At 39.1% G+C, this 72,089-nt stretch overlaps 1 protein-coding gene across 5 annotated transcripts; it reads left to right on the top strand.

Moving 5' to 3' along the window:
- The first annotated feature begins 25,535 nt into the window (after positions 1-25,535).
- Positions 25,536-66,896, top strand: LOC149005150 (uncharacterized). Of its 5 annotated transcripts, none has more exons than XR_016175478.1 (5): positions 25,536-26,189; positions 38,497-39,592; positions 39,735-40,022; positions 40,110-43,576; positions 66,842-66,896. XR_016175478.1 is itself a non-coding variant. In XM_089167857.1 (4 exons), the coding sequence occupies exons 1-4, from the start codon at positions 25,639-25,641 to the stop codon at positions 43,458-43,460; spliced, it is 5,286 nt and encodes a 1,761-aa protein (XP_089023983.1). In that variant the 5' UTR covers positions 25,536-25,638; the 3' UTR covers positions 43,461-52,689. The 5 variants fall into 5 exon arrangements, 3 of the variants coding, with proteins under 3 accessions (XP_089023983.1, XP_089023984.1, XP_089023986.1); XR_016175477.1 differs by lacking the exon at positions 66,842-66,896 and adding an exon at positions 51,068-52,689; XM_089167857.1 differs by lacking the exon at positions 66,842-66,896 and having other exon boundaries at positions 40,110-52,689.
- Positions 66,897-72,089: the final 5,193 nt, after the last annotated feature.

Raw genomic sequence — 72,089 nt, 5'->3', positions numbered from 1 at the left:
CAGAGATGAATCAAAGAAGAAGATCATGGTTCCTTCAAAAGCTTGTAATGATCATGATCAAGATCATTATAGTAGCCATTAATCCTTAGGAAACCATGAGAGATGAGTGGAGAGATGTTTGCAACAAAGGATGTAGCATCTACTCTACTATCTCAGTCCAAAAAGAAAAGAAAACAGAGATGGGGAAGAAGAAGAGAGTGTAGACATACCTTTCGATGCAAGAAGAAGAGAAATGCGAGAGTTCTTGCATGAATCCAACCTAGGGCGCAAAGAAACTGATTTGAATGGAGCTCTGACTCGTTCCAGAAGTTTAGGAGGCAAAGGAGATGGAATAATCACGAGATTGGACTTAAATAGAGCAGCCATGACCTAATTAGCAAAATACGATCTCATTGGTCGATTGGTTGGTTGATTGGCCCAATCGACCAATCAGTTGACCAAGCAGGACAGCAAGGCCAAGGCTGGGATTTGGAGGATCAAATGAACACCAAACCTAAAGAGATTTTACACACACATCAAGTGACATACCTAGGGTGTAGAAATGCCTTTGAACCAAGTCTGATAATACTCCAAGTCTTTCAACTAATCTCATCTTCAGTCAGGTGCAGTTTCCTTTCTAGTTTTGAGCAAGTTTCCATAATTGGAACACTAACATCAACATCCATGGGTTCAAGGTCAAACTTCATATCTTCCACTGAGATAGCCCACAATTGACTTCTTCCTTTACTCTGGGTCATCGGACCTACAAACAACAGGGTTTCCGAGTCAAGGTTAGGGCTGGGTTTCACTAAAATTTGCTCTATATATTTGTTACAAAGAGAAGAAATTCTATTGAATTATTAAAAAACCAAACAAGTACAAAGATATTGCCGTACAATATTGAACAAAGTCATCGGGCCTTGCATGTAGAGGGCCTACTTGGCTATACTAGTAAATCATTTTAAAAGTCGAATTCTAGAACATCACAAGGGCAACCCCTCCTATCAATTCTTTTATGTGAAGCATAGTATAGATGTCGTCCAGTGGCCAAGGGTGTGAAAGAGGATGATGAACATTTGGACAATATCAGGATTTGAGCACGTGCCACACATTAGTCAATGGAGGGAGAAATCCACTAAAATAAGATAATCCCTTTTGAACAGAAAGAAGCATGTCAGGAAAGAACATCCCCTCAACCGCTACTCCGAATTCAATCTGTTTGAATTTATGATTCCAATACACACAAAAGTACCAACCAATCTTTATAAGTTTTTGACTAAAGATACCTGCACACATTAAGAGAGGGTTATCAAGAGCTAGACCAAATATATTGCATATATAGGATAGGATATGATCATAAGGTATTACACCCCACCCGCCGATATTGGTCCCGCCCGACAACCCGTGGGTGCGATCCACAGTCACAAGATCCACAATTTCGCCATCAATGATAATAAATGCATATAATAATAAATCAAGAGTAAGAAAAATTTAATATAATCAAAGGAATGAATAAGATAAACGTGTCCAAAAAGTATCTCAGCGGAAGCAAGGGAAAAATCAATGTTTAAATGTTCTTTTTTTCTTTCACAAGGGCGGCACACTTCTCTTCTAATTTCTTGATGAATGGGGTCATCCACCCTTCCTTCATTGTCTTATCAAAATGGCAAACCACCTAGATTCTCTTGCAATCAATAGGAGCTTACGCGCACTCATGCACCCATAGGTGGCTTCATGCTGTGCATTGTTATTTTCCACTGATGCCTCTAGAGTGTCTTCAAGGGGGTTATCCTAGTCATACGAAATTTCTCCTTTCAAGATAGCCATCTGAATAATATAAGATAATCCACAAAAAGGGTGAGTTTTGACAAACTCAATAAGACAACAAATCTCATATACACGTCAACATCATAATATGATAAATAACATAAAGGAAAGAGGATATGCACAAGTATGAATGTGTCTAACAACTAACCATGCAAGTCTCTAGTATGACAGACATGCTTTAAGGTATAACACCAGCCCTCCTCTGGGTAGGTCTAGTCACTTTGATCTCTCATAGACTGGTTACCTTTGTTCAGATCCCGGGCAAGGGGTTCGGTCCTCGTCAATCAACCATGGTTGGGATTTAGGTCCACAGTCTCTGACCATGACCATTGGCATGAGTATTGGTGCATGTCAGGAATTCTAACCCAATGCAAGGTCCTATGGTAACATACTACATATGGTCCAAATACTTCCCCTATGGCACCAACCAACTCGATTCAGTATCCTTCTCCACTTAGGAATGAAAATCCTCACGGACTGGATATCTCTGTTGGACTCCATTTCCTAACCCTATGGTCATCCATATATTGTTGGGGCGGATGCTCTCATGTCCCCTCATGACTTCGAAGACGCTTATTGGACGCCCATGAGCCCAACTCTAACATATATAACTCTACCAATGCATGATCAATAGTAGACCACTGAGTCTTTGCACATACTGACTATCATTGTAGGATGAAACAGAGTCACATCACTGTTATCATGGGTCATTCGGCTTCAATGCCCCTGCCGAAAGGGTAGTAGCATGTATAGGTACCTAACTATACAAACTAGACCTCCTAGGTATGTAATCTAGCAACCATGACAGTGCTTAGGGCATCAGAGAACAGTGTCCCATACCACAGTCCCTGATATCCCAAGCTATGGATACCCAGTAAGGATACCCTCAATCATAGTTACAACACATCATCATTGAATATCATACAGTAATTAAGTACATCTAAACATCATTCACAGTATATTATTGCTATCAATGAATAATTTAAAATTATTGTAGCAACAAGTTATAAGATCACTTATGCATTCAAGGCAATGAACAATCATTGCATTACATGTCAATGCATATATAAAGAAATGTAACCTTACTTGTCAAAGTGTAAAAGCTACTAAAAGTATAATTAAACTTCATAAGTGACAAGTCTAGTAAACCTCAGAGATCATCTAGATTAGGGTTAAAAGGATACATTAAAGTCAGAAGTCAAAATAGAGGAAAGATCAAGCTGATAGTGCCACTGTGACCCAGCTGGTCACTCATGGTGGTTGGTTGGGTCAATCAACCGCCCTGACCGACTGCCCCTCTTTTAGGCAAAATCTCAAGTCCGAAATTTAGACTTTTGATCACCCATCCTTGATTTGATTTTGGGATGATCCAAATCCAAATTTCATCCTTAACATTATAGAAAGTCCATCTCAACCAAGAAGTACATAAGCGAGAGGTTTAGAATTCATTTCATCTCCTTTAACTAAACCAACCCTTGATTCGGATATGAGAATTCATCTTCGGCTGTGATCTAGTCGTGATCATCGATGGGAAGATTCTAACCATCTCAACTCACTAACTACAGAATCAAAGAGGAAAGAAAAACACACTACCAGTAAAGAGAAACAAGGAGGGAGAATGTGTGATTAACTAACATCCAATTGATTCGCAAGACTGATCAAGAATCAAACCTTCTCCGTGATCTAAGCGTTCTTCACCTCCTGACACGTGTACTATGCATCTAACCGTCCACAGCAGTCTCCACGAATAAAATAATACGAAATTAGGTCGTGGATGGCTATTTATAGAGGGTCGGGGGAAAATCAGGGTTTTAATCTGCAATTAGACCTGACCGGTCGCTTGGGGTGGTTGGTTGGGTCAATCAATTGTCTTAACCCAACACATGGGGGGTCCTTACCTTGATCACAGACATCTTCAAACTCAACCTGTCTCAGGTTAGAGATCCACCTCCCCAGTCCATCAAGGTTTCTACTAGATCTCCTTTGGGTTCCCAATATAGTAAGTTCTTCATTGGTAGAATCCAGATCCATGGGCTCAGGGTATGGATCATGGGCTTCAATCCAAATAGTCCATAGATTCTTCTGGCTGGACGTTTAGGTACTTGGACCTGCAATACGGATCTCGGGTTAGAATTACGGGGGTTGTTACATCTTCCCCTCCTAACAAGAAATTCTGTCCTTGAAAGTTGCAGCGTACCTATATGTCCGAAAAGTTGGGGGAATTTGGCTCACATCTCATCTTCTTTTTCCCAAGATGCTTCTTCCACCAAATGATTCTTCCATCCGATCTTCACCACGGGTATGGTCCAATTCCTCATTTGTTTGTCCTTTCGATCCAAAATTTCCGTAGGTTCTTCTTCATAAGTCAAGTTTGCACTTAAACCTTCAAGTTCTTGTTGGAGCAATTGTTTTGAGTTTGCTAAGCTTTCCTTAGCATAGAAACAAGGAATACATCATGCACACCAATTAAAGACGGAGGAAGGGCCAACTTGTGAAACCCAGCCCTAACCCTAATCCAGAAACTTTGTTATTTGTAGGTCCAGTGACCCAAAGTAAGGCAAGAAGTCATCTTTGGGCAATTTCTGTTGAAGACTTGATGGCTGGATTGGAATCCATGAGTGTTGATGCCAGTGTTCCAATGGTGGAAACTGCATCCTGATGAAGATTGGATTAGTTGATGGTCTTGGAGTGGTCTCTGTATTGATTCAAAGGCATTTCTAACTCCTAGGTATGTCACTCTAGGTGTGTGCAAAACCCCTTGATGTTTGGACTTGATCTGAGCCTTCAAATCCACATTTTGAAGTTGATGTCTTGATTGGTCGACTCATTGGTCGATTGGACCAATCGACCAATTGATTTTGTTTTTGAAATTTGAATCCTGTCTCTTCTATTTAAGTCTAATCTCGGGAATACTCCGCCTCATCTGCCTCCTAAGCCTCTGGAACGAGTTAGAACCCTAATCTAACGCATTCCCTTGCATTCTTTGGTGATCTCTCACAAAGACTTGAAGAATTCTTCATCCTCCTACAGCAAAGGTATAATTCACTCACTCTTTCTTCTATCTCTGATTTTCTTTCTTTAATTCTATTCTTCGTTGAGATCAGGAAGAAGATGATGCACTCTTGCAACCATCTATTCCATGATCTCATCATGTTCTTTAAGATCCATGATCATCATCATGATCTTAACCTCAGCCAGTGGAATCTTCGAAACCCTAACCCTAATCCTTTAAAACCCTAACCTGTGTGATCATCTGGAGAACTTTTGGTAACCTCCCTTGTGAAGGGAAACCTCTTGGGTGACATTGTGTTAACCTAAACTTAATCATCTATATTTTCCTGTTTTGATAGTTAACAATTTATCTTCTCTCATCCAGAGCTCTCAATATTTTCCGGGGGAACCAAAAAGGGTGAAACCCTAATTTTCTGGGATCAAACCAAGAACCCCTAGTTTGATCATGGTAACCCAATCAATGTGTTTTCCTTACTATATCTGTAATCTTCATATCCTAGTTCTTTTATCTTTGATTATAATATTTTCCCCTCATAATCTATGTTTAACCTAGTAGGTTAACCTTTTTGTTCCTAGGTTACAACTTGGGAACTTGATTTGATTTATGAATTGATATCCTCTATACCCTAGAATACTACCATGATAATTTCCCTCTGATTTGTACCCTTTTGAACCATCAAATTCGGTTCTTGATTCTCAAAATTCAGATTCTTGTAGGCCACTGTCTCCATTGGTCGACTCATTGGTCGACTGGTCCAGCAGACCAATCAATCGACCAATGAGTACAAAGCAACCTCATTCTTGGTCCTGTTTCGATTGATTTATGATCTTTTCCTTTATGCATCTTTCCTAACATGTTGTATGCACTTGTTTAGGACTGTCTTCTCAGGTTTAGTCAAGATCATACTTGATTCTTTAAGTTCCTACCCAAGTTAGAAGGAAAGGATAGTTGATTCCTTAACTGCATTGATTGCTTGTTCTCTAGTTTCTACTTTATGAAACTACGAGATTACCCACTATTGTTGTACTTTAATTCTGATCTCCTACTGTGGGAACAGTAGCACTTGTTTATATTGTCTTTTTATTATTCATGATATATGAATTACTTATTATTGCCTAATCTGATTTTTGCTTTTACATTCTCTTGTATATGATGAATTGCTGGTTGTGTATGTCATGACTGTTCTGAGAATGTGTTTGCTTAAGTTTGGTTTGGGATTGGGGAGTATCCTTTTGATGCTTCTGTCCTTGGACATCGGAGGGAATAGTATGGGATGTTCTCCGAAGATGCCCATCGACGCTTTCCCGAATCATTGGTTGTCATACCTAGGGATGTCTAGCAGTGTTTGGCTAGGATATACCCCTGTTATATCAGACCCGATTCGGGAGGGTATTGAGACCGAACGACCCGTGGTAGCAATGGGGATTCTCGGGCGCTCAAGACCGGTGAGGTATATCCATGAGAGGACGGGAATCACATTGTGGGGACCATTTATTGGAGGGTTGCATATGGCTGGACTTGGGCTCATGGGCGCTCGAGACCGGTGAGTTATATCCGTGAGAGGACATGAGAGCTTCCCGTTTACCATATGTGGATAACCAATAGGGTTGATGAGTCCGTAGTCAGGGACTATTAGGACTCTAGTGGAAAGGATATCGGAAAGGATCGCCCGGGGCGAGGAATGGAAGTATCTGGACCTGAGTTGATGTAACTGACTAGATGACTTGCATTGGGCTAGGCTTTTCCCTGACATGCACCGGTACTTATGCCAAATGGTTGTGAGATAGTGTGTTGACTTAACCCCTTTCCATGGTTTGTCCTGAGGGATGTTGGACCCACTACCAACAGGAGCCGTATGCGTGACCTACCCAAAGAAGTACGGTGCTATGACTTAAAGCATGTCTACCATAGAGACCAGCATACATAGAGTTTAGATGCATTCATACTTTATCTGTTTCATACTGCATTGCATCATGTTCTGTTTTGCCACATGTTATCTATGATGTTATGGATTAACTACCTTACTGAGTTTCTTCGAAACTCATTCCTTTTTGTATATTCTTTGTTTAGATTATCCTGCAGGTACAGATTATTATGACGAGCAGTACGGTGAAGTGCAAGCCGATGAAGCGTATCACACGCAAGGTGCTGGCGACGATCAAGATTACTCTGATGATCCCCCGGCGGATCAAGCTGCGTACTACGTTTGAAGGCAGCATCGAGTTAGAATGGATTCATTGGATTGACGAAGTCCATACTTGTGAAGACGTTATCTATAGACTAGAAGACGCTTGATCTTAGTTTATTTCTTAATACATTTGTTTCAGTTGTATTTCCTTTTAGACTTTCATACTGCGTTCCGCTATATTGGTGGAGTGAGTTTCCGCCTCACTTTACTCCTTTTGATATCATTGGATATCTGGTATCTTTTCCGCACTCTGATTATACTGATTATTCATTATTGTTTTGAACCTTCGTTTATAATATTAAACCTTGATTATTTCCTGTTTATGATTATGTTATTGTATATGTGGGAGGATGATTTCCTCGATACTTGATCTTCGGGGCTGTGGATCACACTCTTGGGTATGCCTGTTAGGGTACCGGCTGGGAGGATGTGACACAACTTGTAGGCAACTAGTCCAACCTTTTCAGTAATCTTGAAGGGTTATTGGGCTGAGCTTCCCTTTTATATCAAATCTCAGAACACCCTTTATAGGTGAGACCTTCAAAAAAGTCTGCTCTCCAACCTAAAATTCTAAATTTGACCTTCTTTTATCCGCATAGGATTTTTGTTGAGACTAAGCAGCCTTGATTCTTTCTATAATTATATACACCATAGTACTTGTGTTCTCAATTAGATCAAGGCCAAAGACATGCCTTTCCCCAACTTCATCTCGATAAAGAGGAGTCCTACAAGTCCTTCCATACAGAGCTTTAAATGGAGCCATTCCAATCGTCAACTGATAACTGTTATTATAAGCAAACTCCACTAGAGCTAAGTATCATCCCAGTTACCACTTATATCAACAACACATGCTTGAAGCATATCTTCCAGAATCTGAATGGTCCTTTTTGATTGTCCGTCTGTTTGTGGATGATGGGCGTTGCTCATATTTAATTGTGTTCCCAAAGCTTTCTGCAAACTGTTCAAGAATCGAGAGGTGAACCTCGGATCTCTGTCAGACACAATACTGACTAGTACACCATGTAGTCTCACCACATTATCAACATACAACCTCGCTAATCTATCTATAGCATAGATGATCTTCACTGGTATGAAGTGAGCCGATTTAGTTAGTCAATCCACAACCACCCACAATGTATCATTCCCTTTACTTGTTCAGGGTAGACTTGTGACAAAATCCATGGCGATATATTCCCATTTCCAACTAGGTATGGGAAGAGGTTGCGAAAGACCAGACGATCGTTGCCTGACAACTTTCACCCGTTAACAGATTCCACACTTGGCAATGAAATTTTCCACATTATTTTTTATGCTAGGCCACCAAAAATATCCTTTCATATCCTGATACATCTTCGTACTACCAAGATGAATGGTGAAGATGGATTGAAGAGCATCACTCAAGATTTCTGTCCTGCAGTCTTCCACTGTTGGAACACAAATTCTCTCTCTGAAAACAAGAGTACCATCAAAAGCTAAAGGGAAATCTGTCACTTCCCTAGAATCTAAAGAAATCAAGTCGATTTTCTTCTTCAGTTTTGGATTAGTCGATTGCAAAGCAATGATTCTATCCCTCAGACTCGGTTGGACTGATATAGCTGATAAGATAGCTTCATAATCTTTTGGTACAATTTCAAGCCCAATTCAATGATTGAGAATAACAAGGGCTTGTTCATAGAAGACAGATCCACACTCTATTTATTGCTCTTTCTACTCAAAGCTTCAACAACCACATTAGCTTTTCCTGGATGGTATTGGATAATAGTCATAATCCTTCACCAGTTCCAACCATTGACGTTGTCTAATATTTAGTTCTTTCTAGGCGAAGGAAGACTTTTATAGTCAGTGCATATTGCTATCTTTTCACCATACAGATAGTGCCGCTAGATTTTTATAGCAAAAACCACTGCTGCCAATTCCAAATCATGAGTAGGGTAGTTATGCTCATAAGTCTTCAATTGTCTTGATGAGTATGCCACTACCTTGCCATGCTACATTAGAACACATCCCAAACCAACTTTAGAGGCATCGGTATACATTGTCAAACCTCTAGAGTCATCTGGTATAGTCAACATTGGAGCATTAGTCAACCTCTTCTAGAGTTCTTGAAAGCTCTCTTCACAAGCTTCACTCCACTCAAATTGGATTCCCTTTCTGGTTAGTTTAGTCATAGGAGCTGAAAGTCTAGAGAAATTCTCAAGGAAGCGCCTATAATAACCAGCCATACCTTAAAACTTCTGATTTCAGTGACTGTCTTGGGTCTATTTCAATCTGCCATAGCTTCCACCTTTGCAAGATCAACTTTAATTCCTTCAACTGATACAATATGACCTAGAAAAACAACCTTGGACAACCAAAATTCACACTTGCTAAATTTGGCAAACAACTTCTTCTCTCTCAGCCCCTGTAAGGCAAAATCAAGTGTTCAACATGATCTCTCTCATTCTTTGAATATATCAGAATGTCATCGATGGATACTATAACATATATGTCCAAAACATCCTGAAATACACAGTTCATTAGATCCAAGAATGCTGCCGGCACATAGGTAACACCAAATGGCATGACTCTAAATTCAAAGTGTCCATATCTAGTCCAAAATGTCATCTTGCAGATATCATTTGACTTTACTTTCAACTGATGATATCTAGACCTCAAGTCTATCTTTGAGAACACAGCCGGACCTTTCAACTGATCAAACAAGTCATCGATCCTAGTACATGATATTTTTTCTTGATTGTCAACTTGTTCAATTCTCAATAATCTTGCATTGCCACATACTACCATCCCTCTTCTTTACGAATAGCATAGGGGCACTGTAAAATCCGGCCTTATCCTAACCCTGACCCGGCTCAGATTTTGTACTGTTGTAGGTCCAAAGACCCAAAGTAGAGGTAGAAGAGACTTGTGGACCCTCTTGGTTGAAGATTCAATGCTTGATCCAGAGCCTATGGACATTGACAGTGATGCCCCTTACTTGAGCACATTGTCAATGTTTAGTGAAAATCTGCGCATCGAAGAAGATTGAATTAGTTGAAGCACCTATTGAACTCCCGTGCTCAATCTGAAGGTATTTCTTGAAACTAGACTTGTTGATTGACTTATAGGAGAAAACCCAACTCAATTCGGATTAGTCTAGCCTCCCGAATCCATGATCTAAGGTTGTTGTCAGCCTTGGTCGACTGGCCAGTCGATTAGCCAGTCGACCAGCAGTTATGAAATTCGAAAATTACAAAAAGTACTTACCATTTTGACCCTACCTTTTTGGAACTCGTGAATGAAGGTCTACCCTGATCATTGGCACTCCAGAGAACGAGGAGTGACATTCCCTAGGCCATCTCTTGGTGTTTGTGAAGATCTTTGGCTCCAATCATTGGTTTTCCATCTCAATCATCACTTCAAGGTATGATTTCTCTTATTATTCTTCTAATCTACTCAACCTTCTATTAATTTATAATCTTTGGACCATGGTAGAAGTGCTACAACCTTGCAAACACTTGGCCATGAGCTTCCCCTTCCATTTCCATCAATCTCAATTCATTCTTGCTATGATTATGTTCACCTACATTACAATCCCATGATTCCTTTCATTTCAACATATTCTTTGATTCAAACTGAGGTATAGATGTATGCTAGGTTTGAATTACTATTGACTCATGATTCAAATTTAGTTCTTATCATCCCCTTAATTAATTCCCCATCAATTCTTGCTATTGCAATCAATTCCAATTAAATATTTGATGTTTAGCATATAGAACATAGGGTTTCAATTTGGGTATTCACAATTGGACCGTTGGATCGTGTTAAATTTGGTGTGTAGTGCCCCCATATTGCCATAATCATGCCCTCCAAGTTTCATGTCGATCGGAGCACCGGAAGATCAGTTTCGGGCCAAATCCCCAATTATGCCCGTTACTGTTTGCTTTGGTCGACTACCAGTCGACCAGCCAGTCGACCAAGATATGACAGCAACTCTGTCTTTGGCCAAATTGCTTCGTTTGACCTCCGATTCGATTGCTTTCTTCTTTAATATTGATTATATGTTGTCTAGGGTACAAACACTGACTTTTGGGCTATTCTTGGTGACTCTTGATTTTATTTCCGCCTCGATTAAGGTAAGGACGGCTGTTACCTCAAGTACATTGATTATGCAAATCTACTTCTACTTTGGAAACTTAGTAGATAGACTTCATATGTTTACTCCTTAGTCATGTATGACTGTTGTATGCATTTTATATCAGTAATAGTATGTTACATGTCATTCGGAATATCATGCTTAATTATTCTTTATGATTACGTATGTGATTAATCATGTTATATTATGCCTTTACTTATATGATGAATTATTGATCATGTATGATATGATGAGATTGAACTTGTGAATGACTAAGTATGACTTGGGATTTGGAAGTGTCCTACCGACACTTCTATCCTTGGACGGAGGGAATAGTATAGGATGTTCTCCGAAGGTGTCCATCGACACTTTCTGGGTTATTGGATGACATACATAGGATTGTCTAGATGTATGGCTAGGACTATCCTTGTTGTATCAGACCCGAATCGGAAGGGTATTGAGACCGAACGACCCGTGGTAGAGTATGGTTGATGGGCGCTCAAGACCGGTAACCACCCCATGAGAGGACATAAATCATACTACGGATACCCGGAAGGGGCCATTTATTGGTAGGGTTGCAAATGGATAGACTTAGGCTCACGGGCGTTTAAGACCGGTAACTAATCCATGAGAGGACATGAGAGCTTCCCGTTTACCATTTGTGGATGACCAATAGGGTTGATGAGTCCGTAGTCTTAGTTGGTTGTAGCCATAGGATACGCTGACTCTAGTGTGAAGGATACGGAACCGAGTTGGTTGGTGCCATAGGGGAAGTATCTGGATTTGACTTGATACGACTGAGTAGATGACTTGCATTGGGCTAGGCTTCGCCGTGATATGCGCCAATACTTATACCAATGGTGATGTGAGAGAGTGCTGACCTAATCCCCAACCATGGTTTCTGATGAGGACTTTACCCAATTACCCCGGTAGATCCAAGATATCATGTATGATTGAGGGGGAGTGACAGACGACCTAAAGAAGTATGGTGCTATGGCTTAAAGCATGTCTACCTTAGAGACTAGCATACTTACAGTTAGAATCATATTTCATTATTGTCTCATATCATCTTGCATCATATTGTGACTTGTATCGTATGATTTGTGTATTGTGGAACAACTCGCCTTGTTGGGTTCTTTCAACTCATTTCCTTTCTGCAATTGTTTTTGTTAGACATATCTACAGGTACCGAAGACATTGATGGCTCCTACTATGAGGCGGCGCAGGATCCCTCATACTACAGTGAAGGTCCTGGCTATTACGAAGATTATGGTGAAGGTGCCAAGGGTGATTACCCTCCGTACTAGAGTTAGTCCCACCTTGATTTGGGAGAGGCCATGCTTGGTCTCCTTTGTGTACACATACGAAGACACTTTATACAAGACGGAGGAGACTCTAGCTTAGGCCCTTATGTCATTTTGGAACATGGTTATGTTGTAATAACTCCTTTGGATTTACTCTTTGATATTGGGATTTGTAACCGAATTGATCAACCATTTCCGCTGCCTTTGAGAAGGAGTGACTTCTGATCACTCTCTTTCTCTTTTGAGATTTTCTTGATATGTACTTGATACTTAATAATTTCCGCACTTTGATTGATTATCTTTTCTTATTCATTTGATCTGATTATTACTTGCTTTAAACATTGATTATATTGTTCGTGATTATGTTATCGTGTATGTGAGAGGCATGACCGCTCGATCCTTGATCCTCGGGCTGTGGATCACATTCCCGGGTATGCCAGATAGGATACCGGCTGGGTGGATGTGACAGGCACCCCATGGTGAAACACTAGTTGGATAAACCCTTTGTCTAGCAACCCATTCAGTTGAGTTTGGAGTTTCTTCAACTCAGCCAAAGCCATTCAATACAGAGCTTTTTAAACTGGAGCTGCTCCTGGAACTAGATCAATGGTGAATTCTAATTCCTTTTTTTTTTGGGGGGGGGGGTAAACTCGACAAATTTTCTAGAATAACATCGGCAAAGTCTCTGACTACATCAATATTAGACAATTCTTTCACACCTTCTGGAACATCCATAGAAGAGCCAAGTACTCCAACATCTCTAGTCAACTCTCTGACTCTCACAGTCGCAACGACTATCTTTTTGCTTAGTTTTCCTTGATTACCTTGATATTCATAAGGAGGGGCATCTTCAAGATGAAAAAACACTTCCCTTTCAAAACATATAATGGCTCGATGCTTTGTTAGCCAATCCATTCCGAGTATCACATCAAAGTCTATCATATCCAGCTTCACTAGTCGAGCTTCCAGATTTCTATCGGCAATGGTCACTGGACAAGATTCTAATACCTCATCTAATCTCACAACAAACCTAGTAGGAGTACTAATAACAAGTCCATTTTCTAACTTCTTAAGGATAACAAGGATACAACTTACAAATGAAGATGCAATGGATGAATGAGATGCATCAGTGTCAAATAGTACAAATGCAGAGATAGATGATATTGGAATAATACCTTTGACCACATCATGATCGGACTCGGGCTCAGTGCTAGTGTTACAAAGACTCTTCCTACAAGAGGATTCTATGTTAGTCTTGCATAGCTGACATATGTGGATTAGATCTCTCAGTGCAGTTATGATAATGGTGGCATGCCTTTCTGTAGGTGAAATATGTAACATCTCTCGTGCCTACTGATGCTACTGGAGTTAGAACACGGGTCTCGATTACTCATTGCTCAACCAGGGTTAGCATACATAGGTCCAAAGTAGCATGACTTCCCACAGCTGGACATACTCGTCCACTATTTGACCCATAACTCGATCTAGAGCTAAATCCAGTGCTAGCACCTCTAGGCTAATATGTAGGTGCAAGGTATAGAGCAGACCTAGAAAATCTTCTATTAGGGTCCACCAAATTATTGATGTTTGCCACTGATCTCTGCAACTGGTAGAGCTTTCTTTCATTTTCTTCAACCTTCTAGGCATTTTGAACTACTTGAGCATAGCTTTCCACAGGCTGAATGGAAAGATAAGTCCTAATTGATGGTTTCATTCCCTTGAAATATTTCTTCACCTTTTCCCGATCAATCTTTATAGCTTCAAGAACAAAGAAGAAAAGTTCCTCAAACTTCTGGTAGTATGCCAAGACCAAAACGGAACCCTGAGTAAGAGCCATAAAATCATATTCCTTAGCATGCTTCATAGACTCCAAAAAATAATTTTTGCAGAAAGCTTCTTTGAATATATCCCAGGTAATATTCTAATGCAAAGCTTCCAACACTGGTTGGGTGGCATTCCACCAAGCATGTGCCTCATGCTGCAGCTTCTGTTCAGCACAATGAATCTTCTGAGCTTCATTACAATGGAGATTTTGGGAAGCTTTCTCCATCTCCCTTAACCACTTATTCAATAACAAAACATCCTTTGTTATTCCAATAAAATTGGGAACTTGAAGTTTCAGGAAGTACTCCATCAGCTTTGCATGAAGTCCAGGAGCAAATCCATCAACATTGGCGCTTGCTACTGCAGTGCCAACTCCATGAGGGTTATGTGTTGCTTGTCCGGTCTGCTGCATGGCTATAAAACCCTGCATCATATTATTGAACTGAACTTGCTGCTGATGCATTACATTTCCTGGAATATTCATCACATTTTGCATTGTAACTATAGCTGCTCAGATCCAATATGAGTTGTTTTCTTTTCATCCTCAGGATCCAGCTGGATTCGTTCCAATTTCTCTACTGGCTCAAGCCTTTGCATTTCTTCCTCGTCCCGATCATCACGTATCTCAATTGGTAATGCAGTAGCCTTCTTCGGGCCTTCCTTGTCCTTCAAGTAAGCTACGTAACCCTTGTCCTTCAAGTAAGCTACGTAACATTGCCCAGAGATTCTCTAATTAGAAGACACTTGACCAATTCCCTTATCAGTGGGGAACTTGATCTTCATGTGTTTTGTCTAGACCACCGCTCCTAGCTTTGTCAGGGATGGCTTCCCGAGTATAACATTGTATGCTGGAAGTTCTCGAACCACCAGGAAATTCACCCGAATAGTAGTTTCCTTGGGGAAATTCCTGACTGAGAGATCGAGTTGAACCGATCCTTCCGCCACTGCCAACGATCCAACAAATCCATACAAATGTGTGGATGATGGCTCCATCAAATCCTCTTCAATCTTCAATTTCTGATAAGCTTTGTAAGAGAGAAGATCTGCAGAAGAGCCGGTATCAACCAACACTTTGTGCACTCCTGATGTCCAATCTCCACCTTGATGACTATGGCATCGTCGTGAGGCGTGCAAATACCTCTTTCGTCCTCCTCATCGAAGGTGATCGAACTTTCACCGTTCGACCTTTTACGCTTCTGCACCTCTCCAGTTCCAATGAACTTAGATTTGGACTTCAGCTTGCAAAGTGACTCCGGTTCAGGTCCCCTAAAAATAATTAGGATAGGAGATTGACTAGCACCGACCACTTCCTTTCCTTTCTTCGACTTGGGAGGCTCGACTTGTCACTCTCAGCTTCCCGAACGATCTCTCTTCTCAACCGCTATTCTTGGCTCTGGCGGTCGTCCTTTAATGAAACTCGAAAGATGTCCTTGAGAGATAATCTCTCAATGTTGGCCTTCAGGTGTCTACAATCATTAGTATAATGCCCATAATATTTATGAAAACGGCAATACCTTTCCATGTTGCGCTCTCCAGGCTTGGACACACCCTTGGGAGGCCATTTCAAGATATCTCGTCTCTTGATAATGTTTAGGATCTCCGACCGAGGAGTATTCAATGCTGTATACTCCCCCTCATCGGGAGAACGCTGCCTCCACGTCGAACATGGCCTTCGGGCCCGATCATTGTTGGGTTGCTTAGGCTTCTGTTTCTTTTCAAGAGCCTTCTGTTCTTTAGTGGAAGCCTTCGTGTCTCCCTGACGTGCATCCAGAATCTCCGTCACCTCCGCTTGCTTTTGACACCTTTGCACAAGTTCAGCGTAAGTGGTTGGCATGTCTTGAAGTAATAACTCCAAGAGTCTTTGATTGGTGAGTCTAGTGAACAAAGCAGTTTTAGCTACCTGTTCATCCAGATTCTCAATCTCCATAATAACTTTGTTGAATCTTTTCAGGTATTCCTGAATTGATTCATTCTTCCCTTGCTTGATAGTAAACAGAGTTTCCTCCGTCTTTTTTATCTAAATTCCACTCTGGAAACAACCAATGAATTTTCGCGCCAAATCCTCAAAATCGGCAATTTTTCCCGAAGGAAGGTTTGAAAACCACTTCTGTGCCGCACTGGTCAAAGATGAACCGAACACTCTGCAAAGGATTTCTTCTGAATTACCAACCACAGCCATAGTTTGCTGATAATAGCTGATATGGGCAACAGGATCTCCTGAACCATCGAAAGAAGAGAAAGTTGGGAGCCGGAAACTATGAGGAAGCACAAATCCAGCAATTGCCTCGACAAAAGGGGTCTTCCTGATGACCGAATAAATGTCATCGGCCATCCTCCCTTGGGAGAGCAATCCCAACCTTTGATTAATATCCGCCAGCTCCTGGCCAATATGGACTGAACGTCCGCCGCCAGCCTGATAACTTTCTTGACCCGTACGTTGGCGAGTGAGTACGTACTCCCCTTCCCAACCTTGTTACTGATCCAGTTCGGCTTGATTGCAGTCGAACGTATCGATCATTTCTTCCGGGTAGCTCTCCCGTTTGTCGTTCTCTACTGTGCTCTTGGGAATTCCCCCATAGGTTTGGGCCATAATTTTGGTCGCCTACCGGTTGCCTATCTCCATGCGGGGAATGCCCTCGTAGCGCTGGTATAATCATCTCTGCTTCTCCTGCACGCCTCCTGGCCTCCTGATGATCAGGAGCCTATGAACCCACCACCTGCCTGGCCAACGCGTGAAGCGTTTGGTTCATCTCCAAGAATTGGAGCTGCATTTGATCCAACTGCCATTGGAGATGATTCGGAGGATGTAATTGATCATTACCCCCTTGTCCTCCATCTTCTCGTACTTCACGAGCTTGACTTCCTTCAGGGATATCTTTTGGATTGTTCCCGCCAAGAAGTTGAATGTCAGCATCTCGCTGAGCCGCCGCAACCGCTGCTGTTGACCTGGTAACCATGACTTTCTGAAGCGTTTCCCATAGACGGCGCCAAATGATGCGTCCAAAATCTGCTCAGCCCTTAGATCATGTAAGAATGACCTGCAAGACAATTGTCAGATGTGGCCCGACCGTGGGGGTCGGGAGTCCACCTCCGATGGCTAAGTCAGTTGATGAACTGATCACAAAGGCTCTGACTAGATGCATAGTGAAAGTACGAATACAATAATTGGGAATATGATTCAGATACCTTTTTCGTTTTTGTTGATGTCTTATATAGAGTTTACCTTTGAATCCTGTTTGTAGAACTCGTACGTGCCTTCTTCTGATGACCATTAGATCTAGGCGGTTAGTCCCATTAGTTGGGTAGTGGATAACTTCCTTTGATCGCATGATCTTAATGCTAGGGTTGTGGCCGTTATCCAAGCTGGCACGATCATCCATCCTGCGAGTGTCGATAACCGTCACTTTGACTGGTTATTCATCCGAGAATCTCGAACTCGTGCGTGAGAGTTGATGGTGTTAAGTTTCTTCCTGAACACGCCATCTTTGGACCCGGTTAACACGCCATCTCTAGACCCGGTTCGCTCGAGCGTGAATCGGTCGGTTTGTCCCTGACCGGGGTCAAGGGTTGAACCAAGGGCGGACCCGGTTCAACGATATTTTTCCCGTATCAGGAAGGAAACCAAACAATGTTCTTAGGGAGTATCATCTTCTCCATCTCCTAGTATAGATTTAATTAAATTATTTGAGCCTCAAGAAGAAACCATGGATGTTAATAATGCTAACGAAAGGACCTTAAAAGATTTAGCCATGCCATATTTAGACCAACAACCATTATGCATTGAATATCCAAATATTGATGCTGCTTTCAAATGAAAATCTAGTTTGATTCACTTACTCCCCACTTTTCGTGTTCTTGCAGGTAAAGATCCTCATAAACATCTTAAGGAGTTCCATATGGTGTGCTCAACAGTGAGGCCACAAGGTGTGATCGATGAACCAGTCAAGTTACGAGCCTTTCCATTCTCTTTATTTGAAAAAGCTAAGGATTGGTTGTACTACTTACCTTCTGGTTCAATAACCACCTGGTTGAAATGAAAAAAAAAAACAATATCTTGAAATTTTTTTTTTCTACCTCACGAGTTGCCACCATAAGGAAAGACATATGTGGGATCTGACAATATCATGGAGAAACTCTTTATAAGTATTGGGAGAGATTCAAGCCATTGTGTGCTAATTGTCCCCAACATTAAATTTCTGAGCAACTTTTAGTTCAATATTTTTACGAAGGGCTATATAACATGGATAGAAATATGATTGATGCTGCTAGTAGAGGTGCGTTGGTGCATACAACCCCTACAAAGGCAATGAATTTAATTTCTAATATGGTTGCCAACACTCAACAATTTGGGACTAGACGGGATGATCCACCAAGAAAAGTTAATGAGGTAAGTGTCTTTTCCATTGACCAACGTTTGGATAATCTAACTACTCTTGCAGAAAAATTTGTTGTAGGGAATATTCAACAAGTGAAGGCTTGTAGTCTTTGCTTCAAAACAAATCATTCCATAGCATGTCCAATACTTTAAGATGAGACTCATGAACATGCTAAAGTTGTTGGAGGATTCAAACCACTATCGAACAATAGTGCAACAAGATTTGAAAACCCTAATACCAAAGTAGTCGTAGAGAACTACTGTAACCCAAAAAAGGAAAGAGAGAAAAATGATTGATCGTATAATCCCTATACCTAATCATAAGGCTTATATACAAACCAGTGAAAATGACTGAATTACTCTTACTACAAATACATAAAACATATGAATACATGACACCTAAGAAGACTAAACTGCCCAGTCTTGATCACCTAAACATCTACACGAGATATCAATATTCATGCAAGGACTGTGGGCTCAGCCAGGCAAAGGCATCTTCTGTAGATGGACCAAAACCGAACCTCAAGGATTTGCCAGGGGAAAATGTGCCTGGGGAAAGTCGATCACTAGTAGGCCTAAGATTCTTTCTCATTAAGTACGAGTAAAACTCTTGAATTTCATCAGGACCATTCATTTCTCTCTAGATGAAGGACACATGTCTATCAATCACATACAAAGGTTGAAGTAAGATTTAGAGAATATAATTTTTTTTAAAAAATTTAATCTGAACTTTCGGATGTAACTGAAGGACATGTGTCCTTCATCTAAAGAAATGGATGGTCCATTTCTGACAATCCATGTAAAGGACAAAAAAAAAAAAGAAAACTATGAAATTTCTTATTTCATGCACTACTATTTTTCGTTTTTGGGTCAAATTTATGAGCTTTACCTGGGACCGTGCAATCTATAATTTAGATTGAAATTTGTTGAGACGAAATCTCGACAACTCGTTTTACAGTTAAATATTATAAAAAAATATCATTCATATAAAACGAGGCAAAATGTGTGGTCAAGATTTTGTTGACCAAGTTTCAATGAACCACTGACTGCATGGTGGTGCACGTTGCATTCAAGGAAAAACATATTGGTGAATTTTGTTGAAATTTCGGCGAAATTCGCCAAGTTCGATGGTGGGCGAAATAAAAAAGTAACCGAAAACGTTAATGTAAAATTTCGCTAGAAAATCGCGAAATTCGGCGATTTTCTGGCGAAATCTTCAAAACTTTGGTGAAATACTACATTTTCTAGCGTCGGAGTCGCATGAACACTTGCGATATGTTTTATCTTGCTCGAACTGGACTTGAGGAAGAAAGGAGACACAACCAGTGAGACTAAAACCAACACAAACGCAGAAGGCCGCCCCGCCGGGGGGCGCCCCAAACAAAAAAAAAGACAACACCAACAAAAAAAAAATTTTTTTTATTTTTTTATAAAAAAAAAAAAAAAAAAATGGGGGGGGGAGGGAGGGGGGGGGGGGGGGGGGGGAGGGGAATGGGAAGGAGAAGGAGGCAAGGAACGCGGCCCACCCCGACGGCCCCAGGGGGGGGGTGGGGGGGGAGGAGGCAAGAACACCCTCCCCCCCCCCCCCCCCCCCGCCACCCCCCCCCGACCCCCCCCCCCCCGTAGACCCCCCCCCCCCCCCCCCCCCCCAAAACCCAACCCAAAATTTTTTTTTTATTTTTTAAAAAAAAAAAAAAAAACACCAAAAAAACCCACCCCCCCCACCCCCCCAAAAAACCCCCCCCTAGGATGCACCAAAAATGTAGGAGCAGAATGGGTCAAGGAACGTTAGTAGGAGTGGGTCAAGAGAGACGTTGGTAGAAGTTGTTACAACTCCTAGCTCCGTTTCTTCAGCTGTTTTTTGAATTCAAAATAATGCTGAAGATTTATCTTTTATTGTTCAGCACGTTAAGCATAGTCCTAGTTATTAGGAGTTAGTTTTTATCTTTCTGTTATATGAAGTTGTTAAATAGGCTTGCTGTATTCGACAATTCAAGGCAGCTACGGTTCCAGTTTTGATTTAATATATTCATTGCCTTCATCGTTCTCTCTGTTTTCTGCTATCTCTTTGCCTACAAAGTGGTATCAGAGCTGTGTTCGATCTTAACTGGGCGTAAAAAGAGAAACACAAAGGAGTGAGTGATTATGGCAGCAACAAATGGATCTTCATCATCGCAACTGCCAATTCCCTTGTTCAATGGGGAAAAGTACCAGTTCTGGAGCGTGAAGATGCAAACCTTATTCAAGTCTCAAGACTTGTGGGAGTTAGTTGAGGAGGGCTTTGCCGAGACAAATGATGCTGCCAAGATGAGAGAAAACAAGAAGAGGGATGCAAAGGCTCTTTATTTACTGCAACAGGCAGTCCATGATGATATTTTTCCAACCATCTTGAGTGCTTCTTCCTCTAAGGAAGCATGGTTGACATTGCAGCGAGAGTATCGAGGGGATAGCAAGGTCATCGCCGTGAGACTGCAGACTCTCAGGCGGGAGTTTGAAACATCGATGATGAAGAAGGATGAAACAATACAAGACTTTCTCTCTAGAGTTAAGTCAATTGTGAACCAGATGCGGAATTATGGTGAAAAATGCAATGATCACATCGTTGTCACTAAAGTTTTGAGAAGTTTAACTTCACGATTTGATCATGTTGTTGCAGCTATAGAAGAATCAAAGGATTTAACTCTGCTGTCATTCGATGAGTTAATGGGATCCTTACAAGCACATGAAGCAAGGATCAATCGGCCAGAAGAAAAAATAGAAGAAAAGGCATTTCATGTTAAGGGGGAGTACGCTTCAGCAGCAGATGATTTAAAGCGTGCAGATGAACAAACTTATGGTAGAGGTCGTGGACAGATGTATGGCAGAGGTCGTGGAAGAATTACTGGTCGAGGACAAGGAAGAGGAAGAGCTCAAGGAGTTCAATGCCATTATTGCAAAAGGTATGGACATATTCAAGCAAATTGCTGGAGAAAACAAACTCAAGCTAATTATGTTGAAGAAGGAGAACCTGGTGAAGAAGAAGATGATTGCAGATTGTTCATGGCACTGGTGGAACAAGAACCTCACCCTCAACAAGTTTGGTTCTTGGACAGCGGGTGTTCAAATCACATGACAGGGACAAAAATCATGTTCAAGGAGTTGGATGAAAGCTACAAGATGAATGTCACACTTGGTGACAACAAACGACTTCAAGTTGAAGGGAAAGGTATGGTTGCAGTTGGAAAAGTTAATGGTAAGACTAGTTACCTTACCAATGTATTTTTTGTTCCATGCTTATCTCAAAATTTGTTAAGTGTGGGGCAATTAATATTAGATGGGTACTATTTGGTTTTTGATAATTCTTCTTGCTTGATCAAAACCAAGGAAGCTAACCAAGTTATAGCTGAAATCAATATGACAAAAAAACAAGTTATTTCCAATTGATTTTTCAAGTTTAGAGAATTATCTCATGGCTGCCAAAGGAGAAATAGAAACAACACTTTGGCACAAGAGGTATGGTCATCTCAATTTGAACAGCATGAAGCTACTACAGCAATCAGAGATGGTGCTAGGGATGCCCAAGCTTGATGCTTTAGGAGTATGTGAAGCTTGCATTTTTGGGAAACAAAGCAAAAGACCTTTTCCAATTGGAAAGGCATGGAGAGCACCACACAATCTCAACCTAATCCATGCAGATTTGTGTGGACCCATGAAGACAGAGACATTTGGAGGAAGTAAATATTTCTTACTTTTAACTGATGATCATAGTCGAATGAGTTGGGTGTATTTTTTGCAGAACAAAAATGAAGCTTTTGATGCTTTCAAGAAATTCAAGGCCTTGGTTGAAAAGCAAAGTGGACAGCATGTTAAAGCACTGAGAACAGATCGAGGGGGAGAATTCACTTCACAAACTTTCAACTCCTTTTGTGAAGAGCATGGCATTCATAGGGAGCTTACTTCTCCATACACTCCAGAGCAAAATGGAGTAGCTGAGCGCAAAAACCGAACGGTGGTAGAGATGGCACGAAGCTTGCTCCAAGAAAAAGGACTACCCACTCAATTGTGGGGAGAAGCAGTTGCTACAGCAGTATATCTCTTAAATATCTCACCAACAAGAAGTGTTCCAAATCAAACTCCTTATGAAGTATGGACAGGTAGAAGACCAGGGGTAAGCCACTTAAAGATTTTTGGAAGTGTTGCTTATACTTTAATCAACTCTCAGATTCGTAGCAAACTTGATGACAAAGCCATAAAGTGTGTATTTGTTGGTTATAGTATCAATTCAAAAGCATACAGACTATTCAATCCTGAGAGTGGGAAGATCATCATTAGTAGAAATGTCATATTTAATGAAAAAGCTCGTTGGACGTGGCATGAAGACACTGAAGGAATGATTCGCCTTCAAGAAATAGCCATGTTGGAAGAACATGACAACATAGTAGATGAGGAGCAAGACCAAGTTGCTAGTCAACCACAAACTCCGACACTTGGTAGTTCGAATGTCTCAACACCACCGACTACGCCTTCAACAAGCAAATCACCTTCAGAATCATCAAGCTCAACTGACGAAGAAGGACCACGAGGCTATAGATCCTTGCAGGACATCTATGCATCTACACAAGCATTGTATGTAGCAGAACCGAATTCCTTTGAAGAAGCAATCGGGAAAAGTAGAATGGAAGCAAGCTATGGAGGAAGAATTAAATGCAATTAGAAAGAATGACACATGGGAGCTAGTTGAATTGCCCGAAAATAAGAAAGCAATTGGTTTGAAGTGGGTGTTCCGAACCAAGTACAATGCAGATGGAAGCATTCAAAAGCACAAAGCTCGATTGGTGGCGAAGGGGTATTCTCAAGAGCAAGGCATAGATTACGAAGATACATTCTCACCGGTTGCTCGCTTTGAAACTGTAAGAACTCTCTTAGCCCTTGCTGCACAATTGGGTTGGTTAGTTTATCAATTTGATGTTAAATCAGCCTTTCTTAATGGTGAGTTAGAGGAGGAGGTCTATGTAACACAACCTACAGGATTTGAAATTCAAAATGAAGAAATGAAGGTATACAAAGTTAAAGAAGGCCCTTTATGGATTAAAACAAGCCCCAAGAGCTTGGTATGGAAAGATAGACTCCTACTTCATCAAGAATGGTTTTGAAAGGAGCAAAAGCGAACCCACATTGTACATCAAAAGGCAAGGTAATGATGCTCTATTTGTTAGCCTCTATGTAGATGATATGATATATATGAGCTCATTATCAGTTTTGGTTGACAAGTTTAGAGCAAGTATGAAGAATGAGTTTGAAATGTCAGATTTAGGATCGTTGCATTATTTTCTTGGAATAGAAGTGAAGCAGGTGAAAGGGGGCATCTTCATCTCACAAAAGAAGTATGCTACGGATTTGTTGAAGAGGTTTCATATGTTGGGATGTAAGGAAGCATACACGCCAATGAATATGAATGAGAAATTGCAACTAGAAGATGGCACAGGACCAGCAAATGAACATCACTTCAGGAGTCTAGTTGGTGGATTAATTTATTTAACTCACACTAGACCTGATATTTCCTATTCAGTGAGTTTAATTTCCAGGTTCATGCATTCTCCTTCAAAGCATCATTTTGGAGCTGCAAAACGTATTCTACGTTATGTGGCAGGTACACTTGAATTTGGACTGTGGTATGAACACTTGAAGCAATGTGAGTTGGTTGGATATACAGATAGTGATTGGGCTGGTAGCTTAGAGGATAGAAGAAGCACCTCAGGTCACGTTTTCAGCCTTGGTTCAGGAGTAGTCTCATGGAGCTCAAAGAAACAAGCAACTGTTGCATTATCCTCATCAGAGGCAGAATATATGGCAGCAACAGCAGCAGCGTGTCAAGGTGTTTGGTTGAGAAGAGTGCTAGACGAGCTTGGTCAGAAGCAAAAGGAGGCAACAAAAATCTATTGTGACAATCAATCAGCAATAGCCATGTCAAAAAATCCAGTGTATCATGGCAGAACTAAGCATGTGGATATAAGGGTGCATTTTATTAGAGAACTTGTTGCTGAAGGAAAGATAGTTCTTAAGTACTGCAACACTGAAGAACAAGCAGCTGATATTTTGACAAAACCTTTGCCCAGAAATAAACACGAATATCTGAGGTCTTTGTTGGGTGTGTGTGATTTTGGAGCAAGGGGGAGTGTTGAGGATGCACCAAAAATGTAGGAGCAGAATGGGTCAAGGAACGTTAGTAGGAGTGGGTCAAGAGAGACGTTGGTAGAAGTTGTTACAACTCCTAGCTCCGTTTCTTCAGCTGTTTTTTGAATTCAAAATAATGCTGAAGATTTATCTTTTATTGTTCAGCACGTTAAGCATAGTCCTAGTTATTAGGAGTTAGTTTTTATCTTTCTGTTATATGAAGTTGTTAAATAGGCTTGCTGTATTCGACAATTCAAGGCAGCTACGGTTCCAGTTTTGATTTAATATATTCATTGCCTTCATCGTTCTCTCTGTTTTCTGCTATCTCTTTGGCCCCCCTACAATCGGGGAGGGGAAGATAGGGGAAAGGGCCCCCGGGGGGGGGAGAGAGAAAAAGGGTTTGTTTGGGGGGGGGGGTTGGGGCCCCCCCTTTGTGTGAAAAAAAAGAAAGAAGAGGGGGGGGGCGCCCCCCCCCAGGGGGGGGGGGGGGAAAAGTTTTTTTTATTTTTTATAAAAAAAAAAATGAGAAACACCACGGCGCGACGCCCCCACCGCCCGCGCCGCGCGGGTGGGGGGGCGGGGGGGGGGGGGGGGGGGGGGGGGGAGGCAAAAAAAAAAAAAAAGAAAAAAGAAAAAAAAAAGAAAAGGAAGGGGGGGGGGGGGGGGGGGGGGGGGGGGGGTGGATAGAAAAGGGAGAGAGGAGGGGGGGGGGGGGGGGTGGGGGGGTGGGGGGGGGGGAGGGGGGGGGGGGAGGGAGGTAACACTGTACACTACTCTGAAAGAGGATCTTTCTGGTAGTTCTGTGGACGATTGAAGTATAAATTTTTCAGTTTGGAAGGCTTTCAAGCGTTAGAAGTCGAACGAATGGCATCTCATCAGGCGTCTTCTTCATCTTCTTTTGGATCGGGTTATGAAGTGTTCTTGAGCTTTCACGGTGAGGACGTTCGCACCAGTTTCGCAGACCACCTCTATTATGCCTTGGTTGGGGCTGGAATTCGAACTTTCAGGGACGAGGATGAACTCCGCAAGGGACACGAAATTGGCCCAGAGCTAGTCTCCGCAATCAAGGAGTCAATGATCTCCATTCCCATCTTCTCGATTAACTATTCATCTAGCAAATGGTGTCTTAATGAGCTAACCGAGATAGCTGAATGCAGAAGAACATCGAATCAGATAGTCTTTCCCATTTTTTACAAAGTTGAGCCAAGGGATGTACGGAAGGAGAAAAAAATTTATGCCGAAGACTTTGAGGAGTATGAGATGCGTTTCGATAAATTCCAAATGCAGTTGGTCGAAAGAAATATGGAAACCTGTGAGGAACTCCGGATGCGTTTCGAAGAGACGACCGTGCAAAGGTGGAAAAAGGCTTTAAGAGAGGTTGGAGGATTGAATGGATGGCATTTGAAGGAGCACATGTAAGTCCTTCAGTTCCGCTTTGGTTCCATGTTTAGTCCTAATTCCTAACTCCTAAGTCGTAAAGCTAGAAATACTTGGATTGCATATTCAGCCTATATTCTTGGGTTGCAGTTAATTAATATTTTGTTGAACTAAACTCCGAACTCATCAACAGAAATTAACTTTCTGCTTAATCTCTTGATCACTTGAAATTATGTTCCACCAAATTCTGATTGATGAGTAAGTAGGTTTGCAGAGATATTTCATATTTTGTTTCCTTCTGTCATATGGTATCAATAAACATAATACTTGAAGGCTTATCAACTGCAATATTCGATTATTAAGTACGGTATAAAGTTCCGATGGCTGGAGTACGATTATTTTTGTTTTTATCTCTTTATTCATTTATTTATATTTTGGGTGAATGCTGCAAGGAATTTTTTTAGTTTGCAGTCATATCTACCTTGTATTAGGAAATTGAAATTTTGAAAACAGGTTCCCATTCTCATATGTCAGCTTCACGGCTTCACCTCATCCCAATAGGAGTTCCTCATGAGGCAAAATAGAGGATATCATCCAAGCTGAGGTTTAAGTCTAATTGGATTCAGCACCCTAGTCCACTGATGGTGTCAGAGATTTTCTGGGTTTGTCCTTCATCAAATTGGTGTAAATTACTTAGTGGATGGGTGTTTTTCTTTTTCTTCTTTCTTTCTTTCTTTCTTTCTGCCTTTTTTTTTCCCTCTCTTTTAAATTATTACTATTTTGGGGCATAGGGAGAGGGGTGGGGGAGGGGGGCGATTTTCAAACCCTGGTAGTTTGGGTGTATTATTGGTGGTGATAGAGCTAAGGTGATTTTCTATTACAGGAAATTCTTGGGCTTGAAAACAAACTTTGAGGCCTCATCTATGATGTAGAGCACTAGAGCATGCGAGGAACCTTGTCTTTAGAAATTCTGGATTGAATGTACATGTGATTCAAAAAACGTTTCTATGCTGGCTTCCTGTGTTAAAGTCCCTTGATTTGCTTGGCAAGGTTGGTCTGGTTGAGACGGAGGGAATCGACTCGCTTCCGAGCGAGCCGGGTCCAAGAAATAGCTTGCTGAGGAAGATAACTAAATCGGCCACAAGCACGCCCTAATCTGGCTTATGGATTAGGTTAATTACCCTAATGATGGTAGACTCCACTTGGCGGCTATCACTTATCGCAATTGAAGGGATAATCATCAGATAACCGTAAGGTTTTCTTAGGAGTCCTCTACTAGTTCAAACTAGTAGAAGTCTATCGCTCAACGGATCTAACTGTTAGAATCCAACGACTATCCGAAGAAGGCTCAAATGCATCCAATGAAGAAGATTCGAAGGTACACTCTATATAAACCTTACTTACCTACGAGGTAAGGAGGACCAGATCCATACACACACTGGTGGACGTAAACTATCATATGCTTACGATCTAGATCACATTCCTAGTTTTTCATTCCTTAGCTCGTGCGTCTAGCCAGAGCCATTTGTGATTAAGTTCATCAACTGACTTAGCCTTCGGACGTGGACTCCCGACCCCAGCGGTCGGGCCACATCTGACGCTTTTGTTTTGCAGGTCATTACAAGGAGATCTAAGGGCTGAGCAGATTTTGGACGCATCATTTGGCCCCTTCTGTGGGAAAGACTTATAAAGCTATGGTGACTAGATCGGCAGCAGCAGCGGCAGCAGCCGCTGCACAACGTGATACTGGTGTTCAAATTCCTGGAGAGAAAAATCTAGATATTCCCCAGGGAAGTTTACCACCTCTTGAGGTAGATGGTGGTCAAGGAGGACATGATCCTCCGGAGACATTCCAAGATAAATTGAATCAGGTAAAGATTCAACTTTTGGAGGTGAGTCAAGCACTCCGCGTGCTAACCAGACAAGTGGTATTGCCACAAGAACCTGATCATCGTGATTCAGGGAAGCGTGTATTACCACGGGATCAAAGATTGACTGAAGATCAGAATATCGGTCAGAACTTTCGCGAAGGTGACCAAGGACCTAGGAGAGCCAACGATCTACCTAGGCGGGATGATCGGTTTGACAGACCACAGGAAAGTACAACCGATTCAAATACAAGGTTGGATACAGGAGTGAAGACTCACTCACCAACTGTTAGACGAACCGTTCGTGATGATCGAGCAGTTCACGATGAGCAGAATGTTCGTGACGAATGGGCCACTCGTGATGATTGAATAGCTCATGATGATCGTGTTGTTCGAGGTCGTGATCATATTGCAGAGGATCATTTGACTCATATTGATCAGGAATTTGGCAATATCAACCAGAAACTAGGACAATTGGCTAGAGGAAGGATAACTGATGATATTTATTCAGTTATTCAAAAAAAACCCCTTTGCTGAGCCAATTGTGGGATATCAGTTTCCCCATAACTTCCGTTTGCCAACTTTTTCTACATTCGATGGCTCCGGAGATCCTACAGCCCACATCGGCTATTATCAGCAGACTATGGCAGTTGCAGGTAATTCTGATGAAATTCTCTGTAGGGTTTTTGGTTCATTTTTAACCGGAGCAGCACAAAAGTGGTTTTCGAACCTCTCGTCCGGAAGGATCGTAAATTTTAACGAGTTGGCACTCAAATTCATAAGGCGATTCCAAAGTGGAATTCAAGTCAAGAAGACAGAAGAAACCTTGTTGACCATCAGACAAGGAAAGAGCGAATCGATCAGAGAGTATTTGAAAAGATTCAATAGAGTAACAATGGAGATAGAGAATCTGGATGAGCAAGTAGCTAAAACTGCTCTATTCACTGGACTCACTAACCGAAGACTCCTGGAGTTATTACTATAGGATATGCCTACAACTTATGCTGAGTTGGTATAGAGATGCCAAAAGCAGGCTGAAGTCATGGAGATCTTAGATGCGCGCCAAGGAGACAATAAAGCCTCCACTAAAGAACAAAAGGCTCCTGAGCCAAAGCAGAAGCCAAAGCAGAATGTTCGAGATCGAGTTGGAAAGCCTCAGGCTTGGCGGCAGAGATCTCCCGGTAAAAGTGAGTATACTCCATTGAATGCTCCTCGGGCTGATATTCTGAATATCATTAAGAAGCGAAATATTTTGAAATGGCCACCCAAAATTCCTTTGAAGCCTGGAGAGCACCAGGATCGAGAAAACTATTGTTGTTTTCACAAGGATTACGGTCATTATACTAATGACTGTCGTCATTTAAAAGCAGATATTGAGAGATTAATATCTCAGGGACATTTGTCCAATTTTGTTAGTAGAAGAAGAGAGGAGCCACGTGAAGCTGGCCCCTAAAGGGATCGTTCGATTAGTTCAGAACGACCGAAGGAGGCTCCGAAGTCTAAAAAAGGTAAGGAGGTGATTGATGCTACTCGGTCACCGATCCTTACAATTTTCGGAGGCCCAGAACCCGAATCACTCCGGAAGCAAATTGGACTGAAGAGTGTCAGATGGCTTTCGAGGAATTGAAGGAAACACTAGGACAGCCACCACTTTTGTCCCGACCAGAGAAGGGGGAAATCTTACAGCTATATTTAGCAACATCCCTTTCAGCGGTCAATGCAGTACTTGTTTGGGAGAAGGATAAGAAATAGTGGCCGATTTATTATGTTAGCCACGTGTTACTTGATGCGGAGACACGATATTTGCAGATTGAGAAGCAGGGTTTAGCTCTCATGACAGAAGCCAGGAAGCTACGTCCATACTTTCAGGCTCATTCAATAGAGGTATTTACAACTTTCCCTCTTAGCAAAGTTCTTCATAAACCTGATTTATCTGGGAGAATGGTGGCCTGGTCGGTTGAACTCAGTGAGTTCCAAGTAAGCTTTAAGCCCAGAACGGCAATCAAAGCTCAGGCGTTAGCCGATTTTGTAGTAGAAACTACTGCACCAGTGGAGAACATTGTTGAAGATCCCATTATACCAACCATTAGAGAAGTATATGTGGACGGTTCAAGCAATAAGGACTGAGCAGGAGCTGGAATTCTTTTGAAAAGTCTGGCGGGTTTTGTCATTCAATATGCACTGAGATTTGCGTTCGAGGCAAGTAATAATGAGGCAGAATATGAAGCCCTGATAGCTGGACTTAGGTTGTCAAAAGCATTGGCAATAGTAGATGTAACTATTTATAGTGACTCTCAACTTATTGTCAACAAAGTTCAGGGGGAGTATGGTATAAAAGAACCTCGCTTGCAGAAGTACCAAGAGATTGTGCAAGCATTTCAGAAAGAATTCAGGAATTTGAAGATATGTTAGATTCCAAGGATAGAAAATACAGTGGCAGATGAGCTATCTCGATTAGCTAATGCCAAAGAAAAAAATTTAGACCCATCGGTCTACATTGAAGAGATAACGTTTCCAAGTTATCATGAGAAAGAAATTTCTTATCTTGAAGCAGAGCGTTGCTGGATGGATCCAATAGTTGAATATCTGAGAGATGATAAACTACCAGAAGATCCGAAAGAGGCCAGACTGATCAAGATACGATCAACGAGATTTATCATGCAGAATGGAAGGTTATACAAAAGATCTTATTCTGGACCCCTTATGAGATGTTTAGGTCTCGAAGGAGCGGACTCGGCCTTGGCCGAGGTTCATGAAGGAATTTGTGGAGCTCACATGGGTGGACGAGCCCTGGCACACAAGATTCTGAGACTTGGGTTATATTGGCCTAAGATCCAAGATGCTGCTATGGAGTATGTTCGTCGATGTAGCAATTGTCAAATCCATGCTATAGTATCAAAGCGTCCGGTGGAAACCATGACTTCAATTCTAGATCCCATCCCCTTTGCGATGTGGGGAATTGATATCATGGGCAAATTCACCAAGGCGTCAGGCAGACGGGAATATCTGATAGTAGCAATTGATTACTTCACGAAATGGGTTGAAGCCAGTGCCCTGGCAACAATCACTGAGAAAAAAGTGGAGAAATTTGTGCTTGAGTCAATCATATATCGCTTTGGGATTCCAAAGGTTATCATCACTGACCATGGCACCCAGTTCGACTGTCCACAATTTGAGCAATTTTGTAGAACGTACATGATCGAGCATCGTATGTTCTCAGTGGCATACCCCCAGAGCAATGGACAGGTAGAAGTTACTAACCGAACGCTGCTTGAGGGGATAAAGAGAAGACTTGAGGCTGATAAAGCCTTATGGGTCGAAGAGTTGCATAATGTACTGTGGGCCTACCAAACTACGGTTCGAACACCCACAGGAGAAACTCCATTTAGGTTAGCCTATGGATCCGAAGCATTGGCACCTGTAGAGATAATGGCGGGAACATTGCGGGATAGAGAGTTCGAAGAAAAAGCAAACGAGCAAGGACTGCTTGATAGCCTTGATTTGTTGGACGAGGTTCGTGCAAAGGTAATAGCACGAACTCAACATTATCAATGAAGGATAGCATCACATTACAATACCCGAGTAAAGAATCGTCGGTATTTAGCAGGAGATTTAGTGTTGAGAAATACCTTAGCTTCAGATCGACGCCATCAAAGAAAATTGGATCCTTCTTGGGAAGGACCTTATATGGTTGTAAAACTAGTCGGTTCAGGAGCGTACAAGCTGAAGAACATCACCACCCAGAAAGAGTTGGATTGTTCGTGGAATGCCAGGCATCTCAAGAAATTTTATCCTTGACGATTTCAATTTTGTTCGTGATGTAACCAATTTCAACTCAATTAATGCAATTATTGGTTTTCAACAATTATCTTTTGATTGGGGGGCATCATACACCACATTCAAGAACAGATCTAACTACAAGGATCCAACTACAAGGCATCAGATGAAAATCCTTGTGGGTCCTTCAACACTTACTGAATTTTTTCGGAATTTCTTAAGTCAAGGCATTGGATGAAAGTCCGAGTGAGTTCCATCTACAAGGCATCGGTTTAAAACTTGAGTGAGTTCCTTCTTAGACTTATTGAATTTCCGTAATGTCTCTAAGTAAAGGCATCGGTTTAAAACCCGAGTGAGTTCCTTCTCAAACTTATTGTATTTCTCCGAAAATCCTTAAGTAAAGGCATCGGTTTAAAACCCGAGTGAGTTCCTTCTACAAGGCATCGGTTTAAAACTCGAGTGAGTTCCTTCTCAGACTTATTGTATTTCTCCGGAAATCTTTAAGTAAAGGCATTGTTCTGAACAACTAAGACCTAGTGCAACAACAACTCAAGTGACTGGCAAAGTTCAAGATAAAGTTAATTTCTTATTTCTTCAAAAGACCGGAAGGGGCCAACCTTTACATCAAACATATACATGAGATTACAAGAGTTGGGATACAATCTTCGGTCAAAAAAGAAGGTCATCATCGGTGATCATTAAGAAATCAAACAAGATCAGAACAGCTTTGCCAGAACAAACACAAGAGTCGAGCAGTGACACGGATTCAAGAAGAAAAAGAGGAAGAACTGGGATTACAAAAGCATTACAGTATGAACAAAATCCTCTGCAATTTCATACTCTTTGTCCAGCTTGACCAGAAGAAGTATGGTCCTCGATCAGACTTGCATTCAGGCCAAGCTCTTCATAATTGAATCTTTCCAGGGGAGAATAAACAGGAGAATCCTCAAGATAATGCATAATATCCGGATTAGAAGGCGGAGGATAGATCTTATCTTTGGTCCAGTCAGGGGAAGGAAGACCCAGGTTGGAAAACACTTCAGGATGACAAACAGCGTTGTAGGGAGTCTTATCAAAATGAGGATTTTTCCTTAGTATTGATTCTCATACTTCGTTCTCGCCATCCTGGTACGCCTGCAAGTTATAAGCATTCAGCATGTCAACAAAGGGCTTCTTGTGTAAATACTTGAAGATGCAGGCTCTGCAAACGCCAGCCAGAAGGGATTCGGGCAAAGGAATGATAGCTTGCCTTTGAGGTAACGCTTCAAAACCCTGGGCCCTTGACTTTCCCGCTTCTCGCTCCAGTCGCCGGATCTTCTTCCTGGCGTCATCCAAGTCTGAACGGAGACGCTCGATCACCGAGTTCTTTTCTCCTACAACCTCCCAAGCTAATTTCCTAAGACGAGCAATCTTAGCGTCTTTGGCTTCGGAGTCTTCCCGAAGCCTGGAAACTTCATTACTCAACTTACTGAGTCTAGAGGCTGCTTCCACTTGGTTGTGGAAGTTCCCAGTAAGACTCCTGCAAACAACTTCCGAGTTAGTCAGGAGCAAAAGAGTAATCTTCAGCATCAAAAGAAAACTGAAGAGAAACTTACATCACCAGTGACTTCATAAAGTCATCGTCTGGAAGTTTGGAAAGAACTCTACTCTGGCTAGACATTTGAGCAGTAGTGCACCACTCCAACGCTTTGTCAAACTCGTTTGACACTAATTCAGACCTCCTCGAAGGAGGAGAAGGATGAGCTACATCAAGAGAAGGGTGAGTTGCATCCTCCACCAACCGACGACGCTTCCTAGTGGCAAAATCCTCCGACTCCAAAGAAGGAGAGGCAAAGGATGCCAAACAAGCTCTAGAGTTGGAAATAGAAGCAGCACCTACTGGGGCCGCGCCTTCATCAGATGCCAAAATAGTTGCATCAAATGTCCGTAGAGTCTCCTTCGAAGAAGCCCGACTGGTATCTCCGGCAGGGACATCAATAGCACCATCAGCGATGGAGTGATCAAGATCTTCCTGGGAAGACCGGGCGATCTCTTCAAGCGGAGGGAGCGTAGGAGAGGCATCAGTAGAAACTGTGGGAATCTGACTTGAAGATTCACCAACAGCAATCTCCTTACGCTTAGAGGATTCACCAGATGAAATCACCTTATTGGCCAAAACCCCCGTTGATGCTGGAACAGTTTTCTTGCAGGACTTCGTTCTAATAAAGTTCGGATCGATTCTGGGAGGCACTGCAAACACAAAAAAAGCCGTATCAGTACGAGAATCCAACAACATAAGGAAAAAGGGAAAACCCTAGTTCTCTGTCAGAAATGAACTACTCAAAATACCCATTAAGTAAACCCCATGTATTACTATTGTGGAGTTTACTCAGGGGGAAGGAGAGGGCAAAAAGGCTTAAAGCTCACTTGTTCAGAGATTATTGTTGGAGTACGAAGAATACAGATGCAGAGCAGGAAGACGGAATGTCGTTTTTGCAAATCTAACTTGCAGATAGCAGGATAGATGGAGAGTACCCTCGAAGGACTTAAATAGCCTCAGGTACTAAGACGACGGTTGAGAGCCAAAGGCAACCAATGGCCCAAATCAAAGAAACGCTTCAAATTCCTCAACAAGCAAGATCAACGGTCAAAAGGAGGCCACATGGAAGTAGGCACCTGATACGAGAATACCTCCAACCGTCGCACCACCATTTAAATAATGGTTGTATTACCAATTCATTGAAAACAGTGAATGGTATACAAAAGCAAGAAAACGTTTGGACTTCGCAACAAATGAAGGGAAACGTGTGGAGTTTGCAATAAATGAAGGAGTAAGGGGGAATAGAGGCTAAGGCATCTTTCCCGAACATCTCTTCATGATATCTTTACAAGATTATCCTTCGTCAAGGTATATGAAGTTAAGTGATAAGTTTTATCATTTATTTTTTATTTTCAAGATGAGCTTTCGGATGGGAGATGAGGAAATATTGAGGCAAACATGGAAAAAGTCTCTATTCATTAATGAAGAGTCAATCTTTACAAAAAAAAAAAAAAAAAAAAGAGAAGAGTAACTGTCTATGCTTCTTCCTCATTATTGCCCGAGGAGTCCTGCACAGGAGAGCTTTTCTCAGGATCGTCATTCTCAGGGTCGTCATTCTCAGGGACCTTTGAAGAGCCTTCCTCAGGATTGTCATTATCAGGGTCCTTTTCAACGATAGCCTGTGACTTTTCTTGAGCCTTCCTCAGGATTGTCATTATCAGGGTCCTTTTCAACGATAGCCTGTGACTTTTCTTCTTGGAGGGGTGGTTCGTCAGCAAGATATTCCTCATACTTTGGGTCAGCTGGAAAAGGATCATCCTCTTCCAGAGCCCAGTTAGGGAGGTCCAATTTAAGCTTCCCGAAGACCTCTCCGTGACACACCTCACGAAAGGGAGTTGTATCGAAGGAAGGGATAGATTCGAGGATCTTTTCCCAAACGTCGTTCTGCCCCAAGCGGTAAGCTTGGATGTTGAAGGCACCTAGCAGGTTGGAGAAAGGTACGTTGTTCAGGTACTTCCGAACACAATCCTTTCGAAGCTCCGGCTTGATATGCTCGGGTTTGCTAGGGACTGCCATCTTTAGTATATTTTCGTTCTCCATGGACTTAAGCTCAAGTCTGTCACCGAACAACGTGGCAGCTGCTTTCTGCTTCTTAGCCTCGAGCTCGGCAGCAACAGCGCGGGCCTTTGAAGAGTCGAGGGCCTTTTTTAAGGAGTTCATCTCCTCATCATGCTTCGTTTGCAGCTCCTTGGCAGCTACCGTCAGCCGGTCTATTTCAGAATTGGCCTTGGCTAAATTCTCTTCACAGGTCTGCAGCAAGGAGCCATTACGACCAACTCGGCTCAATGCTTCCATGTGCTGATAAAAGCTCAACACAACATTCCTGGAGACGAGGAGATTATCAGAAAAAATCATGAGAGATTATGGAAAACAATCAATGAAAAATCAGGAAGGCTGGTACCTGGTAGACTGACTAACAAGAGTATCATCGTTCATGGCCTCAAAGTCCTAACGGTCAGCAGGCAGAAGACTGAGGGAACTCCATTCTGTGGCTTTCTCAGGGTCCTAAGTCACCCTATCAGTTTGCTTCAGTGTCTACTGAGGCATGAAGACCTCCTCACCATCTTCAATATTTTTGGATTTTTTATGGGAGGAACCATCAACTATATCGTGCTTCCTTTTGGTTCGAGCGGCGGAGGAGATATTTGGCCTCTCCACCATTGGTTTTTTCCCTTTTCCCGAAGCGTCGACCATGGGCCTTAAGTTCCTGATACCCTTATAAGAAGGGGTCGGAAGGGGAACAGAAGCCTCTTGATCGACAGTTAAAGCTTGGGGCGACTGTTGCTCAGCTGTTGCAACGGCCCGGGCAGCCTTTGCCCAAAGATGTTCAGGGTTCATTCTTGGAGGCACTGCAAAGAAGAACAAGAATCAGAATTGCAAAAAGACATATCACTCTTATAAATTTGAAGGAAGATGGTTAAGAAGCTCACAATGAGCCAATCCCCAATACTGAAGGATGGAGTTGTACTCCACCTCAAGTCCATGTATCTCCTGATACCATGGAATTGATTTGATCGTCTGGACGGCCGTCTCGTCTTCTTTGGATAAAGGAAGGACCCGGTTACTTTCAGAGTATGAAGTATACTGTTTCCAGACGGTCGGGAAGTTGAGATCTGACTGAGGCGCTCGACAGAAAAAGTATCGTTCGCGCTATCCTTTGTGATTGGAAGGGCAAGTTCCTTTGGCAAGAATGCTGCCCCTCCAGTCAAGCTCAGTCTTATTATGCTTGGAGAGCACAACCCAGCCAGGAGGATGGGAGATAGAAAGTAGATGAAAGTGCACAAAAAGAGCAAGAGAGGGCGTAACGCCAAGTTCAAAACACAAACCCAAGAAGCCGACGATGAGACGCCAGCTATTGGGAAGGAGCATTCTAGGGCAAATGTCCCAGTGATTCAGGACGACAGCAAACAAAGGATTGAAAAAAGGAAAGCGAACCCTGCTTTCCAATGCATCTATGTATAGGGAAAATTCGCCCGGAAGGGTCGAATCAACCCTCTCATCAGGATTGGGCGCCCTAATATGATAAGAAGAAGGAAAATCAAAACCCTGGATGGCCGAAAGAAGGTTTTCCTCCTTGTAAGAGGAGGGAACAGAACCAGGTCCACCTTTAGACCTTGAGGTTTGTTTTGATTGTCCAGAAGACTCAGCGGTCACCCTAGGAGTCTTGGAAGATCCAGACTTAGGAAAGGCAGAAGGAGTTTTGGCCTTTCTTTCTAAACTAATATGAGAAACTTCTGCGAATTCACGCCAGAGGGCAGTTAGGGTTTTATTATCACTATCCGACTGCTCAAAAGGATGGGAAGCAAAGGCTTCGTTACCACTACTATTACTGACACTGGGCACCAGGGAAGAAACCCTATTATCCTCCATTACTAGCTTCAGTAAGGTACAAAAAAAACTGGAGACAGGGAGTTTTTAACTTTGCAAAGGGATCAGTAAACTTACTGATTTAGTGAGGCAGAAACTTGAGAACGAGAAGGCCCGAAGCTGACAACGAAGTTTCAAAACTCCAGACAAGAAGCACGTGAGTTCAAACTTTCAAACCGACTCTAAATCTCGATTGTCGACGCTAGATCAATCTTGATCGTCCTTGCGGCCTGGGCTGGAGAAATTGTTGAGAAATTCAGAAGTTCCAGCAGCATCTTCATCTTCTTCAAGTAATTCAGGGCAGTCAGTTCACTTCCCAAGTAAGTACAGCCCCTCTCCAATACCCCTGCCCCCTTCCCTGTTCTGCACATGGCAGCACCACCAATCCCAGACCCCCGCAAGCCCTAGAAACCCCTCTCCTTGCCGTTTCAGACATCTAGGAACCATTCCCACTCTCCTGCAATCCTGCTAGTCCATTCCCCTTTCAATCCTAGCCCTTCAGGTCCCATTCACCCCCATCTTTCGTTCGGCTCCCTGTTTAGGCAGAAAGTTTATGAAACAGAAAATTTCAGAAATTTCTGCAACCTATTATAATACTTTCGAGATCTGAACCCTAACCCTATTGCAGTTCTGAGCCCTCTCCTATTCAGAGCCATTAGAATAAAATCTGAACATTCAAAGGCAGCCAGCTTAGTCCTTCCCTATCCCTAACCGAAAGCTGCCATAACCCTAATTTTGTGCAGGTCCTAGAAGAATTAAAGAGGGACCTGAAGAGCTAACCCAGACCCTGGGTTACATCATGTACTTTCTTTTACATATAATATACACTGAGGTATATAGATTAGAAGAAGTTATACAAAGAAACTTGGACCGATTATTCATACCCAACAAGGTCCAGTTCAGTATAATTGGAGCCTAGCTGTGGCATTGGGTCAAGATACTATGATAACATGGATTCAGGGTTTTCAATAAATTATATTTAATATGTATGCATTTAGAAGATGCATAATTTTTCTTTATCATTCTCAGCCCTGCTTACTGCTTTATTTGTTGGTTTGTAAAAGATTTGATGGAGAACCAGCACAAAATATAGAAAAAGACAAATAAAACACCAACACATTGTAAGACTTGCATAATCTACTTCAATTCAAGTAATTTTTTGTTTGTTGTTTCTTCCATATTAATTTTTCTTTTCTGGGCACATTATTCATTATGCAGAGTATTCATCCTTTTTTTTATTTTTAAAATATGTAGGTATGAAGGGAAGTTGGTAAGAGAAGTTGTTAGAACAGTTTGGAGTACATTGGACAAGAGATTGTCATATGTTTCTAACAAGCTAGTTGGAATCCAACCCCATATAAAAGCAATGTTGATGCTATTAGACATTGAATCTGAGAATAGAAAAATTGTGGGAATTCATGGCCTCGGCGGCATTGGGAAGACAACAATTGCTAGGGCTGTCTATGATACAATTCTTGGGCGCTTTGAAGGACACAAATTTATTGAAAATGTTCGAGAGAATGCTGAAAAGCATGGGGTTCACCATCTGCAAAACCAACTTATCAGAGGTCTCCTGCAACAAGAATGTCAAAATGTTACTGATGTGAATTCTGGAATTAAAGTGATTCAACAAAGATTCCGCAATAGAAAAGTGCTTATTGTTCTTGATGATGTGGATCAAAATATTCAGGCAAAGTCTTTGGCTGGAAATTGTGAATGGTTTGGCATTGGAAGTAAGATCATTCTGACGAGCAGAAATAAAAAAATTTTAATTGATCAAACAATAGATGGGATTTATGAGGCTAATGTAATGGAATTGGATGACTGTCTTGAACTTTTTAGCCATCATGCATTTGGAAGCGACCAACCTCCAAAAGATTATTTGGATCTCTCAAATGCTATAGTACAGACTACTGGAAGACTTCCATTGGCTCTTCAAGTTATAGGTTCCTTTTTATTTAAGAAGGAAAAATCAGTATGGAAAGGCATGTTAAACAAGTTGCAAAAGTTTCCCAATGATGATGTTATGAAAAGATTGAAAATAAGTTATGATGGACTAGAGTACTTGGAGCAACAAATGTTTCTTGACATTGCTTGTTTTTTCATTGGAATGGATAAAGATATTGCATGTCACATATGGGAAGGGTGTGAGTTTTCTCCACAAGTAGGACTTGATGTTCTTTGCACAAAGTCTTTGGTGACAATTGGTGAAGATGGTAAGTTAAGGATGCATGATATGCTTCGGGATCTTGGACGGGATATTATTCGTCAAGAGAGCATAAAAAATCCAGGGGAACGTAGTCGGATATGGTCTCAAGAGGAAATTGTGGATGTTCTAGTTAAACAAACGGTAGGTATTGAATACACTTTAGTTGTTTTTATTAGTGGTATGTGAGTTAGGGATTTTGATGGCTTTTTCTTTGGTTATCAGTACCATTTTAATTTGGCATTTGATTAAGGTCCTTTTTTTTTTTTTTTTTTTCTTTTTATAGGGAACAAGTAATTGTGAAGGACTCAGTATTGATTTTAGAGGTAGACCAACGAATCAATGCTTGATGAGTGAAGGATTTGCTGCAATGACAAAACTAAGGTTGCTTCAAGTTGATTATGCACAAGTTGTTGGGGATTTCACCAATTCTTTTTCAGAACTGAGATGGCTCAGTTGGAGAGGATGTCTTAAGGGATATGCGCTAACCAATTTTTGTCAACAAAAATTGGTTGTCATTGATCTATCACATAGCATGATCACAGATAAATGGATGGCTTGGAACTCCATCAAGGTCTCGAAGATTATTTGCTTGATTTCTTTATTCAAGTCTTAAAACTTCAAAATTTTCTAAGTTATTAATATTTATGTTATTTTGCAGATGGCAGTGAATCTAAAAGTTCTAATTCTTGAGTCTTGTCATCAACTATATGGTACTTTTGATGTTTCAGCAAATCAACTCCTGGAGGTATTGATACTTAAAGACTGTTCGAAGTTGGATCAGATTAATACATCTATTTGTCATCTTGCAAATTTGGTCACATTGGACATGAGTGGGTGTATAAGTCTAATTAACCTGCCAGAGAAATTGGACCTCTTGGTCAAATTGACCAAACTTGATTTGGGTGGCTGTGTTAGACTCAAATCACTTCCCAATCTTCCTCGACACTTGGAGGCATTGATTCTTAGTGGCTGTCTAAATTTGGATGGGATCAATAAATCCATCGGTTATCTCAAGAATTTAGTCACATTATATATGAGGGACTGTTGTAGAGTGGTGGATCTCCCAAGTGAAATTTCGCAGTTGACATCTCTCAAAATACTCTGTTTAGAACACTGCAGAAATCTAAAGAGGCTGCCAGAGAAATTGGGCCGCATGATATCCTTGACAGAGCTTCATTTAGGTGGTTGCATGAGTCTAGTGGATCTATCAATTGAAATTTTTAAGTTAACTGGCCTGCAAAGACTTGATTTTCACTCATGCAACACACTAGTGGATCTCCCAAGTGAAATTAGTCAGCTGACTTCTCTTGAATCACTTGATATAAGTAATTGCAGCTGTCTTGAATCAGTTTCAGATCTTCCTTCTACCTTAAAATCTCTTGATGCTTCTTTTTGCTTGTCATTAAGATCACTTCCATTACTTTCAAGCCTAAAGAACCTAGAGCAGTTGTGCCTTCGGGAATGCAAGAAGCTTCTAAGCGTCTCAGGTCTTCCCTCAAGTTTGACTACCCTAGATGCTAGTTATTGTGAGTCAATGGTAAAATTATCAAGTACCGAGGGAGGCTTGGGAAATATAAAAAGATTGTTTCTTGATGGTTGCAGCAGCCTAGAAGAAATTGAAGGTACTGAAAAGAATTTGGACTCCCTGGTGGACTTTGGTATTAAGTGGTGTCCCCTAAAAAAATTACCAAAACTGGCAGGCTCAAAAAATCTAAGGACTTTGAAGCTCCATAGAAACAGCGTCATATCTGATTTTGAAGGTGAACATATGGACTCTCTGGAGGAGTTGGAGATAGAGTATTGCCAATCATTAAGAAAGATATCAAATCTGTCGGATTTGAAAAGGCTGAAGATACTAAAAATCAAAGAATGTCCAGAATTGTCCGAGATTGAGTGCATTGAGGACTTCGAATACATGGAAACATTATCAATTAGCAAGGCTACATCGTTGGAAACATTTTTGGATATCTCAACCCTGAAGAACCTGAAGAATTTTCGAATCAGTCAGTGCTATTTGATGGAAAGACTACCTGATCTTTCAAGTTTAAAAGAATTGTTGCAATTAGAGATTTATGATTGTGGGAAGTTAATAGAAATTCCAGGCCTTGACAGATTGGAGTCCTTGGTACAACTGAAGATAGCAGGATGCGTAGCCATTGAAAGATTACCAGATCTGTCACACTTAAACAAGTTGAATGATCTAATGATTGAAGGGTGCAAGAAACTAACTGATGTTTATGGTGTTGACACATCGGAAAACTTAGAGAATTTGAATATTAGTGGTTGCAAGTCCTTGGAAAGATTACCTGATCTGTCAAAGTTAAAAACCTTGAAGGGTCTAAAGATTAGAGGCTGCAAGAGGCTAAGCGAGATTCATGTTGTGGGCAGATTGGAGAACCTAGTGAATTTGAATATTAAAGGTTGTAGGGCCTTGAAAAGATTAGTTGATCTGTCAAATCTACAAAGCTTGAAGGTTCTAAAGATCAATGACTGCAAGAATCTAACCAAGATTCATGGTGTGGACAGATTGGAGTTTTTAGTGAATTTGAATATTAGTGGATGTGAAAACTTGAAGGGTCTAAAGATTAGAGACTGCAAGAGTCTAAGCGAGATTCATGGCATGGACGGATTGGAGAACCTAGTGAATTTGAATATTAAAGGTTGCAGGGCCTTGAAAAGATTAGTTAATCTGTCAAATTTAAAAGGCTTGAAGGTTCTAAAGATCAATGACTGCATGAATCTAACCAAGATTCATGGTGTGGACATATTGGAGAACCTAGTGAATTTGAATATTGAAGGTTGCAGGGCTGCCTTGAAAAGATTAGTTGATCTATCAAATTTAAAAAACTTGAAGGTTGTAAAGATCAATGACTGTGAGAATCTAACCGAGATTCATGGTGTGGACGGATTGAAGTTTTTAGTGAATATGGATATTAGTGGATGTGAAAACTTGAAGGGTCTAAACATTAGAGACTGCAAGAGTCTAAGTGAGATTCATGGTATGGGTGGATTGGTGAACCTAGTGAATTTGAACATTGAAGGCTGCAGGGCCTTGAAAAGATTAGTTGATCTGTCAAATTTAAAAGGCTTGAAGGTTCTAAAGATCAATGACTGCACGAATCTAACCGAGATTCATGGTGTGGACAGATTGGAGAACCTAGTGATTTTGAATATTGAAGGTTGCAGGGCCGCCTTGAAAAGATTAGTTGATCTGTCAAATTTAAAATGCTTGAAGGTTGTAAAGATCAATGATTGTGAGAATCTAAACGAGATTCATGGTGTGGACGGATTGAATTTTTTAGTGAATTTGGATATTAGTGGATGTGAAAACTTGAAGGGTCTAAAGATTAGAGACTGCAAGAGTCTAAGTGAGATTCATGGTATGGGCGGATTGCTGAACCTAGTGAATTTGAATATTGAAGGCTGCAGGGCCTTGAAAAGATTAGTTGATCTGTCAAATTTAAAAGGCTTGAAGGTTCTAAAGATCAATGACTGCACAAATCTAACCGAGATTCATGGTGTGGACAGATTGGAGAACCTAGTGAATTTGAATATTGAAGGTTGCAGGGCCGCCTTGAAAAGATTAGTTGATCTGTCAAATTTAAAAAGCTTAAAGGTTGTAAAGATCAATGACTGTGAGAATCTAACCGAGATTCATGGTGTGGACAGATTGAAGTTTTTAGTGAATTTGGACATTAGTAGATGTGAATCCTTGGAAAGATTACCAGAATTATCAAGCTTAAAAAATCTGAAGGAGCTGCGAATGAATGCTTGTAAGAAGCTAACTGAGATTCGAGCAAGCAACAGGTTGGAATCTTTGGCACTTCTGGATTTTAGGGGGTGCTTTTCCTTGAAAAAAGTACCAGACCTGACAAAGTCAAAGAACTTGTGGGAACTAAATGGTGCATCTCGCAGGCGCATGTCTGAAGAGGATTTTCAATCTAAAGTAAAATGCTTGACTGATGGTGGGCACATAAAATTCTGGGAGTCAAATCCACAGAACTCTTGACGGATGGTCAGCGGGATGCTACCAAAAAAAGATGGTCAGTGGGAAAAACTACAAAACAGATGCGTCAAACCTGCTGACATGATGTAACATATTGCTGTACAGGACATAGCCAAAAGGTATATCTCTCTGCTCAATTGGATCTGTTTGTTTTTCTTTTCCCAAAATTTGAGCATGGCTTTCTAGATGTGTCCTTTTTCCCCATGTGAAAAGGTCAAATAGGGTGAAAATTATGTAGATATGTAATCCACAGGTTCCTATTAATGTGTCAAGTTCTCAATCCAAATAGAAAAACAAGATTTCAATTAAGGACAACAAAGAGGGCATATAGACCTCCAGAGAATGATTGGAATACACAGAAGTGTATCTCATTTATTAAAGGTTAAATTTTAGTCTGCTATTCTATGAATGGACAATCCAAACCATTCCTGATGTAGTCTGAGATGGGTAGCAGACCAACTAGGAGACAATATTGCGTGTCTAGAATGAAGTATAAATTGGGGTAATAATGAGAATGGAATCTAATTGATGGATAGGGTTTGGTGCAAGTTAGGGTGTGATTGTTAGGATTAGTCAAGTTAATGTTGGTAGAACATATGTTTGGAAGTTATGACTAGATCAGATGTTAAATCTGGATTTATGGAGGATCATAGAAATAGGACTGAAGGGTAAAATGGTAATTTGAGGCAATCAGCTTGGTGGATGATTATAAAAATGGGAGAGTATCCCTTATGGTCAGCTGAAATTCCGTCCAAGTTTTAGCAGCTTTAATGGTGAGATGTGGGTCGGCAGAATTGTTACAAAAAACTTGTAGGGACTTGTTAGGAGCAGAGTAAATTTTTTGCAGGTTTTCCAAGGGCAGCTTACTTGAATTTGAAACTTAAAAGACGAATTAGGAAAACTTTGGGCTTGGATGAATTTGAGTGGTTTCTAATGGTGAAATACGGTTGTGGAGGGTTTTTAGTTGCTAGGGTTTGTAAAAAAAAAAAATAGAAAAAAGTGGAAGTTGAGGCATTTGTGAAATTAGGGGATTAGAAGAAAAATAATTGCATAATTTGAGAATTGACTCGCTGTGATCAAAGAACAGCCACTAGAATGCTTAAAGTTGCAAAATTTCTAGCACAATTGAAGCTACGGCAATTAATACGTGTATTTACTAACTATGCCCACATCGCACATCTAGTAACATGTAACATTGAATGGGAGTCCTATTGCTTACTAGTAAAAAAAATAAAATTAATAAATAAAGTATGGAAGTCCCAATTGAGACAGGCCTGTTGTCGGTATGCCTTATTACCAGGGTACCATGTAAAGCTAGGGATGGAAACAGATCATGGTCAACAAACAAGCCCTTGAGACCCTCTCTAGTTTGGCTTGGTCTCACAACTTGAAAAAGACTTTTTCTAGGCTAGTGCTGTTGACATGGTTGTGCCTGTGGTGCCCAATGTCAAAAGTTGTGGTGGAGAGGAGTACGAATGGCAAAGAAATCAATTTTGGTTTGCACTACCATGGATGTGATAAGGGAACATGCTCGATCTGCTTGGAAACTAAGTTAGGGGGTGGTTCTTCATTTTCTTGGTCGTGGTTTATAGTTTTGCAGTTAAAGTGTGAAGGAGACATGCGGCTGAGGTCTGGCGGCATGGGTGAAAGGTCTGAAACCAGGTAATCCGCTTCTAGAGGTGGTGTCTACATTTTAACATTCACTCCCATCAACCGATGTCCAAACTTGAATGGGTTCATTTCCTAGATCAGCCTTTGATTGCTAAGACCGTTGGTAGGTCGGTGTCCTTGGATAAGATAACAAGGCTTGGTTTTATTGGCCATTATGCAAGGATTCTTGCAGAATTGGATGATGACGCTGCCAGAGTTGACGATGTGCAGATTGAATGTCTAGAACCTGGTTCCTCTTGTGTAATTAGCTTTCTTTAGAAATTTGTTTATGAGGATGGAATTAAAAAATGTAGTTTATGCAATCGTGAGGGACATACTGTTCAGCAATGCAATGTAAAAACGCAGTCTGTGGAAGAGAAGTATAGAGAGACAATCATGGAGGAGTAGGTGCCAAAGAGTCCTCAGTTTATGCTTCTAAATCTGGTTGGGGAAAATTTGAATTCAAATTCAACATTAAATTCGGTGGAGGAGAATTTGAATTTTGTAAGTTTGAAAAAGAATAAGGTGAAGAACGAAGGAGAGGAGAAGATGGAAGCGGTGATTTTGCTGTGGAAGCTGAGATAGAATTCATGAGCACTCCTCAAAAAAAGTTCACTATATGTAGGTTGATTTCCAAGTTGATTCTATATAGGAAACATGGTAGAACCAAAATAGGAGAGCATCTCCCAATTTGATTGGTATAGAACACCTAATTGCTGCCTCCTTTTCCTATCAAGAGTTAGCGCCTTGCACTAACTCTCGATGGAACCTTCCTTTCCTAAATTGCCCTTCGTAACACTCCCCCTCAAGCTGGAACATATGTATGACTCATGCCCAGCTTGTTACTAATATAGATAACCCTTGCACTCCCTAGAGCTTTGGTGAATAAATTTGCGGGTTGTTCTCCAGTCCTCACACGCCTAGGGGATATTATGCTTAGTGGTAACTTCTCACGAACAAAGTGGCAATCAACTTCAATATGCTTGGTACATTCATGAAAAACTGGATTGGGTGCTTCATGAACAAAAAATTGATTATCACACCATAACTTTATTGATGTGTCATCAACCTAACTCGTGGATTAATTGTTTTATCCATATCATCTTGCATGTGGCCTGTGCCATAGCACGATACTTAGATTCTGCTCTTGATCTTGCTATCACAGTTTGTTTCTTACTCTATCAGAACACAAGATTTCCTCCAACAAATGTGTAATAGCCTGTAGTCAATCTTCTATCAATAAGTGATCAAGCCTAGTCAACATGAGAGAATCCTTCAACATTTCTATGACCATGATTAGTGTAAAGAAGTCCTCGTCTTGGTGCTTTCTTAGAATATCGTAGAATTTGAATAACTGCATCACAATGTGTCTTTCGTGGGGCAGACAAAAATTGACTCACAACACTAAAAGGAAAGGCAATGTTAGGTCAAGTCACAATCAGATAATTTAGTTTCCCTACAAGCCTTCTGTACTTCTTTGGATCGTCAAGAATGGTCCATCATCTGGCATTAACTTTAAGTTGGTTTCCATGGGAGTGTCTAGGGGTTTGGATCCCAACATTTCTGATTCAAAGAGTGAATCCAATACATACTTCTGTTGAGACAATAAGATGCCCATTGTTGATTAGGTGACTTCAACTCCTAGAAAATACTTTAACTTGCCCAAATCTTTGTTCTGAAATTTCTCTTGTAAATAGTTCTTTAATCTATGAATTCCTAAAGTGTCATCTCCTGTAATGACAATATCATCAATATAACTACAAGAAAGATTCTACCTGTGTCAGAGTTTTTAAAGAATACAAAGTGATCACTTTCTCTGCGAGTGATCACAAATTCTATTACAACAGAAGTGAATTGTCCAAACCATGCTCGAGGTGACTGCTTACGACCATATAATGATTTACGGAGGCGACAAACCTTACCCTTCTCTCCTGAGCAACAAACCTAGGTGGTTGCTCCATATACACTTCCTCATGCAAATCTCCTTGAAGGAATGCATTCTTTACATCCAACTAAAACAAGGGCCATTGGTGAGTAGCAGTAAGAGAGACCAAAATGCGTATGGATGTAAGCTTGGCAACAGGAGAAGAAGTATCTACATAATCCACTCCATAAACTTGAGCATATCCCTTTGCAACGAGACGAGCTTTCAGGCAAGCTAAAGAATGATCAAGGTCAACTTTCACTGCTAATATCCCCCGACAACCAATAGCAGTCTTTCCTAAGGGTAAAGGCACAATATCGCAAGTCTTATTTTCTTCTAAGGCCTTAATTCTTCTTTCATTGCATTGACCCACCCAGGATCAGATAAGGCTACAAGAAAATTTTTAGGAACAGGATAAGTCTCTATAGTCGGTAGAGCAGTAGAAAAACCAGGGGATGAAGAAGAATAAGAAATAAAGTTAGAAATGGGATACTAAACATAGTGACAAGTACCTTTCCGAGGAACAATGGGAATATCAAGGTCAGATGTGGTAGGGACATCCTCAGGATCAGCAAGCGAAGTCAGCACAAAGGTGGAAACTGTAGGGGTAGAGGGGGCAGTAGGTGACCTTGGATGGCGTATATACACTTCGGTGATGGCCTGCAGAGATGAACTGTGCCTTGTGAAGAAACACTTTGAATAATATACAGATCATCATTTAGGTCAATTAAGTTAAATTGCTCTATTTGATTTTGCATAGTTTTTGACATCAGAGGAGATAGGTAGAATAGAGTTTAAGTCTTCATACATTCTTTTAAAATCTACAAAATATTGAGTAATATCTCTACCTTTCTTATCTACTCGATAAAATTCTTGAGACAATTCGTAGATTCTAGCTAGATTATTCTGACCAGAATACAACACATCCAAATACTCCCAAAATTCCTTCACATTTGCAAGTGAGTAACCAAATCAACAAAACTATCGGTCAAGGAATTAAACATCTGCCCAAGTATACAAGCATCAATAATTTGCCCAAGTATAATCATCTTTAGGTGCAGTCTTAGTCAAATGATCTGTCTATCCCCATCCAGTAAGAACAATTTTAACTATAACCCTCCATTGGTTGAAGTTTGATACACCCTACAATTTCTTCTTAGTCAGCCAATGAGAGGATGAAGAAATAATTTCAGTCATGGTATTTTTATCTAAGTTTCACCCTTATCCAAACACAATTAACACTATGACAAATTAAATTAATCTCAGAAATCAAATCAATCCTAGAAATGAGAACCAGTCCTAGAAAACAGATTTCAATTAATTCCAGAAAACAGAATTCAATTAATTCCAGAAATCAGAATTTATCCCAGAAAAAGAACCAGATTGAACCAGCAAACTAACTAAAAACCAGTCAAAGCAAAGTGAACCAGATTGAACCAGCAATCTAACTCAAAATCAGTCAAACCAAAGTGAACCAACAGAACCAGTAAGTGAGCCAACCTTAAAACCCTTTCTTCTCCAAATCATATAGACTTCTGCTAGATTGTAGGAACTTCTCCACCAGAAAAAGGAAAATATTCCTGCACTACTTCGGCAACCACCAAAGCAAACAGCAATCAGATACTTCTCCCCCTGAAGAAAAACACAAAAAGGGTACTAACCTCTATCAATGCGAGCCCAGTTCACCAATGATTGAACTCTAGAACATACCTTCAACCAGAAATTGTATATAGTTTGGAGTGTGAGATGCTGCTTCTGTCCTTCGATTGGAACATCAACAAGAGTGTAGCATAAGGTACTGCCTCCCCTTAACTCTTTTTAAATATGACTCTCAAACCAGGTACTATCTCTTTCCTCTCTTTAGATTTCTTTCTACAGGTAATTTTAGGACTGAAGGAAAGGGAAGACCTTCAACTCTGATACCATGTGAGTTTGAGAAAGAATAAGGTGAAGAACGAAGGAGGGGAGATGGAAGTGGTGAATTTTTTTGTGGAGGTTCAAATAGAACTCATGAGCACTCCTTAAAATAACTTCACTAGGCTGATTTACAAATTGATTCTATATAGGAAACAAAGTAGAACCAAAATAGGAGAGCATCTCTAAGTTCGATTAGTATAGAACCAATGTTTAAAGTATCGGTATCGAGTATTATACCGGTCATGTGATTTTAAGAGACGTATCGTCCCGTATTGAGTATTGTATCGTATTGTCTAATGTATTTTAGTGCAATTCAATAAAGAAACATATCGTGATGTATTGCATTGTATGTGTCCAATATGGATACATATTGGCTAGTATCGTATGGTATCGTGGGATACTTTAAACCTTGTATACAACACTTAATTGCCGCCTCCTTTCCTATCTAGAGTTGTGCCTAACGATGGAACTTCGCTTTCCTAAATTGCCCTTCCAAACAAATTCAAATTGAAATAGATTATTAAATTCAGGGGAGGAAAATTGAATTCCAATTCAAGTGCAATATTTAATTCGGTGGAGGGGCACAATGGGAGTCTAGGGTTGGATGATTTAGTTGCAAGAGAAGAGTTTTGATGGCAATCATACTCTTTCTCACTTGGTGGAAGAAATGGGGCCCAACAACAAGGGGTGTTTGGTGGTGCAAGATGAGGAAGTGGAGGAAACGATTCTTGTTTTGAATTTGGCTGACGTGGGGCAGCATGTGGCCCACAAGGATTTGAAGGAAATTGGGGTTGACTTGGTTAGGGTCCATGTTGGTTTGGGAACTCTATCCCAATCAGACAGGATTCCTACTGTGAATGAGGAAGGAAGAGTGATGCTTGATGCTTGATGGTTCCAAGGTGCAAGGTGATGCTGCTTCTGTTCATGCAAAGAGAGGGCGTCTGAAGAAGACTGCTAAGACCAAGGTTAATATGTCAGATAGGGGGAACTTGGTCGCCTATGATTTTGAAAGAGCTGGACTTGGATGCTTCTGGCGATCTGAGTTTTAGATTTTGATTGACATAAGTGATTGATTTTTATATCTTAAGTTATTTCTTCAATGCTTGCATCGGTTCTATATCTAAGAGGAACCAATCAGATTGGGTGTATTTGGGGCAACTATGTTGTCTGATTAATTCTCTTGCTATTGTACATCATTTTCACTTTTAATACAAATGAACTTTTGGCGAAAAAAGAAAAAAATATACAGAATTGAACCAGACAGCTTAGAAGAACTCGAAAACTTGAGAGAGGGGAGGGAAACTTGATAGCTGTCTGAGGCTAAACAAAACTCAAATAACTTCTCTTATTCTCAAAATCGTCAGCTCCTTAGGAGCTGTAACATATTCATAGCCTAATGGCTGGACAAAAGGAAATAAAATTACTGACTCAAACTAGGACTCCCATAATTGAAAACGAACTCATATTTACTTTAGCATTACCATTCACATGAAAAGTTACAACAAGATTCTGATTGTAATTACAACTCCAAACATTGACTGAAATACAACCACAAGTAGGTTGATTAAAATTTAAATAACCTAAACCTGTGTCCTTGATTTTTGGTGCTCGTGTATGGGGTTTCCCTACACCTTGCCTATATGTATAACTATGTGGCATAATTGGTGAAATAACTCTTCCCTGTAGCAGTCAGCTATGCTTTTCTCAGCTCTCTAATGTCTATCAATAATTGCCTTTAAAAATATGAGAAATGTGCTAATAAACACAGTTCTCACTGTTAGAACCCCTTAACATATTCAGATTATAACCAATAGGGTCTCCTTTCATCTCAAAATTCTTTAGACCAAAAGTTCACATAAGTTGACACTTTTGGCCTTTTTTTAGACAAAATTTGCTTATATTTTTACTAGAGAAGAAAAAGAATTACGAAACAAGTAGGTGTGGCTTTGTTTTACAGTTACTTTTCTTGTAAAACAAGTAGATTTGCAATGTGGACAAGATTATTTGGTATTCTGACAGTTCATGTGTAGTAAATCTCCCAGATTTGTTACATTACAAATTTGTATTAAAATTTTGTTACACCAAATTTTATTGAGACCTTTGCCTGATGTATCCTTAGGGCCAAGGACAAGTTAAGAATATCTTCAACAAAACCAGCTTGAATTGGCTGATGCTATTTTGCATGGGAGTGATGTAAACCAAGGAAGAGATCCATGAGATTTCAGAATTTCATTATTTTGGATAATTTTAGGGTTTTGGGTTTGGCATGGGTCATTTTGCTAAGCCAAGGGGGCTTCCAAATAAAGGAAATATGGGATGGGTTCACGAATACCATGGGATGAGAAGGAAAGAGCTAAAGGGTTGTTGGTTCAGAGTCTTGTAAAGGATTGGAAACTTCTCCAGTATCCTCTCTTTTCTTGTTCTTTTCTTTTCTTTCTGTCTTATGATTCTGCTTATCAACTTACCTGGAAACTCTTGATCTGAAATGCTGAAAATTGAAGTGTTGAGATCTCTTGCTGAATTTGATGCTTGAATGTTGGAATTTAGAACTGAATTTTGCAAACTAGAATGCACTAACTTAGACATCCATAGGTCCCCCTCAAAAAAACCTTGCTACCTCCTTGGCGGTAAACTCTCAAATTTCTTTGTTTATTCAAAACTGAAAAAAAGATTCTGTGAGGCTTGAGAATTTATAGCCTTTTACAATCTTTGAAACAAAAGCAAACTCTACTGTTAAGATGGTGGAAATTCTTTTGAAAATTATCACTTCATCCTAAGTTTTTTTTTTACGTCTCATCATGAATGTCGGGCTTCCTGTTAAGACAACATTTCCAAATGGACGGCAATCAACCCAGTCTGCAAATTTTATGGTACTTCTAATGAATCATCTTGGCACATCTTCCTATCTTGTGAATAGACAAAGAGGATTTGAACAGTGGGACTGCTAGGACTTCGGATGAAGTTCCTCTCCAATAACTCCATCCTTCAACTTTGCAACTCTTTCCTTTTAAGTTCAAACTTGGATACACATTCCAAGAAATGGTTTTTTTCTATTTTCATATTAACTTGCTATTTTTTATATGGATTGAAAGAAACGATAAGGTCTGTAACAATAAAGTACACAATCCCACTAGAATCATGCATAATGTAAACAAATGGATAACTGAGCTGCATATATAGCATGACTTTACTGCAAACCCTAATGATAACCACATACATAGCGCAATCTCCTGTATATGTGACTATGTAAAATCATTTGGTCACCCACTTTATTGTGTGTAGGGCTACATAATGAATTACTAAACAAGATAGATTGGAATGTAAGACTTTTTAGAATGACAATATTCTTTTTGAAAGTACAAGGAACATAGAAGCTGGATCAATGTAGGAGGCAATGGTGTGAGGCATTTTGCAAGGCATGAGCAAAGTGAAGGATCTAGGATTACAAATCCAAGAAATCTGGTGCCAGGAAACAGAAAACCTCGCCATGCTGAAAGACAATAATCAGAACATGTGGCCTCTAAATTTGATACCCCTATATGTAGAACTGTTAAGTTATCACTAGAAACCTCAAGATGTGCGAACTTCGATCTCACCCTCTGGAAAATTGGTTACTAGAGCTAATTCTATCTATTTCGGTTGAGAGGAACCTTGTCCAACTAATTCTATCAAGATAAGGAACCAACTAAAACACTTTAAATGTGACTCTTAAATCAGATTAGAATCCCAATCTGAAGCAAACACAACCAAAATAAAAAAGGGTGGGGTGGGGTGGGGTGGGGTGGGGTGGGGGGGGGGGGCAAGGATAGATTCTGATCAAAAGCAAATACCTAGAAGATAGGAACCCTTTTTATAGAAGAGTTATCTTATCCACATGCTAACAAATGGAAACCAAGTCAAACACAACTCAAATAAGAATTGAAAATGGACTGGACTCTTTTAAAATTATAAAATCTAGATTCCAGCAATAAACTAGAGTTGAATACACCCAAAAACTTCTATCAAAAAAAATACATCCAAAAAATACCCTTGCAATAGGGTTCGACCAACATGCTTGGGTAAACCTTGGGGCTCATCTTACATCAGGGAGTTTTAGAGATAATGTAGGATTTTGCTATTATTTATTGCGATAATAATGCAAGTAGAATTTTAGTTTGGATAAGATACGTAGGAACAATTTTAGTTACTTTAATTTGTTCTTTTTTTGGTAAGAGTTACTTTAAATTGTTAAGAGTTGCGGTTTTACTGAAATATTTTCTTTTACTATTCAAATCGTTGTATTCAGCTTGAAGAAGAATAATAAAGACAGGGATTATTAGGTTCTGTATGTGCATTTACACTATTCCTCCTAGCAAACCCCCCCCCTCCATTCCCAAAAGAAAAGAAAAGAAAAAGATAAAGAAAAGAAGCCTTCTCTTTTTTCTCATCTTCATATGATTCTTCTTTACTCTCCTACTACCAGTTTGATTCTTCTCAAGTTGCACTCTGCTTCCTGCTATTTTTTTTATTCCTTTTTCTACTTTATTTTGGCCCCCATTATTTGGTAGGAGAACCCAAACCTGGGTAATTCTCTTCTCTATCGCAGTAGATTCTTCAACTTCCTTGTCTCTCTTTCCTGCTTTTTTTCTCCTCCCTAAGACCTCTCTATTTCTTCTATCCCTTCCTTTCCTTTTTCTTTTTTGTAATATCTTGCTCAGTGATTAGCAATGCTGCAGCAACCTATCAAATTTTGTTTTTGCAGTGCCATCGAGTGATCGAGGCAGACTTTGTTTTTTTAATGAAACTTGAGTAGTTGATGAGCACATTTATGTGTGAAATCTTAGGGCATAAAACATGCATTTTACACATTTAGAATGGAGTTACCTTGGGTTTTATGTTGTTTTTACAGATTTTAGGATTTTTCAAGATTTAAGCAAATATTTTGAGTTTTGGGTATAAAACATGCAATTTTACATATCAAGAGATTCGTTCAAATTCTCAAGTGCGAAAATGGGCCTGACTTGGAACATGATGGGTTAGAGATATGATTATGGGCCTAGCTCCAAAATATTTTAGAGATAAAGAAGCAAATTTTTATCTACGGTTGAGATTAAAAGTTATCAATCAAATCTACAAAGATATTATTGAGAGAATCCTAATGGAGAAAAAGAGTCTTCACATACTTTAATATCTTATTTCCTATTTGGGACTTGGACAAAGAAAGAAAAAGAGGGGAAAAAATTATATTCAGAGAAGGAAGAGGGAAAAATCCCGTTTTTGAATGTCTCTGTCCAGTTTCGATCAAGTCTTTTAATCGAACGGTCATCCGATGTCCAATCGAGCTGATTTTTGGAGGAGAGCTTCATAACTTCTAAATCCTCAAATCCAACGGTCTAATTGTGCATTTGATATCTCTAAGTCAGTCCGATTAGTACGCCAAAACCCTAATTGGTTGAGTTAGATAGGAACTTTGAGTTTGATTCAAACTCTGTCGAGATTCATATCCCATGTAAACTCTATAAAAGGAGAGCATACTCCATTAAGGGATTAGTTCATTTCACAAACAAGTTTTTGGCGCCGTTGTCGGGGAGGTATTAGTTCATTTTTTTTTCATTCTTAGGTAAATCGAAGTGATTAAAAAAAAAAAAAATTTCGAAGACATTACTCTTAACTAAAGTATAAACAAAAACGTATAGTAGTCCCCATTCTACTACAGGTGGCTTCGACTATATGGATTCCTTTGCTGTCAAATCTATATAGCACTCAGCTATACGGCAACCTTACGGCTTTGGAATCATTGTTTCAATCTTTGTGGTGGGGAAATTCACTACTTTCCTTTTTTGTTTTGTTTTTTTCTTTTCTCTTTTATTCTTTAGTTACTTTATTTTTTTTTTGAAAAAAAAAAAAACTCTTTATTTCCTAAGAGCCTTTAATTGCATTAGGTGGTTAGTGCATGCATGTCTGGACTCGTGATTCCACAAATCGAATTGTCCAAGTGTCTACATTGACCATGGAAGACCTACCTCTACCTAAAAGTCTTAGAAATAGATTTTATCTAACCCGATCTGCACAACCTTCCTGTATGCATTTACCTGAAGTGAGGGGTAATATAAGTCTCATCTGTCTATGTTACCCCAATTTCATGGATTACCTGATCAATATGCATATTTGTTCCTTAGAGAATTTGAGGAGGTTTGTATCCTTATGAAAGTGCAACAACTCACTAATGATGATGTAAGTCTAGGTTTATTACATTTGCATTAAAGGATCAAGTCAAAAAGTGGCTTTATAGCTTGCCTCGAGATAGCATTACCACATGGGAACAATTCATTGTCCTATTCTTGAAGAAATTATTTCCTTTCTCTAAGACGAATAAAATAAGAAATGATATTCTTCAATTTCGTAAAAAACCCAATGAGTCCTTTGCTAAGGTAATGGAGAGGTTCCAAAACCTTCTCCAAGAATGCCTCACCACGGTATAGAATTATGACATTTATGCCAAATAATTATGAGGGTATCGATTATCAAACAAAGCAACTTTTGGAATCTATGTGCCCCACAGGATTTACATCATTCATTGATGATTCCGAAGCTTGTAAATTTCTTTTAGACTTAGCCGATATAACTAGAGAATGGGAGTCAACCCAAGAATCTGAAAGGACCAGTAGGGGATATTTTATTGATAGCCAAGTTCATAAGGAAGTACAAATAAATAATCTTTTGAAAAAATTAGAGACTTTGGTAGTTAAAGCTGCACTACCACCACCAAGTCAAGCACATTTTATTGACAAATCTATTGTTATGTGTGCATGGTGTCAGTCTCCTATACTTGTAATTGAGGTACCCTAGCTATTCTGGAGGCCAACATGAAAATGTCAGTGCGATGTTTCTAAACCCGTACAGTAACCCATACAATCCTAGGTGGAAGAATCATCCTAACTTTTCATGGTCTCAAGGGCAAATCCAAAATGGATTAAGCAATTATTCCGCGCAAAATCACTTTGGTGCCTCTAAAAAACAAAGTGCACAACTTTCTCATAATCAAAATTTCTAGTTCCCTCAAGCCCTTAATTTTCAAAATGTCAATTTAGCTAGGCCTGTCAATCCACCTATTGTACCTTGTATGCCTCATATTGTACAAAATCAATCACCACCTGGTTTCAATAGAGGTAATAATTTAGAGTTTTCTCGTCTTTCTACATTAGAGAATAATATAGAAATACTTTCCAGCACCTTTATGACTTCTATGCATAATATGGAAAAACAAATTTCCACTCTTGTAAGTGCTTTGTTTGAGTGAGAAAAAGGTAAAATGCCTAGCCAACCTGAGTTAAATCATAGGACTCAAATTCAACAAAGATCACCAAATTTACCAAATCAAGTCAACCAAGTAGAAACCACCTCTTATTCTTTAGAGCCAAATACTTCTGTGTATGCATTGAGAAGTGGAAAATGGTATTTAACAGGTGAATCTCCTATTACTGATCAGAGAAAAATTAATGACCATCGTGATGCAGAGAATGTTCAAGTATCTCCTAATGAGGGTTTATCTGAAGAACCCGTAGAAGTTGAGGATGAACCAATTCCTTTAGAGGTACCTAAATTTGATGAATCATTATTTGAAACCTTGAGAAAAGAGCAAACTTCAAATGTAAGATCTTATGTACCTAAGGCCCATTTTCCTAGCATATTAGTAAGTAATAAAAGGAATGAAAATGTTGACAAAATTTTAGAAGTTTTCAAAAATGTGAGTGTCAACATTCCACTTTTAAATGTTATTTCTCAAGTCCCTTCTTATACTAAGGTTCTTAAAGACTTGTGTACTCAAAAGAAAACCACGAATGTCCCAAAGAAGGCCTTTCTAACGGAAAATGTGAGTTCAATCCTCTCAGAAAAAGTCCTAATTAAGTATAGAAATCCAGGAAGTCCAACAATTCCATGTGTTATTGGTGATAATAAAAAAAAAAGAGCATGCTTTACTAGACTTGGGCGCTAATGTTAATTTATTGCCATATACCGTTTATAAACAATTGGGTCTTGGGGAATTCAAACCAACCTTGGTTACTCTCCAGTTGGCTGATAGATCTGTTAAAATACCCAATGGAATAATTGAAGATGTGTTAATTCGAGTAGGAGAATTTGTTTTTCCTGTTGATTTCATTGTCTTAGACACACATCCAGTTACAAATCTTACGGACCAAATTCCTATGATATTAGGGATATCTTTTTTTACTACAAGCAATGCCCTTATTAATTTTCGAAATGGTCTTTCGAAGTTATCATTTGGGAATACATCCATTGAATTCAATGTCTTTAGGTTGGGGAAACAACCAAACTTTTATGAGAATATTAGTATGTTGCAAAGCATTTCTGATGATATTGATTTCTCCATTGAAAAAGGTTTTGAGGATGATTTTTACACTTGTTTGGAAGAACTAGAGGACATAGGGAGTGATTTTTTTTTTCCTAATATGATGAGCTTGCAACAATTTAATGAACCACTTGGTAAGTTGTCTAGAAATCTTCCTGTCCCGTCTGTGGTTGAGGCCCCCCAATTCGAATTGAACATTTGCCTTCGACTCTTCGGTTTGCTTTTCTAAGCCCCAGTGAAACTCTTCTTGTAATCATTGCCTCTGATCTTACCAAAGACCAAGAGAATGAGCTTCTTAGTTTGCTTAAAGACAATCAAGAAGCCATAGGTTGACGAATGGCCGACATTAAAGGAATTAGTCCCTCCATAGTTCAACATCATATAAATTTGATTGATGGATCCAAACCCTCTAGGGAACCCCAAAGAAGAGCTAATCATGTGATGAAAGAAGTCGTTCACAAAGAAGTGTTGAAATGCATGGATAATGGAATTATCTATCCCATATCAAATAGCCAGTGGGTAAGCCCAGTCCAAGTTGTTCCAAAAAAATCTGGAGTCACAGTAGTTACATCCACTACTAATGAGCTCATCCCAACTCGTATTCAAACGGGTTGGCATGTTTGTATTGATTGTCGGAAGCTTAATGCAGCCACTCATAAGGATCATTTTTCTTTGCCTTTCATTGATCAAATGTTAGAATGTTTAGCCGGCCATGCTTATTATTGTTTCCTTGATGGTTGTTACTCTAGCTATAATCAAATCCCTATAGCACCAGAAGACCAAGACAAAACCACATTCACATGCTCGTATGGAACATATGTCTATCGACGCATGCCCTTTGGGTTATGCAATGCTTCGGCCACATTCCAACGATGCATGATGAGCATATTCTCAGATATGGTAAAGAATTATTTGGAAGTATTTATGGATGATTTCTCTGTTCATGGGTCTACCTTTTCTGATTGCCTTCATCATCTCCGCTTAATTCTTGAACATAGTAGAGCGAAAAATTTAGTTCTTAATTGGGAGAAATGTCACTTCATGGTGAAGAGTGGAATAGTTTTAGGTCATATTGTTTCTAAGGAAGGAATTATGGTTGATGAGGCTAAGGTTGATCTTATCTCTAATTTACCATCACCTAAGAGTGTCAAGGATGTTAGATCATTTCTAGGTCATGCTGGTTTTTACCGCCGCTTTATAAAGGACTTTAGCAAGATAGCCAGACCATTAACTTCATTACTTGCTAAAGATGTCCTCTTTCATTTTACCTCTGAGTGCTTACTATGTTTTGAACTATTGAAAGAGAAGCTCTCCACCGCTCCTATAATACAAGCACCAAATTGGCTAAAACCCTTTGAGTTAATGTGTGATGCTTCTAACTATGCTTTAGGGGCAGTTGTAGGTCAAAGGCTAAATAAGATGTCCACTGTGATTTCTTATGCAAGTTGAACCCTCAATGGTGCACAACATAACCATATGATAATTGAAAAAGAATTTTTGGTTGTTGTGTTTGCATTAGAGAAGTTCTGCTCATATTTGATAGGTAGTCATGTAATTGTTTACACTGATCATTCAGCTATTAAATATTTGCTACAGAAGAAGGATGCAAAATCCCGACTCATTCATTGGGTCTTGCTACTACAAGAGTTTGACTTAGAAATTAGGGACAAAAAGGGAACTGAAAATTTAGTTGCAGACCATCTATCCCGCCTTTCTAATTCTAGAAAGGAAGATAGTCCAATTCTAGAGACATTTTCAGATGAGCAATTGTTGTCAATAAACACGGTACCTTGGTATGCAGATATTGTCAATTATCTTGTGACCAATGAAACCCCATTCCATTGGTCCACCCAAGATAAGTATCGGTTCCATTCATAAGTGAAATATTTTTTCTGAGATGATCCATACTTGTTTAAAATGGGTTCAAATCAAATCATTAGGCGCTGCGTAACTGAGCATGAACAAATGTCTGTTCTTTCATTTTGCCATGATCATGCCTATGGGGGTCATTTTGGGTCTAGGAAAATTGCAAAAAAAGTGCTTCAATGTGGGTTATATTGGCCTACAATATTTAAGGATTCATTTTCCTTTTGCAGAGCTTGCAAAGCTTGTCAATCCCTTGGTCAAGTGACCAAAAAGAACATGATGCCCCTAAATCCGATTTTAATTGTTGAAATTTTTTATGTCCAGGGTATTGATTTTATGGGATCATTCCCTAATTCTTACGGGAATCTATATATTCTGTTGGCTGTCGATTACGTGAGCAAATGGATAGAGGCCATAGCTTGTAAATCAAATGATCACAAAGTGGTAGTCAAGTTTTTAAGAGAAAATATCTTCTCTCGTTTTGGCACTCCTCGTGCTTTGATTAGTGACAGGGGCAAGCATTTCCGTAATTGGCCTTTTGAGGACTTGATGAAAAAAAATATGGAATCACCCATAAGCTTGCTACTGCATACCATCCGTAAACAAGTGGTTAGGTAGAGGTTTCGAATAGATAGATTAAGCAGATTTTAGAAAAGACAGTTAACCCCACTTGTGAGGATTGGTCAAACCGTTTGATTAATGTTTTTTGGGCCCACAAAACTGCATATAAGACGGATTTGGGTCAATCCCCATACCGTTTAGTGCATGGTAAAGCTTGTCACCTACCGGTTGAATTAGAGCATTGGGCTTTTTGGGCAATCAAAAAGTTGAATTTTGCTCTTGACGATGCAGATGTCCATCGTCGCATCTAACTATCTGAGTTGGAGGAACTTAGAAATGAAGCCTATGAAAATTCAAAGATTTATAAGGCTAAGACTAAAACCTTTCATGATAAGCATATTGTTAGGAAATCATTTTCTATTGGTGATAAGGTTTTGTTGTGCAATGATGAGCACATTTATGTGTGAACTCTTAGGGCATAAAGCATGCATTTTACACATTTAGAGTGGAGCTACCTTGAGTTTTATGTTGTTTTTGCAGATTTGAAGACTTTTCAATATTTAAGCAAATATTTGGAGTTTTGGATATAAATCATGCAATTTTACATGTCAAGAGGTCCATTCAAATTCTCAAATGTGAAAATGGGCCTGATCTGGATCATGATGGGCTAGAGATGTGATTATGGGCCAACTCCAAAATATTTAAGAGATAAAGAAGGCAAATTTGATCTACGACTGAGATTATAAATTATCAGTCAAATCTACAGAGATATTATTGAGAGAGTCCAAATGGAAAAAGAGTCCTTGCATACCTCAATATCTTATTTCCTATTTGTGATTTGATTAAAGAAAGAAAAAGAGGAAAAAGAATTATATTCAGATAAGGAACAAGGAAAAATCCCGTTTTTGAATGTCTCTGTTCAATTTTGATCAAGCCGTCATCCGGTGTCCGATTGAGCTGATTTTTGGTGGAGAGCTTCACGACTTCTTGATCCTTAAATCCAATGGTGGAATTGTGCATTTGATCTCTCTAAGTCAATCCGATTAGTACATCAAAACCTTAATTAGTTGAGTTAGATAGAAACCCTGAGTTTGATTCAAATTCTGTCAAGATTCATATCCCATGTAAACTCTATAAAAGGAGAGCATACTCCATCAAGGGAGGGGGTGTTTTAGAGCTTAGTAGAAGCACTCTTTCTTTTCTCTTTAGTTTATTTAGGCGTTCTCTAGTTTTCTTTGCTTGCATTTGTGAGATTTAAATTTCTAGATTGAATGTTTAGGTTTAATTTTTCTATGTAATGCAATTCAAGTTCAAATTTCAAGTTTTAAGATTTGTTTTTCTCTGGGTCTAACAATTGCATATCTAGATCATTCCAGATCTAGATCTGGTTGTTAGGGTTGGTTGAGATTCGAATCGTTTGTTTAATTCGCAAGTAAGTAATCTTCTTCAATAATCTTCTCTCCTCCCTCCATTCCCGCTTATATCTAACCCTCAATATTATTAATTTATGATTTATTTTCAGCATTTATTTATTGTTCTCCCTTCCCCTGGATCCTTGATCAAAGATGCCTACAGTCGTGCCTCTCTTGGTTAAGGTTTCCATTTTACTTTCTGCAATTTACTTTCTGTTATTTACTTTCTGCAATTTACTTTCAGGATTTATTTATTGTTCTCCCTTCCCCTGGATCCTTGATCAGAGATGCCTACAGTCGTGCCTCTCTTTGGTTAAGGATTCCTTTTCCTTTTATTGTTTTGTTTATTGCTTTGTTATTTACTTTCTACACTGTTTTTTTTCTTTAATATCCGTTCCCCCGATCGGTGAACTGTAAGCTACGGCAAATGGTCCATGGTCAAAGTCATTATTATTATATTCCCCTTCCCTCGATCCAGAGCTGACACTCGGATCACTTCCCTTTTCCTTTTATTTTTATTGTTCACATTTTTTCCCTATCTTTTATTTATGCATTGATTGTCTTTAATTTATTTTTCGTTTCAATTCGATTGCATTAGATATATGTATTAGGATCGTTTAGTTTAGTTAATTAGTTAACAAAAATTGAATCATTCCACTCTCGCATTACTATTAAGAAGTTCAATTCTAAGTGGCATATCTCCTTGAGATCGACCCGTTAGCTACACGATACCGTGCGCTTGCGGTTACATTTAAATTTCACAAACATGCAACACTCGGCTGCATTTGTTCCCAGGAAAATTGCGAACTAGATGGGAAGGTCCATTTATTATTCACCATGTTTTTAACCATGGTGCTGTGGAAATAATTGATCCTCATTCTAGCCAAAATTTCAAAGTGAATGGTCAACGTTTAAAGCCTTTCTTTGAAATGCCAAGTGTTGATAGTGTAGAGGTCATTGATCTATATGAGCCTTGTTACACTGGTAATTGAAAAACTCCAAGGTATGCCCTCTTTTGCCTTGCCCTTATTCTTCTTTTCATGCATGCATTGAGGATATTGCATTACTTAAGTGTGTGTGTGTGTGGGGGGGGGGGGGAATAGCTTCTTTGTAGATTTTAACTTTGACTTTTGGTTAGTATACATATTTTTTCAATTGCTATGATGTGTGAAATGAGAGTGATTTTGGTACCCATCATGAACCCATAAAAACCCTATTGAGAGGAAGGTAATTTGTATATATATGTTGAGATGGGACTTTCCTTAGAAAAATAAAAGGCCCTTAACTTAAGGCGTTGGACCATTAATGAGTTTTGTGGGCCCTTGTTTCTTTGGCTAGGAGTTGAGAACAATTTTTTTGGCATGAAAAAAAAACAGGAGAGTAGAAAGTGAAAGTTGAATTCCTTGGAACTGGACAGGGCACTCTGACTCAGGAATTGAGGTGACTTGATCGAAACTCCTAGGAATGAGATTATTGAAAAGAACTCTAGCATCATTGTCTATGTGGGCATATGCAAAGCAAAGCTACAAAGTAACTTGGGTTTCTGGTGTTTGCTCCACATGTCATTCAAGCCAACAGTAGTAGAGTAAAGTAGAGTTCACTACTCAAAGAAAAAAGAAAGAAATAAAAAAAAGGGAGAAATAAATGCAAGTGTCATCAATGCCTTGGTAGAAATGTTTGGTCCTTAGTCCTTGGTCCCCTTACTTTATGTGTGGTTTTGCTTAAAGGAGAGGTGCACTTGAAAGATATAAGGTGAGTATTTGATTGAGATATATGCTTAATCTCAAGAATCAATATGGGGTAGCAAACTTCAAGTGTGGGGGATCTTAAATCAATGGTGAGGAAAATTGTCATAACTATTGATCCCGTATGAGTACTTACCAATTGTTAGAGTTGGAATTTGCAATGTTTATTTTGAGCTAAATTGGAATTTTGAATGTATATTCTCTGCAAACATCTACAAGAAAAAACTCGTCCTCTAGGGGTAACCTAGTGGTTTAAAGTCTTGTTATACATGCTAAATGTAACTGTGATTCCTACGAAAGTAAGTTAGGATTTATTTTGTTGCATTAGTTTCTTACCTGTATTTGTATTTTTCTTTTATTTTTGCTTGAGGACAAGCTTACTCTAAGTGTGGGGCGCCAAAAACTTGTTTGTAAGATTAAAAGTAACCGCAAGCGCACGGTATCGTGTAACTAACTGGTCAAACTCAAGGAGATATGCCACTTTAGAATTTAACCTCTTAATGATAATGCGAGAATGCAATGATTCAAATTTGTTAACTAATTAATTAAACTAAACGAGCGGTCCTAATCCATATATCTAATTTAATCGAATTGAGATGAAAAATAAACCAACGCATAATTTATAAAAGGCAGAAAAAATGCTAATAATGAAAATAAAAATAAAAGGGAAGTGATCCGAGTGTCAGCTCTGAATCTAAGGAAGGGGATTATAATTATAATGACTTTAACCATGGACCCTTTGCCGTAGCTTACAGTCTACCGATCGGGGGAACGTATATTAAATAAAACGAAATTGCATAAAGGAAATAATCAAAGCAATAAAAGTAAAATGGAAACTTTAACCAAAGAGAGACACGACTTTAGGCATCTTTGGTCAACGACCAAGGGAACGTGAGAACAATAAATAAATGTTGAAAGTAAATCCTAAATTAAGAATATGGAGGGGGTAGATAGAAGCGGGAATGGTGGGAGGAGAGAAGATTATTGAAGAAGGTAACTTACTTGCGAATTGAACAAACGATTCGCATCTCAACCAACCCTAACAACCAGATCTGCAATTGCTAGACCCAGAGAAAAACGAATCCTTAAACTTGAAACTTGAACTTGAAATTGCATTACATAGAAAAATTAAACCTAAATCAATCTAGAAGTTAGAATCTCACAAAAGCAATCAAAGAAAGCTAAAGAAAGCCTAAATAAACCAAAGAGAAAAGAAAATGTGCTTCTCCTAAGCTCTAAAACACCTTCTCCCTTAATGGAGAATGCTCTCTTTTTATAGAGTTTACATGGGATATGAATCTCGATAGAGTTTGAATCAAACTCAAAGTTCCTATCTGACTCAACCAATTAGGGTTTTGTCATACCAATCGGACTGACTTGAAGGTTTCAAATGCACAATTCCACCGTTGGATTTGAGGATTTAGAAGTCATGAAGTTCTTCTCCAAAAATCAGCCAAATCGAACACTGGATGATCGTTCGATGACGGGTTTGATTGAAACTAGACAGAGACATTCAAAAACGGGATTTTTTTCTTCTTCCTTCACTGAATATAATTCTTTTTCTTTCTTTGACCAAGTCCCAAATAGGAAATAAGATATTGAGGTATGCAATGACTCTTTTTCTCCATTAGGACTCTCTCAATAATATCTCTGTAGATTTGATTGATAATTTCTAATTTCAGCCATAGATAAAAATTTGCTTCTTTATCTCTAAAATATTTTGGAGTTAGGCCCATAATCACATCTCTAGCCCATCATGCTCCAAGTCAGGCCCATTTTCGCACTTGAGAATTTGAACAGATCTCTTGAAGTGTAAAATTGCATGTTTCATACCCAAAACTCTAAATATTTGCTTAAATCTTGAAAAGTCTTAAAATCTACAAAAAACAATATAAAACCCAAGGTAGCTCCACTCTAAGTGTGTAAAATGCATGCTTTATGCCCTAAGATTTCACACATAAATGTGCTTATCAATAGTTTTTTAATTCTTTTTCAATTTTTATTTATTTTTTATTTTATAAGTGAGGGAGAAATTTATGCAGCTGAACCAAAAGTTATTATTCACGCTATAGTAATGCGAACAATAACATGAGATAATTCTTCATATTTGGTGGGCCACAAAGCCTAGCTTGCGAGGATGATAGGTCGCTTAATTGGATTAATATTATATCAAATCATTTGTTTTTTAATGAGTTTAATTGGTTGTTTATCTGGATTTTATTATATGGATAGATTAGAGTATTTGGATATCAAGTCCAGAAAAAGAATGGTTTAAAACCATAGCGCCACATTTTTAAATCAAATCAAATAACTATGCCCAAATTAAAATGGAAGACTTGATTATGTCCAAAGCTAGAGATTTGATTTTGTCCAAATCTGGAGGATGTTCATAAAATGTCTCAATTCAACAAACAAAGATTCCGTTCCCTCTTGCGATCGAACATCTAAGGAAGAAGCTAAATTGGTAAGTGACTAAATTAGAAACCGTTGCATTAGCAAGAAAGAGAATGGAAACAATCAAATAGACAAAGAGGAAGAATGGAAACCATTAAATGGGCAAGGAGGAAGTAATGAAACAACTGAATTGGGAAGAATTGCATTGCTAAAGAGAACAATGGAAATGACAAAATTGGAAATGATGCAGAATTGACAAGAAACCTTTATAAGAAGGAAGATGTTTCCTGATATTAGACAATACACACCACAACAAGAGGAGGCCATAGTTCTAAGGAAGAGGGCACAAAATTTTTTTTCTTTTCATTTCTTTATTCTTCTTTCCAATATTTAGCTAATTCTATTTTTCACTCAAGATTGATAGAAATTTGATTTTTGACAATTATGAGACTCTGAGTAATTAATTTTCTTTAATTCTTGGGTATTTATACATTTTTCATGTTCATTATGTTTTTGAGGCCTATTGATTAATGAGTAATTCAATAGTTAGTCAATTCAAATAGTAATTTATTGATTATTCTAGTATAAGTGACAAATAGCATCCTTGAATGGGTAATTAATGCCTTAGAGAGTTTGCTAGGATGTATGCCATAATTTAAGTAAACAAAGCTTTTTCGGGTTTATTGGCTAGAGATTAGGTCTTTAAAATTGATGCGATTAATAGGCATAACTCAAAGTAGGACATATTTGAAAGTTAAATTTATTGATTAGGGAAATAACTCAAAGGACGGATCCAAAGGTTATTGAGGAAGTAGGGAAAGATTTGTTGTTAGAGGACTAATCGTCAATGACCATGACCAATCTACCTGAAATTAAAGATTTTGTCTTTGAGTCAATGATTAATTGAGAGAATTAATACTTAAATTAAATCTTGATTGAAAGTTTTTGTTATTTTTATTTTCTTATTAATTACTACATATGCTGTTTGTTTTATTTGTTCTTTAGTTTCTTGATTCAAACCCCCCCCCCCCCAATTTTATTAAGGAATAAATCTTCACTATGGATTCGACCCTACTCACTGCTATTATAGATTCAATTAAGAAAATGATTGACTTTGGTGGATTCAACAACCATAAAATTTTGGCGTCGTTGCCAGAGATTGGTTCTTTTAGATTTATTTCTTTTGCTTTATTTATTTATTTATTTTTTGGAACTTTTTCCCCTTAATCTCTTGGTTGTTTATTTTATGCCTCAATCCACTTGTACAAGTGAATTTCAATTTGATCCTGAGATTGATAAGACAACTCGTAGATTGAGGAAGAAAGTCAAACACTGTTCTCAAAGAGTATCATCTTTTCCATCTCCTAGTATAGATTTAATTGAATTATTTGAGCCTAAAGAAGAAACCATGGATGTTAATAATGTTAACGAAAGGACCTTAAAAGATTTAGCAACGCCAGATTTGAACCAACAACCATTATGCATTGAATTTCCAAATATTGATGTTGCTTTTGAATTAAAATCTAGTTTGATTCATTTACTCCCCACTTTCCATGGTCTTGTAGGTGAAGATTCTTATAAACATCTTAAGGAGTTCCATATGGTGTGCTCAATAATGAGGCCACAAGGTGTGACCGATGAACAAATCAAGTTAAGAGCTTTTTCATTCTCTTTGTCTAGAAAAGCTAAGGATTGGTTGTACTACTTACCTTCTGGTTCAATAACCACCTGGATTGAAATGAAAAAAACAATTTCTTGAAAAGGTTTTTTCCTGCCTTATGAGCTGCCACTATAAGGAAAGACATATGTGGGATCCGACAATATCATTAAGAAACTCTTCATAAGTACTGGGAGAGATTTAAGCAATTGTGTGCTAGTTGTCCCTAATATCAAATTTTTGAGTAACTTTTAGTTCAATATTTTTATAAAGGGTTATCTAACATGGATAGGAATATGATTGATGTTGCTAGTGGAGGTGCGTTGGTGCATAAAACCCCTTCAGAGACAAGGAATTTAATTTCTAATATGGCTGCCAACACGCAACAATTTGGAACTAGCCTAGATGATATGCCAAGAAAAATTATTAAGGTAAGTGTCTTTTTCATTAACCAACGTTTGAATAATCAAACTGCTTTAGTGGAAAAATCGGTTGTTTGAAATATTCAACAAGTGAAGGCTTGTGGTTTTTGCGTCAAAATAAATCATCCACAATTCATGTCGAACACTTCAAGATGAGACTCATGAACATGCTAATGTTGTTGGAGGATTCTCAGGGCCACCACAAAGAAGATATTATTCATACTCAAACACGTACAATTCAAGATGGAAGGATCATCCAAATTTGAATTATGGGTCTAAAGCTAACAATTTCCAACAACAATACCAGCCTAGGCAAATCGATCAACAATATCAACAAGCTCCTAAGCTTGACAAGTTTCTTGGACAACTAGTTGAATCTCTTGCTCTTAGTTCTCAACAATTCCAATAGGATACAAGAGCAAATATTTAGAACTTGGAGAATCAAATCAGTCAACTCGCATCTTCAATGAGTAAGCTCGAGAATCAAAGAAAATTTCCCTTACAAACAATTATTTATCCAAAGCAAAATGTGAGTGCAATGACATTGATATGTGGCAAAGAGTTAGAAGAACCCATTGTTCATCCTTCATATTTAAGAGAGAAAAAAGAAAAATAAGTAACACCTCCTATATAACAAGTAAGCCCGAAAGTAACACCCCTCCTTTCCTAATAAGACTTTCTTAAACAAAAAAACTTGAAGGGGAAAAATAAATTCTTGAGACATTTCGCAAAGTTGAGGTAAATATTTCTTTAATTGATACTATCAAACAAATTTCTCGCTATGCAAAATTTCTTAAGGAATTATGTACTAATCAGAGAAAGTTGCAAGGCAATAAGAAAATAAGGTTGGGGAGAATGTCTCAACTGTGTTAGAAAATAAATTACCTTTAAAGTGTAAGGATTCAGGTATGTTTGTCATTCCTTGTAAGATAGGTAACATGAAAACTGAAAAAACCATGTGTGATTTGGATGCTTCTAGTATCGTTATGCTTTTATCAATTTATAAATCTTTGAACGTGAGACCTTTCAAAAATATTAGCGTAATAATTCAATTGGCTGATAAATCAAATGTTTATCCTGGAGGGGTGTTAGAAGATGTTTTAGTTCAAATAAATGGATTAATTTTTCCTGTAGATTTTTATGTACTTGATATTGAGGAAGACTACTCTCCTAATTCAAGTTTGATTTTATTGGGGAGACCTTTCTTGAAAATAGTTAACTAAAATCGATATGCATGATGGTACATTAACAATGGAGTTTGATGGTGAGATCATTACGTTTAATATCCATGCTTCCATGAAATATCCTAATTATGTATATGTTATTTATGCTTTTGATGTTGTTGACTCTTTAGCTCAAAAAACATTTAATATTGTGATGAAGATAAGTTGAAAATTGCATTTAGTAATGGTTTAACGCTTAAAAAAGTGCAGATTGTAAAAGAAAAGTTTGCAATAGATGAATTGCAAAACACTATTTTTTAATTAGAGTCACTTAGACTTATAAGGGTTGATGTTTCTTTTGTTAATCTTCCTATTTATGACATAAAACTTTTACCTTCTATTATGCATGCCTCCAAGTTGGAACTCAAAACATTGCCAAATCATTTGAAATATGCAGTCTTGGGTGATAGTGAAAATCTCCTTGTAATAATCTCAAGGACATTCAATGCATTGGAAGAAGAGAGATTGTTTAGAGTGTTTTGTGAACATAAGGGGGCTATAGGATGGACCATAGTGGACATAAAAGGTTTAAGTCTCTCAATATGTATGTACAAAATTCTGCTTGAAGAAAATTGTAAGCCTTCTAGGCAAGCTCAATGCCGTTTGAACCCACCTATGATGGAGGTAGTGAAAAAGAAAATTCTAAAACTCTTTGATGTACGTATGATCTATCTAATCTTAGATAGCAAATGGGTAAGTCCAGATTAAGTAGTTCCAAAGAAAATTGGCACCATTGTGATTTAAATGAGAATGGTGAGTTGGTGCCCACCCAAATCCAAAATGCATGGAGAGTTTGTGTAGATTATCATAAATTGAGTGCATCGACTAGGAATAATCATTTTTCTCTCCCATTTATTGATCAAATGCTTGAATGTTTAGTGGGTAAATCTCATTATTATTGTTTGGATGGTTTTTCAGGTTTTCATCAAGTTTTGATTGCACCAGAGGACAAAGAGGAAACCACCTTCACATGCACTTTTGGTACTTTTGCTTACCGAAGGATGCCATTTGGATTTTGCAATGCCCCTGCTACATTCCAGCGATGTATGGCTAGTATTTTTCCTGATTTTGGTGATAACATCATAGAAGTGTTTATGGATGATTTTACGGTCTATGGTAATTCTTTTGATATATCTCTAACTAATCTAGCAAAAATGTTGTAGAGATGTATAGAAGCTAATCTTATTTTGAATTATGTAAAATGTCACTTTAAGGTAGATCAAAGACTTATTCTTGGACATATCGTTTCTACAAAAGATATAGAGGTTGATAAGTCTAAAATTGATATTATAAAATTCTTGCCTTATCTTGTAACTGTACGGGAGATTCGTTCTTTTTTGGGGGCATGCAGGATTTTATTGTCACTTTATCAAGGAATTCTCCAAAATCACACAACCTATTGCAAAAGGATGTGGCATTTGAGTTTGACACAAAGCATGCAAGATAGCTTTTGACACTTTAAAAGACAAGATGACTTCAGCCCCCATCATAAGAATGGAACCGCCATTTAGAAATCATGTGTAATGCAAGTAACTATGCAATAAGAGCTCTTCTTGGAAAAATAATTGGAAGAGATTCTCATGTCATTTATTATGCTTCAAAAAGTCCTGACAGTGCATAGTGCAATTATTCAACATGGTAAAAAAAAACTTTTAGCTATTTTCTTTGCTTTAGAAAAATTCTGTTCTTATTTGTTAGGTATTAAAATTGTTATTTACTTTGATCATGAAGCTCTAAAATATTTGCTTTCGAAGAAAGAAGCGAAACTGAGGCTGGTCTGTTGGATACTCTTGTTACAAAAATTTAACTTAAAAATACTTGACAAGAAATGTGCTGAAAACTTAGTTGCTAACCAGTTGAGTAGATTAATTTCAAGTGAAGATCCATCTCCACTACAAGACAACTTCCCTGATGAGCATCTTTTTTTCCTTAATGAAGTTCCTTGGTATGTAAATATAATTAACTATTTAGTTGTTAGAACTCTACCTAAGGATTTATCTAGAGCTCAAAAAGATAAAATAAAAAGTGATGCTAAATATTATGTGCGACGATCCCTACCTTTGGAAGCATTGTTCAAATTTAAGAATTCGCAAATTTGTCCATCAACAAAATATGTTATCCATCTTATGGTTCTGTCATTCATATGCTTGTGGTGAATATTTTGGTAAGGATAAGCATGCATTTACCATTATTTATTTGATTTAATTCCCCATACTTACTTAATTAAAGAGAGCTAATTGAGTATTTTTGTGTTTTTCATGAATAAGATGATTTTGGTTATTAGAGATAATATAGAGTAAAGTTGGCAAATATTTTAGATATTGGTGGATTTTAAATCATGGCATTCAATCTTGCTGCCCAAGAAATCATGAAAAGTGAGATCTTAGTCAAATTGGAAACAGGTGGAGGTCTAAGAAACAAAGTTGGTAATAAATATGAAAATCGGGTAAACAGACATACCTTCCGTATTTTGGGCATATCTCTCTCGTATGAGCTTGGATTGTGGTGATTCAAGATTCTATGGAACGATATTGAAAATATCTACAACTTTCTAGTTTTGAGTATTTTCAAAATCCGAACGAATAAAGGTCAAATCGATGGGTAAAGAGAGGGGATTCATTGTGCGGGAGACATAAAAGAGAAGCCAGCCACAGAGAAGAGAAGAAGACGGCAAACGCGGCTCTCATCTCTCTCATTGCTGAAGAAAAAGACCACATCTCTCTCTCTCTCTCTCTCTCTCTCTCTCTCTCTCATCTTTATTTTTCTTCTGAACTTTGTGATAATGAGTAGCTAGTTCCTTTTCTTTGGGATGTAGATGAACCATGTTTATTTCATTAATTTGATTGTTCTATTTCTTTTAGTTGATTGTGTTTGAGTCTAGCCAAAGATGTTTTATAGCTCAGCAAACTAAGCGTGCCAAACTTCGGCTAAGGACGATAGTCTTGCGAAGATAGGGCATATCTAGGAAGACCATCCCTAATTTGCTTTGAAGTGTAGAGTTATATCGGTTAGGGAAAAGCATTGGGGATTCGAAATCCCAAAGATCTTCACATATTCGTAGTTAACGTTTTTGCATTAATTAGTAGATTTAGTTTCAATTTAGTATTTTTGAATTCAATCTTAGTGACTTAGCCTTTTAGTTCCCCATAATTCGACCCCGTACTTTCTGCTTGCTAGATTAGCATATGATTTTATTTTTAATTGGTTAGTGACACGATCAAATTTTGGCGCCGTTACGAGGGATCGAAAGCACGGTTGCTAGGATTGATTTTTGTCAATTAGGCATAATTTTTAGAGTAATTTTAGTGTTTTTAATTTTTAATTTTTCTTTGCTTATTTAACTAGTCTCTTTTTCTTTTGTTTTGTAGATAACTGCAAGAGTAGCGATTTGATTATTAGTTTAGGTTGTTATCTTTTCTTTCTTAGATATAATTGTATTTAGGACTTTTCAATTGTAATATTTGCATTAGATTGGGTTGTTTAGGTTAACTTTAAAAATCCCCATCCTTCA

This window comes from Hakea prostrata, chromosome 9 (genome assembly GCF_041222555.1).
Source record: "Hakea prostrata isolate BN-2017 chromosome 9, UWA_Hpros_2, whole genome shotgun sequence".
Taxonomy (NCBI): domain Eukaryota; kingdom Viridiplantae; phylum Streptophyta; class Magnoliopsida; order Proteales; family Proteaceae; genus Hakea; species Hakea prostrata.
Note: the sequence above shows the minus strand (reverse complement) of the source record. Positions and strands in the feature narration are given on the sequence as shown.

What these genes read in the sequence shown, in the direction of transcription:
- LOC149005150 (XM_089167857.1), top strand. Translation starts at nt 25,639, where the DNA reads ATGGCATCTCATCAGGCGTCTTCTTCATCTTCTTTTGGATCGGGTTAT. An exon ending in TGGCATTTGAAGGAGCACAT is followed by an intron (nt 26,190 to 38,496) that starts GTAAGTCCTTCA and finishes TAAAATATGTAG; the next exon opens with GTATGAAGGGAAGTTGGTAA. An exon ending in TGGCTTGGAACTCCATCAAG is followed by an intron (nt 40,023 to 40,109) that starts GTCTCGAAGATT and finishes GTTATTTTGCAG; the next exon opens with ATGGCAGTGAATCTAAAAGT.